The 72,089-nt window shown below is 40.5% G+C and overlaps 2 protein-coding genes across 2 annotated transcripts; both read left to right on the top strand.

The window, feature by feature from the left end:
* The first annotated feature begins 31,573 nt into the window (after positions 1-31,573).
* On the top strand, positions 31,574-32,065 carry LOC147453225 (uncharacterized). The gene has a single exon (XM_086519115.1). It carries the CDS (start codon positions 31,574-31,576, stop codon positions 32,063-32,065), a length of 492 nt encoding a protein of 163 aa, XP_086375241.1.
* Positions 32,066-67,543: 35,478 nt separating this feature from the next.
* Positions 67,544-68,095, top strand: LOC147453224 (uncharacterized). The gene has a single exon (XM_086519113.1). It carries the CDS (start codon positions 67,544-67,546, stop codon positions 68,093-68,095), a length of 552 nt encoding a protein of 183 aa, XP_086375239.1.
* The last annotated feature ends 3,994 nt before the right edge of the window (positions 68,096-72,089 follow it).

Genomic DNA, 72,089 nt, shown 5'->3' with positions numbered 1-72,089 from the left:
GAAAAAACGTTCTTTTGCAAAATTGTAGAGTACATCAATTCCGGTCCCTTAGCGGGTAGTTTTTGCAAAATCGTTTTCAATTAGCACGGTGCTACAGAGACATTACATCAAGGCCCACTCTTCGGGAAAAATGTGTCGGCCCCTGTCACACATGTGTGCCTTGACTTGTGTGACGATGAGATGGGAAAACCTGCAATGGTGTCCGACAGAACGTGATGCTACCCGGTCTAATGCCCTCGCCCGTCTTCAACAAGCTGTAGACATGCGCAAAAATTGTATGCGAGAAGCTTTGAACTGCAAAGGTCACGCTGGTGCACGTGCGCCTTTGCCAGCAGGCTAGGGATCATTTGCGGCTGCTAGAGCAAAAAGGTATGTAATAGATGCTTGTACGCCTGTGTGTGACGTTGCAGGCGCCCAACATGCTCTTTTGGAGCATGTCCGGGCGCCCGTGTGTGACTAGGGCCTAATATCGTGCCAGTTTCAATTTCAAAAACGCTGGTTGAAGGCAAGGAGAAGAGGAGAAATTCCCTCCCAAAATAGAGAAAATTAGTGGAAAACCCCAAAAAACTAAACTTAATTTCAACAAAAAAATTTCTCGAAAATTCAATAAAGGGAATTTTCTATGTTTAGTAAAATGAATTTTCTCGAATATATACTACATCGAGCATATATAAGTGCCAGCAATTCAAGGGAAAAAATCCATGAACTGACTGAACCCTCACGTGTTGATAAAACGAGTGACGTGATTATGAAAGATGTGTTCATTTCTGGTGCACGTCATTAGGAAATTCTTCTTTGAATTTATCTTAATTGGAATTTTGTTTGTTTGTGAAATTGATTTTTCCCAAACACTGTTGCACAGGGAGCACCAACCAGTAAAACCCTCAATGTATAAAACGTCAATGGAAACACATCAAAGAATCACCTTCTCCGTGTAGCGATGCATGCCGGGGTGCGGTCCTAGAGGCAGGTAATGTGTAGGGAGGTCCAGGGTGGAGAAACTCGATCTTTGTGAAGAGATCCGTATCCCAAAGTAAGCAATGGCATAAGAGCTTTTCTTTCTTTCTCTATCTTTAACTTTCAGCGATGGATAGCTCCTTCATTGTCTCTAGTGTCTGGGAAAAATCATTTTCCCAAACATACAAAATTCCTTTCCATGAATTTTCAAATAAGAGATTTCAAAAAATTGGGCTATTTTATTAAAAAAAACACTATTCTTCTCTATTTAGGGGCATAATATCAAGTTGTCACATTTTTTCCGAGCACTAATTGTCGTTATGACATCAATACGCCCCATCTCTCTCTCTCTCTCTCTCTCTCTCTCTCTCTATTTGTGATTCTGTTTGCGCGTGTGCGTTTGAGCAAGAAAGAATTCAGCTCTTACCAGTGACTACTCTCTCTCTCTACGTGTTATGTGCCTCTGGCTGCATGGGCATGGGGATTGTTAGAGAGAGAGAGAGAGAGAGAGAGAGAGAGAGAGAGAGAGAGAGAGAGAGAGAGACGCTTCGAACTCCCTATTGAGTTATTCTATTTTATGCTACCTATGGTGTTTCAGCTCCTAGCTTTTATATCTGCATGTTATGGACTTGCTTGCATATGGGTTATGAATGCCAAAATCATCATTCATACCTATCACATAGAAAATTGATGAAGCTCATACGAATCTCTTCATGGAGATCCAAAGATGAGCACATTCGATCAGAAGTGTGCCAAGTTTTTTTGTAAGCGCTTCATTAGCAAAGTATAGGCACTTGCAGCGCACGTGTGCACACACACACACACACACACACACACACACACTTGCAACGCACATGCACACACACACACACACACACACACACACACACTTACAGCGCACGTGTGCACACACACACACACACACAGACAAAGAAGACAAAACACTCACATTTGGGTCCAAGAAAAGGATCAAGAAAGAGGGGGCAAGGTAGGAAGAGGGAAGAGATGGATTCAGAGTAGATGGGGATGGCGGTTGTGGTTCACTATTATTCCATCTTTCACACACACACACACACACACACACACACACACACACACACACCCACACACATACACACACACACAAATGCCCATGTGAGTTCATATGCAAAGAGAGAGGTAGAAAGAAAGCGAGAGAGAGAGAGAGAGAGGAGTTTGCTCGCAAGTGAAAGAGTGAGGAAAGGTAGTTGGCAAGCTTGCTTTTGTGTGTAGATATTGTGGCCATTGTAGAAAGATCTTCATCCATATCGTCTTGGCATAGTGTCGCCCTATGCTCATCCTCTTCATCAACATCCTTTTCCTTGAAGTTCTGCCCTTCCCTCTCCTTCACCCCCTCCAGTGGTTTTTGCCTTATTTGCATGGTCACCAAGAAGGTCTCCGCATGATTCTCTAGAAAGATGTCATGGATTTTTTGGGATTAGGGGAGGTGGCAACCTTGTCGATCTTGAATGGCTTGATGGATTGCTTTTCAATGACTATGGCTTTAATCCCCTCCAACATGGAAAGGATACAACTACCAACAAAGGTGGAAATCTTTGTGGGGCACTTATGGAGCGTGTCCCCTAGTTCCAAGTTCGAGCTCAATCTAGAGCAACTACTCCATTCTCTTTTGGAAAGTTGTTGGGTACTCTTGACTATTGTTGATGTGATGGTTTGAGAGCACAAGATGGGTTGAATTCTTCGACATCGGTACCCAATCTTTGCTTGGGATTTAGTTTGCTCGGAAATTCTCGCTCGGGCTATGGTAAGACTCCAAAGTTGTAGACCACATCGATTCCGATGGCTCAAGTGAATAGTTTCTCATCGATTCCGATGCCTCCAACGGCTAGTTTATCTGCAAAGTTGTAGACCACATCGATTCCGATGGCTCAAGCGAATAGTTTCTACATAATCGTTTTCAATTAGCAAAAAAATAAAAAACATAAAACGAAACTTGCTTTTCACGTATGTACGTAGTCCGCGAACGATAACTTAAAATCGGTGCAGAATTTAAAACAAAAAAAAATCTTCCTTCTGCAAAGTTGTAGACCACAGCAATTCCGGTCCTTCACGCGGGTAGTTTCTGCAAAATAATTTTCAATTAGTAGAAAAATTAGAAACAAAAAAGAAAAAGTTGCTTTTCAGGTATGTATGCAGTCCGCGAACGATAACTGAAAATCGGTGCAGAATTTGAAAAAACGTTCTTTTGCAAAATTGTAGACTACATCAATTCCGTTCCCTTAGCGGGTAGTTTTTGCAAAATTGTTTTCAATTAGCAGATAAATCAGAAACAAAAAGCGAAAGTTGCTTTTCAGATATGTACGTAGTCCGCGAACGATAACTCAAAATTGGTGCAAAATTTGAAAAAACTTCCTTCTGTAAAGTTGTAGACCACATCGATTTCGGTCCCTTAAGCGGGTAGTTTTTGCAAAATCGATTTTGATCAGGTGAAAAATCGAAAACAAAAACATACTGCTCTGATACCATGTTGAAAGAGAAGGAGAGAGCACAGAAATAGAACCCCAAAGTGTGTAGAATACACACATGAGATGATGTATATATAGAGGGAGAAAAGCCATATATTGAGTAGCTTCACGTATAAGCTCAACACGGTCGAGGTGTGTGAGGCCTCCCGATGTGAGTGTGTTTACAGGATTTGGTGAGTGTATGCATCAATGTGTCGGATACAGGTGATGGTTTGTTGATGGGTCTATTGTGCTGAAGTGCTCATGTGTGAGTGTGTATAGCCGATGGTGCTCGTAGGCGAGTTGGTGCATTGAAGACTGGCAGATAGTGCGTGTGTGTATGTAATTCTGTGTGGTTAGGGGTGCATGTTAATCCCTGGGCTATACAGAGGCAAGCTTGGAGTGTTCTTGGTTTGTTCCCCCTTCCCCCTTTCCATCACTAATGTGCCCATGGAGGATCTACTGATTTCTCCTTCTAAAGTTTTAAAGCTTGAAGATGATGCATGATATTGAATTGGTGCTTGCTGGATAAGAAGAGGTTGCAGATTGGTTTTCCAATCTAGAGCTATACCTATTGCAGATGAGAATTTGGGGAGATGAAGCCAAATTGAAGGCACTACCATTTGTTTTGCAAGGATGAGCCAAAGCCTGGCTTGAAGGATTGAAGGTTGCAGATCGGCAGTCATTGAGAGAGATACGCAAGCAGTTTGTTGAAGCTTTTAAAAAGCGGGTTTCTCCATCGGACTTGGGTGAACATTTGAGCAAGCTTAAGCAGAATGTAAGTGAAGATTTTGCTTTGTTTTTGGGTAAATTTGAGTCTATTTGGGAGAAACTAACTGTTGTTACATGTGTGCAAAATGGAGATCATTTCAAGTGAGAGCAGCTTGTAGCCTACTTGCATCCACAAATCAAGGACAAGGTCGAGTGTGGTGGTGCTGAGGACTATGCGCAAATGGTTTTCTTGGCAAAGGTATAGAGCAGGAAAGCAAAGAGGAAACTAGAGATGGGTTTGTTGAAGCCGGCAAACTATGGGTATAGAATGTGTTCTTTCAAGAATCTTTGGAAGTTTAATAAACCTATGTATACAATTGAATTGATGCAAATTCTTCAATATCTTTGAATAGCTTCAATATCTTTGCAGAACAGCATGTCTTTGAGCCTCTGTACATGGTGCTTGACTTGACTTTTATCCTGTAAAACACATCAACTCAAGAAACATACCAAGACGTGAAGGTTAGAAATAACCACACCTTATTGTCCTTAGAGATGGTTTGTCATCCCGCTCTAGAGACTACATAGAAACAAACGTAATGCCAATGCAAACACATGTGAAAATGACATAGAAATAAACGTAATATTGATGTAGTCACGTGTGCACACATGTATACAAAGAAGGTATGTAATGAACATATTAGGGCATCCAAGATCTCAACAACTAGCAGCTATCATCATCATGGTTGTACGCGCCATGGCATCATGGTATTCACCATGGTATTAGAGACTCTTATAAAAACTTTGAATTAGCAATCATCATTGATTTACATACCATGGCCCCAGAGACACTTTCTTCAAATCAAATAAAAAAATGTAAAATAATCATCATCATCATGGATTTACGTTCCATGGCTTATGATGAATGAGTGACATATTAGTTCAATATTTATTCCATGAATAGCACCTCCCTCTGTGTTGAACTAGAGGGAGAAAGCGCGGGTAGATGAGAAGAGAGAGAGAGACAACACCATCATATGCAAACCCCAAAGTGTGTCGACTGATCACACCACATGAGTTTATATAGAGGGGACCAAGGTGCTATATAGAGAGATATTATATATAGATCAACACCCCCACTCAAATGAAGGTCCCTAAATGTGGATGAAAAAAACCCTTGAGGACTCAAGGGAAAAACCCACAGCTCTATATATACCCACCGTTATATCAAAATATTTTAAATATACTTTACAATGTTCAAAGGAGCTACATCACTCCTGTTTTACAATGTTCTCTTTTCAGAGTCTTTAACAGCCCTATATATACAATTGAATTGATACAAATTCTTCAATATCTTTGAAAACCTTCAATATCTTTGAGTAGCTTGAATATCTTTGAGCCCCTATACACACTGCTTGATGTGACTTTCATCCTGTAAACAATACCAACTCAAGAAACATATCGAGATGTGAAGGTTAGAAATAACCACATCACATTGTCCTTAGAGACGGTTCGCGACGCTGTTCTAGAGACGACATAGAAACAAACGTAACAACGTCGCGAACACATATGTGGACGACATAGAAGAAAACATAATATCAATGTAATCACATGTGCACACATATATACAAATCCGGCATGCAATAAACATATTGGGCCGCCCAAAATCTCAACGGACAGTAATCATCGTCATGGCTTTGTTGGATCTGTATAGAGAGACGACACTTATGCTATATATAGCTAGGAGTCCCCACTATATATGTGTACTCAGTGTCTCCTCTCCACATACTTTGAGGCTTGCATATGATGGTGTCTTGTCTCTCTCTTCTCGTCTATGTGCTATCTCATCCTCCGCATCATCATGGTATCAGTGCTATGGAGAACATGTTGAAATGTAGAGAGAAAGAGAGAGAGACGAGACAAGAGGCACACCATATACGCTCCCAAAGACTGATTCATATTGAGCACAAGATACAAATATATAGGTGAGACCAAGTTGAGTAGAGTGAGCCACATATAGCTCCAACATCCCCACTCAAAAAAAGATCTCTAGCTTTGGATAAAAAAACCCTTGGGAAGTTCAAGGGAAAAACCAAAGCCCCTATACAATGTAAAAATATGAACCAGTGATGATGATGTGAAAGTGAATTGTGCATCTATGTACAAATATTCAAGTGACTCAGAGATCACAATGTGCAAATGTGAAGTGTGCATAGTGCATGGTACCTAAAATACTACAATGTCATATGTACAAAGCTATTACAATAGCAAAGAAGCTAATCTAGAAAGAGTGAGGCCGAAGCAACTCCAAGCTCCGAGCGCAAGAGGATGAAACGTGACTGGTTGAGGCCTTTGGTCAAAATTTCTGCAATCATCTGGTCACTTGGACATTGTTCAACCATAATGGTTCCTTTGCGCACTTCATACCTGACATAATGATAATGGACAGCAATGTGCTTTGACTTATTATGTTGAACATTGTCTTTTGCAAGACTAATAGCACTTTGGTTGTCACACCGCAAGGGTGTGCTAGAAAGAGGAGAGTGACCAATATCAACCAGCATTTGTCAAAGCCAAATCAACTCACGAGCTGCAAGTGACGCCATAACATATTCTAACTCAGTCGTAGAAACTGCAACACAACGTTCTATCTTGCTGGTCCAAGAAACAAGACAACCATTTATAAAGAAGCAATTTTCACTAGTAGATTGCATAGATAAATGGGAGTTTGCCCAGTCTGCATCTGTGTAACCCAAAAGAGAAACATATTGCATAGAATCCGATGTGAGTTGTCGTCGACAGACTAAACCAAAATCTGTAGTGCCTTTCAAGTATTTCAATACACGCTTTGCAGCAGACGAATGCTTAAGAGAAGAACATGCAAGATGTTGTACAAGATAATTAGCAGCAAACATAATATCAGGACGAGTGTTCATGCCAACAAACTAGAGACATCCAATCAAGTTAGCATAAGGTTGATTTGTGCCAAGTTGACCACCATTATCAGAAGTGTTCTTCGTAGAGCTCGCAAGAGAAGATGTGTTGGCTGAATGTGCAGATTCCATACCAAATTTTTGAATAGTATCAGCAATAAACTTTGAATGTCGAAGGAATAAAATACCTTTTGTACGGTTCTGTTGGATTTGAATGCCAAGACACGAGTGAATCTCTCCAAGATCCACCATATCAAATGCAGAAGACAATAACTTTTTCACTTGCTGAAGAAATCCCAAATCATTGGAAACAAGGATGGTATCATCCACATAAAGAGCAAGAATCACAAAACTGCTACCTTGGTGTTTTATGTATGAGTTGGGGTCTGAAGAGCAAGAGATGAATCCTTTAGAGGTGAGAAAAAGATCAAATTTCGTATACCAGGCTCACGAAGCTTGTTTGAGACCATATAGTGCCTCATGGAGTTGAGTAACGAGGTCTTCTTTACCTGGAATAAAAAATCCTTCTAGTTGGTCCATATAAATTTCCTCTTCCAAGTCACCATAAAGAAAAGCAGTTCGCACATCCATTTGATGAGCTTCTAAATCAAATTGAATAGCAAATGCCAACAAAACTCAAACACTTGTAATACGAACAACTGGTGAAAACGTCTCTTGATAATCAACACCAGCTACTTAGGAGTAACCTTTTGCAACCAAACGCGCCTTGAAATTGTCAAAGTATCCATCTGCTTTTACTTTTGTCTTATACACCCACTTACATTTAATAGCTGTACGACCAGGAGGTAATTAAGTTAATATCCATGTACCTTTAGAGATAAGAGAATCATACTCTGCTTCCATAGCCTCATGCCATTGATCCTGTTGTGGTGAAGATATAGCTTCATCATAAGTAACGGGATCTTCAGAAGTAGAAAAAGCATTATCAACAATATCGTCATCATAAACATGACATGAGCCATGTTCAAAATCAATAGACAGATCAACAAAAATATCAATATCATCATTGGCAACATTCAAAATGGATGGTTGTGAAGAGGAAAGTTGCTCTATAGGAAGAGTTTCATCATTTGAAAGAAATGTAAAAGCCTGAAGCAATGATTTAGTATCATCAGAATCATCCATGGACCATGAGCCTCCCATAAGCTGTTCGTTAGAAGTAGCATCACGATTCACAATTAGTTTCTTGTAGGAAGGGTCATAGAATTTGTAGCCTTTGGAAGTGTCAGAATATCCAATAAAAATAACTTTAAGACCAGGAGCATCAAGCTTTGATCGTGTTTCTTTGGGAACATGAATATAAGAAATACATCCAAAGGTTTGAAAATGAGATGCAAAAGGAATGTCACCTATCCATGGTGTGATGGGTATCTTACCAGAGGGTGCAATAGTAGGAAGATGATTTTGAACAAATACTATTGTCAAAGTATCTTCAGTCCAAAAAACAGGAGATAAGCCAGAATGAATCAGCATACATCTTACAACATTGAGAATAGTGCGATTCTTTTGTTCAGCAACGTTGTTCTGTTGAGGCGAATATGGAATAGTGTGTTCATGATGAATTCCACTGCCAGCACAATAACTCACAAACTCTCGAGAAACATATTCGCCTCCATTGTCACTACAAAGCTTCTTAAGGCGACGACCAGTTTGAAGTTCTGCAGCCTTGTGGAATTGTTTGAAAACAGATAAGGCTTCAGATTTTTGTCTAAGTAGAAATACAATATTATACCTTGAGAAATCATCAATGAAATTAATGAAGTAGCGATATTTTGATCTCGAAGAAGGTAGAGGTCCACATATATAAGTATAAACCAGATCCAATATGTCATGAGAATGAGTTGTATTTGAAAGAGGAAAGGGTTCACGATTGTGTTTCCCAAGAGCACAAAATTCACAAATTACCATATGGGGATGGGCTTTAAGATCCATGCCATGAACAAGATCACGACATTGAAGATCAAGGAGTTTTGAGAAATCAACTTGAACTAAACGGTGATGCTACACTTTGCAATCATGATCACCTAGAGCAGTGACAACATTTACTACAGCATTGTTGAGAGAGAGTTCAAACAAATTACCGTTTCGAGGAGCAGTGGCTATAGTCTGTCCATCTTTCTCAATTCGGCATTTGGTATGATCAAATCCAGTAAACAGACCAAGATCAACAAGTCTAGCAACTGAAAGAAGATTACGTTGAAGCTCTGATACATGTAATACTCCTCGCAAAATTCGAGTGGAAGAAGATAAGGTACCAAGATATAAGTCTCCAATACCCTTTACTTGACAAATAGTATCATCAGCAAGATAAACAACACGTTGAACTGGTAGTGGATGATAGTTATGGAGCCACTTAGACTGATATGTCATATTTTTTGTAGCACCAGAACCGACAATAAAAAGTGATCCATCACATACATGAAGTATTCTGTCTGGAGCAACTAAACATAGGATGCAGCTTGTTTCTGGTACAATGTTGTTTCGATGTTCAGTAGCATATGCTCTATTATGATCTGTGTCGAATCGATGCTTATAGCATATATGAGTGGGATGATTAGATCGTCCACAAAATTCACAAGAAGAAGAATAAGAGTCTCTAGATAAATGTGATTGTTTCGTGGTAATATTGTGTTCTTCATCATATTGACGTGCCCAACAATCATCTTTAGTATGGCCAATTCTTTTGCAGTAAGAACATTGCTTATTAGGAAATTTGAGACGAGAGAAAATATTACCACGACGGCCACCTCTGCAGTTTCCTCGTTGAAATGGACGCCTTCGAGCCTAAAAAGCACGTTCCATCTGTTGTGACTCAGTCTCCTCTTGTGAAATCATAGCTACATCATGACCAGCATTACGACATTCTTGACATTGAGAGTATTCAATTAAAGACATGCAGGCTTGGTCAAAATCAAGACCATATTTATTAGAGAGAATACTAACGATGTTATCATAAGAAAAGTCCTTCACCGTATCAAGGAGAAGTGTAATCAGTTGCTTTTGTGGAACAGGATCACAGACAGCAACAAGTTGATTAATAATAGATTTGAAAGATTCAATATGTCCCGTCATGGCAGTACCAACTTCATATTGTAACTTGTTAAGCAACCCTCTCAAATAAAGTATTTCTGTAACAGATTTCTTCTAAAAGTTTGCAATAAGGTACTTCCATACGTCGTGGGAAGTAGGCAGTTCATACATATCAAGCAAAAGGGAATCAGTAAGAGCAGAAAGAATATACCGACGAGCTACTTTATCACGTCTTTGCCATTCCGTATAGGCAACATTCCAATCTTCAAATATAGGTCCTTCGGTGATAAGCACGTTATCATTATCCGTATCAATAGGCTGAGGCGGACAAACACGATTTCCAAGAACAACATCAGAGAGTTCATCGCCTTCAAGAATTAACAACATCTTTGCTTTCCAGCCTGGAAATCCTTGGCCTTCGAAAGGAGGAACAGAACGCTGGCCAGAAGGAAAGCCATTGACGAGAATAGTCATAGCCATATCTTGTTGCAAGAAGACGTATAAGATAAGATCGGAGAATTTCCACACCATATATGGTGAAGGCCGCAATTGAGAATGAGAGAAATATGAGGACTGCATTCTGCCAACGATAAACGCAAGAAGGATGCTCAAGGAACGTCCAAAGATGTTTGGAGACGTCACCCAAAAAAGGCAGGGTAAAGGAGACGTTAATAATAAAAGAGTCCTCAAAATAGAGTGGCGTGAGACGCAAGATTGACGGCCACCATACGAATAGCAAAAAGATAAATTTTCTCGAAAAGTAACACCAAAATTAGAAAAACGATTGCGGACGCTTCACGAAGAAGCAGGACGAAGAAAGCTGCGTCAAGCTCAACGGCAATAAAAATAGCATAAATTTCTATTGTGAACTTCGATTGACGCAAACTTGGAACTCAAATCTAAGAGCTCGAAGAGACGAACAAGTTTTGGATGAAAAGTGCCATTGCGCTATGCTCCATCGCGCTTTTCCTATTTCTCCAAATTTTGAGCAAAAGACCCCCAAAAATTGAGATGAAGTTCAAGGTGTCATCAACAAGAAAACGTATTCAACAATTAGATTGATTAGCAATAAACACCACACAAAACACTAATCATATTCTTCTTAACACAAAACAACCACAATTAACAAGAATCAATTCTCAAAAATAAAATTTGTAACAATTTTGAATCTTACATGCGAATCGCATACACATACTGTTTTGTCACCATGAATTGAATCGGCGTGTGATCGTTACCGCTCTGATACCATGTTGAGATGTAGAGAAAATGGAAGAGAGACGAGACAAGAGACACACCATATACGCTCCCAAAGATTGATTCATATTGAGGACAAGATACAAATATATAGGTGAGACCAAGTTGAGTAGAGTAAGCCATATATAGCTCCAACAGAACATAGAACATGAAAGATAAGTTTACTCATGATGTTCTTTTCCTTAGATGATTCAAGAAGCCTCGTATTTGTATTGATTTCTTGCCGTGTTAATGTTTGAGAGAAAAACACGGTTGCACTTTGAATACGTGTGCAGCCACAAGATTCACATGTAGACGCAATCATACAATGATAAGTTGTATCTAATTTTGATGTATGCTCCGTTGTAACTGAATAGCAATTTATGGTTATCTGCATATCTGATCTTTGAAACTTAAAATTGTAGCATGTCTTTATGATCAAGATGGATGGAGTTGAGCATCCTAGGCGCTAGAGGCTAAACCTCTTATAGCATTCAGTATAAAGGCTAGTGCCTAGTTTATTGAGGCTCAACAAACAGATCGCTCTCTATGCGCGAGGAAGAACACGTACCTACATTTTGAGTGTATGCCCCAATTTAGCACCGCAACCTCTAATTTTAGAGCATCAATAATGTACGCAAGTTTATCTTTGGAGGCCACAAGGCTAGCTATTATTAGCACTATTTCTGACCTGCCACTTCTATTCGCCTTCAAATATATATTAGAGAGTCCTCATCTCCCTCTAATAAGCCACCATAGCTTCGTGAACAAGCTCGTAGACATAAGGCACGATTTGACTATCCCATGATTCTCTTAGCTGCTCCAGTACTTTACCATGCCTCAGCTTGCTTGTACACATCTGCCCATGCCACCTTCTAGAGTCGACACACTTTGTCTGCACAAACGCGATTGTAGCCATTGTGAGGCACCGCCAAAATTGGGAAGTGTCAATAGTGCAAAAGCTGTCTGGTCAATAGTGTTCTTTCTTGAGAAGATTTTGCATGGTAGAAAACAGTACGCAACAAGCCGAACGTTCTTTCCAAATGTTTGTGTGTGTAGAAGCCCTGCTAAAAGGCCACGTCTCCATGGTTGTAGCTCTATCATAGGCAAGGTTCTATGTTTAAAGTAGTTGCATCACGATCAAAATGAGGTGGTGCAGGTATTACGAGTCCCTCTTTATCAAAAAAACAACACGACTATGGTAATGCAAAAAACCAAACAGGCTGAGACAGTGCCATCTGAAGCCAACATGCAGTGTGCAAGCCTTTTGCAACAAGAACAAACCTCTCCTAATACAAAAATTCTAAAAACAATTCAAAAGTCATGCCAGCAATTACAATTAAGGTAGCACCATCAATCAGTGTTTCTACTGCTTTAATCAACTTTTAACTCGAGTAAGACTTTTATAAAGAATGTTGAGAAAACCTCTACTAAAATATGACTTTCTTGATTGAAGTAAAAAGAAACAGCAAAGTAATGTGGTTTAGACTAATGTGATATCCGACTCTTTAAAAAAACAAATTGCGATAACTTCTAAATAAAGCTGCAAAGACCGCTGGGGCATGGTAAAAATAGCATGGTTGCAGTAACCCTCAGCAGCAGCGGAAGTGTATGCATGATGCGTCTTATAGGCCAGGGAAGGCTCCATAAGGGGCTAATTGGGGTAGGAGGTGAAGGAGATGCAAAGTGCAGTCTTTGGGTCCAAGAATGAAGAGCTTGAAGTGCTGAAAGAGTAGGTCCAGAGGGCTCATCAAACCGAGCTACGGAGCCCAAGTTATTGAAGGTTGAAGCTTTGGTGGTTTGCAGATTTTTGCCGGACAGGGCAGCTGGGGGCAGGTGGTCCAAGTGGAACTTGGGGTATAGATGTGTAGATCTCAATTCATGGAGCCCACGCATCTGTTCGGATTGCGGATCGGAGCCATGGTTTGCGAGATATGATCATTTGAAGTTTTTTCGGGGGCCGGGTCTGAGCCCACTTGGCCGCATTGGAGAATGTGCTATCTGGCATTTTTTGAGCCTCAACGAAGTTCTAGATCAGGGTGTGCATCATACGAAGCTAACAGGAAGTGACTCCATGCCAAACAGAGTCCGGAGCGGAAAGATATGGCAGTTGGAAGCTGGAGTGCCTTTGTTCACAGTTGGTTGCAGATGATTTTTTCCATTTTTGAAAGCCCCGGTTTGAGGATGCCGAGGAGTCGAAGTGCAGATACAGAGAGGGTGATTGTAGCTGGGAAGATGGAGTTTCAGAAGGGCTTTACAGGTTGGCAATAGGAGATGGGAGCACAAAATGAGAGCCAGATAAAGGCAAGCCAAAAAGATTTTTTGGTTAAAAAAAATTAAGGGATTTTCTTGAAGTTCAAAAGGCTTGGGGCATAGGAGCCGCCATGTGGCGGGATATATAACCCACATGCGCTGGCGGGAGCACAGGGACAACAATATATATAGAAAGGGGTGGACTCCAAATGGTATCCAAGAGATGAGGGAGGGGAGCTCCCTTGAGCGTGGCTATGGCGTCCACGGTTGGCGTTGATGTGGTGGCGCTGCAGTGGCGTTTGTTGGTGGTTTTGGCATCGGAAACCGGCAAGGCTGGGTGGCGGTGGCGCCCGTTGCGGTTTGATTCAGATGATGTGGCAGGAAGTAGGGGCTGTGCCCGCCCCCGTTGAAGGCCAAGTTTTTTGAGAGGAAGGGGTTGTACCCCCCCCCCGCCCGCCCAATAGCTACATCGCTATTGCCTTGACGAGGGGGAGGGGTCCCGCTACAGGAAGGGGAGCCCGCCAGTGGAGGTTCAAGGCTAGGGATGCTCAAAGGCCGAAGAGACAGTCCGACCAGCCAAAGGGAAAGGGACCAAAGCCTAAAGTGTACATATGTAAATATTTCCAAAAGTAAACTAATCCAATTGTTGGCAATGCAATCAAATGGTAAAAAGAACTCCAAATAAAGTGCATGACATGGAAGATGACCCCATTTTTCTTTTTTGGGACTCCTAGGCACTCTCCTATAAAAGGAGGTTTTTGTTCATTTTTTAGGGTCTTTTTGACCAGGGTCTTCGGCCAATGGGAGCTTTTTTGCTTGAGGTGTTTTGCCAAGGCCTTTGATCGATTGTTTTTGGTTGCCGAGGTTCATGCTGGCAGTGTGTTGGTTGTACATGATATTGCTTATGCTAGAAGACTATTCCCTACTGTTTCTGGGCGTCATTCCCCCTTCCCCCTTCCCCCTTCTCCGCTTGTGTGCGTGTGTTTCCGAGAGTGTGTAGGCGTGTGTGCCCCTCGAGGTTTGTCGTGCAAAGAGAGATAGAGGGAGGTTGTGTGAGTGTGGAAGGATGTGAATTGAGTGAAGCGGAGTGATTGAGTCTGTCTGGTGCATTGCAAGGCGTATGTGCGTATACTTGTGTGAAAGCTGTGGTTTGTTTGCGGGTAGTATTGAGTTTTGAAGGTGAACTCTAGTGGATTGGAGCGCTATGTATACCCTGGGCTATAGTGAGGCATTGTGTTGTGTGCTGGGTGTGTCCCCCTGTTCCCTCTCTCCAACGTCACTAAGATCTACCAGTCCTCCCTTTAGCAATGCCTACAAAGGGCTACGACTACCGGCATGATTTTAAAACAAAAATACCATGTTAATGCAACCAGTGTTGATGACTGAGTGGATTTTCATGGTTGTGCTTGTGCGTATTTGCATACTAAAAGAGACTATAGTGTCTATATCCTCATGTTTTTAATAGCGTCCAAAATCAAAGCAAATTTGACGTAGAACTGCCAAGGATCTGTATAGAGAAAATTTTGCTATGCTATGTGTAGCAAGATTTGACCTAGTATAGCATGGGTTTGTTCTGTCTTCAATCACATAGCCTAGTATAGCAAGAGATATTGTCCACAATTTTGCACAATATACGACCATAGATGAAGCATTCAATCTGACAACATGTGGGCCGATGAAATCAATTGTTAAAGACTCGATCTTGATTCATTCGCCATCACTTCTACGTCAAAAGAAATTTAAAATCGATGTTTGTATTATTTTGTCAAAATAAGAATGTCAACTATTCTTGCTTATTAGTGATTACAAGTCTTTATTTGCTATCATCCATGGCCATGGTTCTTGATAATGCAAGGCAACTACATGTTCCATAGTGCGATTAATCCAATGCGTGCTCAGTTTTGTCAAAATTTCTCTTGAAGTTTTTCTATCCTCTTGTCATCAAGGTCAAAGTATACTTGAGTGTTCTAGATCATGATGTTACTTCTCATAATTTTACATAATGAATTTACTAGTACTTTTCTTGATGATGTGATAGATTACCTCCCATTTCTGACAAAGTTTATGCGTACTTGGGAGCCTGGTGTCAAGCTCGGTGCTATGCTTATTATCGTCATCTTGCACCCTTCTAATCGATATTTGTGCCTCAATATTTCATGTCACTATGGTTTTTATCGTCTTATTGCACCCTTGTCATCATTACTCTTATGGTCGTTTTCGTCTCATTGCACCCTAGTCGTTACCAGTGCCATCGTCTCATTGTACCTTCGTCATCTTCTTGTTATATGCACCTATTGCATCGTTATTTGTTTCTTTGTCGTCTTTAGAGCGGTGTCACAAACCGTCTCTAAGGACAATGTGATGTGATTTTTCTAACCTCACATCTCAATATGTTTCTTGAGTTACTATTGTTAACAGGATAAAAATCACATCAAGAAGCATATACAAGGGGTCAAAGACGCTAAATCTCCTGTAATTTAATTATTCACTTTGTGTTGATTATAATTCTTATGAGCCTTTATGGCCATTGTTGTATATTATGGAGTGATGTGGCTCCTCCACAACATATTTTCTAAAGTTGAACTTTTTTTAATACAATAGTGCATGTGTATAGTGTTGTGGGTTTTTCCCTTGTAACCCTAAGGATTTTTGTCATCCACAGTTAGGGACTCCTATTTGAGCAGGGATGTTGGAGCTATATAGAGAGCCCACACTTATGCTATATATAGCTAAGAGTCCCCACTATATATGTGTACTCAGTGTGTGTTCTCGTCTACTTGCTCTCTCATCCTCCAGTTCATCACGCTTTACGTACCATGGCATTAGAAAAATTCTGAAATAGGAATAATTACCATGGTTTTACGTACCATGGCATGAGAGATTCTTTCATAAATAAAACCTTTGAAATAGCAATAATTATCATGGATATACGTACCATGGCATCATGGTTCTCATCATGGAATTGGAGACATTTAGAAAAACTTTAAAATAGCAATCATCATGGCTTTAGGTACCATGGACTCAGAGACACTTCCCATGAAAATATGGATCCATGTCGTTACCATATTGCAACTCAAAATACCATAGATCTACGTTGTAGCCATGCGCATGCAGTTGGATCTGATACCATGTTCAACAAGAGGGAGAAAGCACAGGTAGACGAGAAGAGAGAGAGACAACACCATCATATGCAAACCCCAAAGTCTATCGATTGATCACACGAGATGCGTTTATATAGAGGGGACTAGGGTGCTATATATAGAGATACTATATATAGCTCAACACTCAGGTCATGGTAGCGACATCCATGCACATGTGCAGTCACGCTTATCGGAGTCCAGGCCACCCACACACATGCGGCATACATAGATTGGTTTTGTAACTATTTTGAGGCACCGCTAAACATGGCACTTTCCAAGCTAGTATTGGTGTATTCTGCTTCAAAATGGGGGTGATTTTTCTTGATCATGCTAAAATCTTAGTGTGTACTCAATTTTATGAAGAGAGCAAGAAGGTGACGCTTGTTCAAGGGATAAATAAAAAAAAGGTGTGAGAATTGGGGTTGGTATATATAGCTTCAACGTTCTGAATGTGATCCCATAGCTATTGCATACATGGACCTTTGCTCATAGGATCTACCACCAAATCAAGGTAATTTTTCAAGAGAAGGTCTTTACATGCCACAATATTGTCCATATTGTCTGTAGAGTTTCTACTATCCCACCCAGTTGTTGAATGGGCAGTAGTGAACTGCTCTTAGAGGCTAATAGGTGCTAGCATATTGGTATGCCTATATTCAGAAATGCCACTACTCCGCAGTCTATGTTTCTAGTTTTTTTCATTTTTAGCCTTATCCAAGCCTTATACAAGGGCAGAGGAGTGATTTTTTAAGGGCTTTTTTGCTAGGGAGAGTGTTAACCCTCACGGCACACGGACACCCTATGATCTATAAACGTTGTATTATTTAGAGTCAGGTACCGGGCTTGTCGGACCAATAGGAAAAGGGTAAGAGTGATCGCCGATGAGAGGCGCACTCTAACTGGGACATTCAAGGGATTAGTTGGCTAAGCATGGGCGCCCAAGTGTGAATGGGGTGAGCTCATATAAAAGCCAACTAAACCTAAAATTCACTCATTCTCTCATTTGTGCAATAGAAGAGTACTCTTGCTCCATCTCCATCTCCATCTTCTTCTTCTTCACCTCCTTGTGTGTGTGTGTGTTTGAGAGGGAGAGAGAGAGAGAGAGAGAGAGAGAGAGAGAGAGAGAGAGAGAGAGTGCGATCGAGCATTACGAAGGCACGGTGGCGACGAGGCGGTTGAGCGCGGCGGTGCGGCGTCTCCTTCTTCTTCGCGGCGAGGAATCCACCACGAAGGCGAGCGTAGAGCGGTGAGTGACACACCCTTTGCTCTCTTGAGCTTGCTAGTTTAGGCTTGTTGTGTGCTTGGAGCCATTTGTGGCTCGCACACGGTGTATTGGCAAGTCCCTTGCTTCGACAGTACGGCAAGGAGCGCACATTTTTGGCGCCGCTGCCGGGGAAATGCCCTACACTAAGCTCAGTTAAGCACTTTACGCTTTCTTGTGGTGCAATTTCTATCATAGGAAAGGCAGGGAATGAGTGTGTGTAGTTGTGTGGAGATTTTTGTTTTTTGCGTTTTCTGCATTTTCTACGTTTTCTGGTTTGCACTGTACAGTTAGCATTTCTTGCGTTTTTGCATTTTCTGCATTTTCTGGTTTGCACTGCACAGTTCTGTCAAGTTTCAATTTCTACATTTTCTGCATTTTCTGTGTTTTCTGGTTTGTGCACAGTTAGACGCACAGTTAGTTAATTAAGCAGGCTAGTAATTAGGTGAGATAGAAAGCAGGTAGGTGAGGTCAACGCGCACCAAAACGCGCACCCAAAAAAAAAAAACTTAAATAAATAAATAAATTTTTCGGAAAAAAAAAATTTATTGAAAAAAAAAATTTCCGAAAAATAAAAACGTGAGTGAGGGGGAGTTAAATTTTTGAAAATAAAAAACGTGAGTTTTAAAACGGACGGGTTGGTTTGTATAAAAGTTAGATCGGGATCATTTCCCCAAGCCCAAGCCCAAGCCCAAGCCCAGGCCCAGGCCTCAGTCCTCAGTCTTATGATATATACTAGACTCACTCTTATATATATACCCTACTCTCTCAAGAGGGAATGAGAGCATGTGGGACAAGTCCTCCACTCTCCTCCCTTCTCTTCCCACTTGCATCCTTAGACTTGCTATTTAGAGTCTAGTTCCCCAACTAGGAAAAGACTGTTTCGGGCTTTTCTGGAGCAATTTAGAACCAAACGGTGGGCTGTAAAGCACAGCGCGTCCCTCCTAGCGATACGCTCGTTTCGAGCTATCACACGGCCCATTCCACGACACGCTCTAAAAAATCTAGCAAAAAAACAAACAAAAAACATGCAAAAAACTAGTCACAAGGCCTCCTAGAGCAGCTTTTTGACACCTTAGGGTATCAAAAGCACATGCACTTACGCTCTGGGCGGGTGCTAGAACACGAGCATATTGAGGGTGCCTCTGTTCATACGGACACCCATTACCCATCCACGATAGGCTCTAGACCCTCAGCGGGGACACAAGGTAGCACCACCCAAGACCCTAAAATAGCCGGTAGTGATTCCTCCTCCGACTCAGAAATCATGGAAGCATACCCTACCCAAAACATTGAGAGAGAAGGCCATGCACCTCCCGAAGCTCCACAGCCTAGTACTAGTATGTTTAGCCGTTTCATGGAAACATTAGGTAGAGCTACTCGCTCGGAACCTGATGCAAATGAAGCACACGAAGGGGGTGGGAAAGTGGACTCTCCTTTCACATCGCACGTGGACCCCACACCCCCAAAGAGTGTCCATGTGGATATCCTGCCAACTTCTTACCAAGAAGGCCCTGTTGAGCTGCCTCCTTCAGAAGTTCCCTCTAGAGTACCGTTGGTGACAAGTAAAACCACGGGGAGCAACATTGCTTCTACCTCACAAGAAACCATTAACACGTCGACTCTAGAAGGATTGTTCATTAATGATCATTGGACATACGACCTCCACATTGAGGTGTTGACGGATCTACACTCTGGACATGCCTACCATGTAGGATGGATAGAGATTGTACAATCCACCTCTAGTGCCACGAGCATCAAAGATCAACAGAAAATGATCTGTAATGTTATCCATGGCATTATTGAATCAGAAAGGCAAAACCGAGGGGTAAATATACTCTCAACTGGCCCCATGAGATTTTTGGATACGAGCAAGGCTCAACAGCCTACTCTATCACAAATGGAGACTCCTCTAATGAGTCCCATGGACCCATCTTACGTCATTTCACCTGGGGTCTCTATGCAATCCGAGCCTCCGAGCGACAACTTTAGCTTCCCTAACTTGGCTCAACCCTCTATTAAGGAAAACACAGTGCTCACTCCAGGGATAAGCCTGACAGAGAATGTACCGATGACATCTACGGTTAGCGCAATGCCACTACCTAGTGTCGTAGTACCTAATATGGGGCCTCGACCGTATGTGCCTCTAGCCCCTTATGCACACATGGCCCCCACACCTCCAATTGTACCACTTGTTTATGCTCCTCGAGTGCCGCTCCCTAGCCCTTATCCGAGTGGACCTATGTCCGGTTATGTTCCATATCCTGCATCATCCACACATATGCCAAGACCAGTACCCATCCCTCTCCCACATATGATTCCAAGAGTACCTCCACCGGCCCTGCCTCCTCACATAGGTGACTTGGAACTGTTTGCTCAAACCATAGGTCGATCTATCGCGGAAAATATGCGTCATGCATCTGATAGAGAGCCTAGAAGTAAGGCAGTACAAATTGCCAAACTCATGCAAGAATTCAATGGGGACGAAGATGCTAGAAAACACATTGAAGTGTTTGAACAAGTATGTGATTCCTTAGGGGAACGCAGCGAACTACATAAGTGCAATGCCTTAAGCTTGACATTAAGTGGGAAGGCTGGAGATTGGTATAGAGCCCTAAGGGTGGACGAGAAAACAATATACCCTACCCTTCGAAGGTTGTTTCTAAAGGAGTACATACGAGAAGGTGTGCTTTGGGGTGTAGCATCTCAACTACAGAAGGCCAAATGTAAGGAAGGAGAGTCAATAAGGGACTTCATTAGTCGTCTAAAGCACTTAAACTCTCGCTGCCCTGTAAATGAGCGCTTCAACAATAACCAACTGCTTGATCGATTCATTCGAGGGTTGAGGAATGAAGGAATCTATAATGGACTAGTGATTAGAGGTATCACAACCTGGGAAGATGTCAGTGCCAATGCAATCCAATTAGAGGACAACTTGATGATAGCAGGCATGAGGGTGTCTACTGACACGAGATCCACTAGCTCACAAGCCATTGAGTATGAACCCATGACTGCAAAGCCCATTGCCAATGAGCCAAAGGTATTTGAGATATTCTTGACAGACCTCACCAAGGCAATCCAAGAGTCTCTTAAGGATAATCGACCCCCTCAAAATAGTCACATGTATCCAAGAAGGGAGCAACAATGGTGTTCCATTTGCTTAGGTCCACATAGCACTAGTGAGTGCCCTACGTTTAGAGTAAAATTTTATGGAACTTGCAACGCATGTGGTAGGTATGGTCACCAAGCTAAGGATTGTTTAATGATCAGACGTATGATGGCAAATAGACCACCTGTAGCCTGGACGGATGCGCCTCGAGCTCCTGTATTGATGCCTGCTCCACCTGTTGAGCAACTACCGCAACACATGGTCCCTAGATCTCAAAATGTTGTACAAGCTACACCGCTACCACCTCCTATGCTAGGACTGCAGCCCCCGCATCCAAGAGTCGCCCCTATGAACCAAGTGGGTTGCGAGCCATCTAATGCTTATGCAAATGGCTGTGAGGAGGAAATAGACACTAGTATTGCCTACGGACTTGATACATTGGAAGAGTGTCCTATATACTACATGGAAGATTGTTGGGGGTACGTCAAGCCGGTTTATCAAGCTGCTGCTCTTGCATCCAAAGGTCAAAATATCAACACCCAGGCTAGGAGGCCACCTCTTCAATGCTACGAGTGTGGTGGACCACATCGAGCAGCGGAGTGCCCTATTAGGCTGCAAAAGAATGCTGCACAGATGCAAATGAATCAAGGGAGCACGTCTGCAATGCCAATACTCACATGTAATCGTTGTGGCATAGATCACTTGATTGCCCAATTCCCCTATAACCCAAATGCGCCTAAAATCACACCCCTAAATTTGGTCAAAATTGCTAGTGTGACATCGCCAATACCATTCGTCGCACCCGCTTATGCGATTACACGGTCCATGCTTCAAGGGCCAGGCCATATCCTCAAAGAGAGAGATACCACGTCAGTTATCCAAGCAAAGAAAAAGAAGACACGAAGGAAGAGGTCGCAGAATACGGGAAATTCAAAGCCAAGTTCCAAAACAAACATAGGAACAGGAGATGACCCCGTGTATATGAATGACCTCGAGGATGATTCAGATTCAATCGAGACAATGGATACTAGAACCAATACCACAAAGGGAAAGACCGACAAAGAAAACCGTAACATGGAACCAAATGAAAACCGAATAAGAGAAAACCATAAAGAGCCTCTGAAAACACCACAAGTGTTTCCAAATCCAATCCAAGACCCCGAAGATAAACCGCAGGGGCAAAAAGGGAAGAATCGTAACAAGAAGATTGGGACGTACCCAAACCCAGTAGACGAGATTGAGCAGGTGAAACATCTAAGAGGTTTAGTGGAGGAGACTCAAAGGAAACTAGAACCAGAACCCATGCATGTCCAAATTCATGACACAGTGTTTCCCACGCAAGTTCATCCACCCCACATGAACCATAGACCGTTAGCCATATCTAGTATTATCCAAGAAGGGAGTGAGGACGGGACATCAGAAAGTGAGCATACACCTTTCTTGTTGGAAAGGATGTTTAACGAAGGAATACCTGATCCCATTGAGGAATATGAGATTCCATCCTCACCAGTTCCTAGTCAAGGACCTACACCCTGCAAAATGCCAATGAATGTTGCCAAACTACTGGACTTCATGTCTTCTGAGGTCCGAACCACGATCATAGTAAAGCTGTATGGAGATCCTGAGTTATTCCTTACACTTCGAGCATTCCTTAACGGAGAGCTACGAACGGGATTACCACAGTTTGCACAACCAAATAGGCCTGAGTCGATTATGATTGATGAGGAAAATCATGTGCAATCACTTGACTTAGATGGACACGAGTCTGTGATCGAGGTACCCATTAACGAATTAGGGCAGTATTTTGAAGGCGACGAGTCTAATGTGACCCTACCCATAACTACCAAGGGATTAACTATAAAGGGAATTCTTGATGGTGGTGCGGGAGTTAGCATCGTTACAAAAGATTGTTGGGAATCCATGGGAAAACCCCGCCTCAGTGTTACTAACATTGTGGTAAAGATGGCAAATGGTACCATAGCCAAACCTATGGGGATGCTCAAGGATCTTAAGATCAAAGTTCTAGGACACGGTACGACATACGTTCATTGTAATGGATTTCTCTAAACACCTTATGTCATATGAAATGATTTTAGGACGACCATTCATGAGGGAAGCACAAATGGTTCATGATTGGTCTAAAAATCATGTCTATTTGCAATTCCAAGACTCTGTCCTTAGAGTGGATTTGGTGACTGGTAAGGTACACCCCTTAGGGAGTAAAACCATTATTGATCATCGCTCTGACACCACAGTTCACTCGGCCCCACTACAATATTGTTATACTTGTAAGAAGGATACAGACATTGGCCAAGATTCTCCTTATATGGATATCCTACCTGGGATGACTGAGTTGGACAATGTGGATTGGGTCCACCTAGCAGCAGCCATAGACACTTGGGGAAATAGGGGGACGACCTGGGTAACACGTGAGGGGGATGAAATGCCTATACCCTTAAATATGCTACAAGCAATGCATATCGCTTCCGACAAGACTCATCCTAATGTAACGAAGAAAACATACAAGTGGGTCCCTAAAGCTTCTTTAGTGACCATAGCTAGTGCTAAAAAACAGAAGCCTTGTAAGAAACGTACCACTCGCTCCAAGAAAAGTAAGAAAATGTTGCGATGGATCCCTAAACAACTATTGGAAGCCCAAGGCTACTATCAAGGAAATGATCAAATCTGGGTGCCAAAACGTAGATTGTGCTCTTACCTATCACCTGACCCAAGTGAGCCCAATCCCGTAGCTCCAAAACAAATCAATGATCGTGGAAAGAAAAAAATCACAGAATGCTACACACCCGCTCCCGAGCTAGTTTGGGTACCAAAGAAAGAACGATTTGTTCCACCTAGCTCAGGAAGGGGGGAGTCCCATGAAGCTTCTAGCTCCTCATGTAATACATCCATAGAGGTAAAAGCTTCTACACAGCCTCCATCTATAGTAGTGGACCTCCATGAAGCTACAAAAGAATCCACACCTCCCAGTGTTCAAGAATCACCTGATGAACCACTTCAAGTTCGATCCTGGGAGAGTACCTTACCACCCTTGCAACTTGACGAGGCACCTAGGGTAATAGAAAACTACTGGCAGAAATCCTCACCTATTACCAACTGGAACAATTGGTTTCAAAGGGTGACAAGCTCATTTCAAACGGTATGTTCTACCCAAGGAAGGGGGGAGTGTTTGTGGACATCCATCATTCACTTGCTTCCCTCTCAACCTTTCTCCCTGACCTCTATATCTCCCAATCTTAGGGAATGTACATATAAAGCTTTATACTCACAAAAAAACAAAAAATAAAGAGCAAGAGCAATTAGCAAACGAGTATGCACATTAAAAGTCAAAACATTGACTCAGACCTACACATGTCACATCTGGTACAGTGAAACAGAAACCTATGCCATAAAAACCTTTGATCTTCATCACTTGAGTGATGGAGGGTAGGTAAGATTAGTACGATAGGAGTGTTTCTGTTTTAGAGTTGAGTGATTAGCAAAGTTCTCTTTTCCCACTAATGTGCCTCCTAGAGGTAATCCTTTTGTTTCCTAGTGTGTACAGGAGCGTGTTGCTATTGATATCATTTGGACCTTCATGGAATCTTTATCTCGACTCACACTTCAAATCAAGCGTGACCATCAACACAAACAGGTGTTTTATGTCCATTAGCATTGCCCTGATCTTTTTGCATCCATGTTTGTCTGCTTTGATTGTGATTGGTAGCATAATATTCAGCGCATTTGCTTAGTATCAAACATTTAATTCAATGTAATGTTTTGTCATAATCACTTGTCTAGGTTTAAAAATCAAGCAGTCCGACTAAGCTAGTTTGACCAAGCTAGGTATTAGAAATCTTCTCTTAATACCATGGGGAATGCCTTCCTAATAAGCAATGGTTACTTAGGTTCTTAATCCGATTTAGGCAGCATTGTATGAAATGTACTACGGCTTTCTAGTGGGCTTAACCCTATTGACCTTTAGCTTAAGTATTATAAAGGGAGTTTACTAATGTGATGAGCCTGGGGAGGGTAACAGTGTTATATGACCCCCCAAAGTTACAAAATTAAAATGCTGAAAATGAACAAACAAAAAATCAAAGTGCCACAATGTAAAATTTTAAGCTGGAAGAGAAATCCCTGCTTAAATTGGTACTTCACTCACATGTATCGCCTATGGTACTAGAGCCCTAGAGGTTCCCAGTGTGGGCGCTTTTCCTTGAAAAGCAAAAAACCCAAGGCATACAAAATAAGCACACACATCAAATTGAATCGCTGTGAAAAGACTTTGGGGGCTCAAAGAAAAGGTAATCTGTCAGGCGATGATTTCATGAGAAATTCCTTTTATGGTAGCTTAACTACAAGGTTTTCTAGATATAGCCTCTAGTCAGCCCTCGAACATGAATACTTGGCTCTCGCGATTAAACAACTTAATTGACCACTGAAAATTAAGAAGCTTACCCATGGTATTAATATTCGATCTCTAGTGCCTTTCGACCGTCAAATTAGCGACCCCAGACTTGTTTAATTTTTTACCTTTACATCTGTTTATGCATTTGATTACATTGCAATTTAATGTTCATTGCTAACAAATTGTTTGAAATTCTTTTACCAATCAATTTGTCTACCTAAAACTGCATATGCTTTTTAAGAGAATGCAATTACTGTGCCAATGTTGTTTGATTTTGCAGTGACTGAAGAGCGCTAAGGACATTCATCTAAAATTCTCTTCCACCTCGACGAACCAGCTTCAACTCAATAGCTTACGAGGACGGAATCTACATCAGGAAGGGGGGCATGTTAACCCTCACGGCTCACGGACACCCCATCACCTACGACGGACGTGTATTATGTATTTGGTAGAGTCAGGTACCGGGCTTGTCGGACCAATAGGAAAAGGGTAAGAGTGATCGCCGATGAGAGGCGCACTCTAACTGGTACATTCAAGGGATTAGTTGGCTAAGCATGGGCGCCCAAGTGTGAATGGGGTGAGCTCATATAAAAGCCAACTAAACCTAAAATTCACTCATTCTCTCATTTGTGCAATAGAAGAGTGCTCTTGCTCCATCTCCATCTCCATCTTCTTCTTCTTCACCTCCTTGTGTGTGTGTGTGTGTCTGTGTGTGTGTGTGTGTGTGTGTGTGTGTGTGTGTGAGAGAGAGAGAGAGAGAGAGAGAGAGAGAGAGAGAGAGAGTGTGTGCGATCGAGCATTACAAAGGCACGGCGGCGACGAGGCGGTTGAGCGAGGCGGTGCGGCGTCTCCTTCTTCTTCGCGGCGAGGAATCCACCACGAAGGCGAGCGTAGAGCGGTGAGTGACACACCCTTTGCTCTCTTGAGCTTGCTAGTTTAGGCTTGTTGTGTGCTTGGAGCCATTTGTGGCTCGCACACGGTGTATTGGCAAGTCCCTTACTTCGACAGTGCGGACAGTGCAAAAAACCCAAGGCATACAAAATAAGCACACACATCAAATTGAATTGCTGTGAAAAGACTTTGGGGGGTCAAAGAAAAAGTAATCAATCAGGCGATGATTTCATGAGAATTTCCTTTTATGGTAGCTTAACTACAAAGTTTTCTAGATATAGCCTCTAGTCAGCCCTCGAACATGAATACTTGGCTCTCGCGATTAAACAACTTAATTGACCATAGATAATTAAGAAGCTTACCCATGGTATTAATATTCGATCTCTAGTGCCTTTCGACCGTCAAATTAGCGACCCCAGACTTCTTTAATTTTTTACCTTTACATCTGTTTATGCATTTGATTACATTGCAATTTAATGTTCATTGCTAACAAATTGTTTGAAATTCTTTTACCAATCAATTTGTCTACCTAAAACTGCATATGATTTTTAAGAGAATGCAATTACTGTGCCAATGTTGTTTGATTTTGCAGTGACTGAAGAAGGCTAAGGACATTCATCTCAAATTCTCTTCCACCTCGACGAACCAGCTTCAACTCAATAGCTTACGAGGACGGAATCTACATCAGGAAGGGGGGCATGTTAACCCTCACGGCTCACGGACACCCCATCACCTACGACGGACGTGTATTATGTATTTGGTAGAGTCAGGTACCGGGCTTGTCGGACCAATAGGAAAAGGGTAAGAGTGATCGCCGATGAGAGGCGCACTCTAACTGGGACATTCAAGGGATTAGTTGGCTAAGCATGGGCGCCCAAGTGTGAATGGGGTGAGCTCATATAAAAGCCAACTAAACCTAAAATTCACTCATTCTCTCATTTGTGCAATAGAAGAGTGCTCTTGCTCCATCTCCATCTCCATCTTCTTCTTCTTCACCTCCTTGTGTGTGTGTGTGTGTGTGTGTGTGTGTGTGTGTGTGTGTGTGAGAGAGAGAGAGAGAGAGAGAGAGAGTGTGCGATCGAGCATTACAAAGGCACGGCGGCGACGAGGCGGTTGAGCGAGGCGGTGCGGCGTCTCCTTCTTCTTCGCGGCGAGGAATCCACCACGAAGGCGAGCGTAGAGCGGTGAGTGACACACCCTTTGCTCTCTTGAGCTTGCTAGTTTAGGCTTGTTGTGTGCTTGGAGCCATTTGTGGCTCGCACACGGTGTATTGGCAAGTCCCTTGCTTCGACAGTGCGGACAGTGCAAAAAACCCAAGGCATACAAAATAAGCACACACATCAAATTGAATTGCTGTGAAAAGACTTTGGGGGGTCAAAGAAAAAGTAATCAATCAGGCGATGATTTCATGAGAATTTCCTTTTATGGTAGCTTAACTACAAAGTTTTCTAGATATAGCCTCTAGTCAGCCCTCGAACATGAATACTTGGCTCTCGCGATTAAACAACTTAATTGACCATAGATAATTAAGAAGCTTACCCATGGTATTAATATTCGATCTCTAGTGCCTTTCGATCGTCAAATTAGCGACCCCAGACTTCTTTAATTTTTTACCTTTACATCTGTTTATGCATTTGATTACATTGCAATTTAATGTTCATTGCTAACAAATTGTTTGAAATTCTTTTACCAATCAATTTGTCTACCTAAAACTACATATGCTTTTTAAGAGAATGCAATTACTGTGCCAATGTTGTTTGATTTTGCAGTGACTGAAGAAGGCTAAGGACATTCATCTCAAATGCTCTTCCACCTCGACGAACTAGCTTCAACTCAATAGCTTCCGAGGACGGAATCTACATCAAGAAGGGGGGCATGTTAACCCTCACGGCACACGAACACCCTATGATCTATAAACGTTGTATTATTTAGAGTCCGGTACCGGGCTTGTCGGACCAATAGGAAAAGGGTAAGAGTGATTGCCGATGAGAGGCGCACTCTAACTGGGACATTCAAGGGATTAGTTGGCTAAGAATGGGTGCCCAAGTGTGAATGGGGTGAGCTCATATAAAAGCCAACTAAACCTAAAATTCACTCATTCTCTCATTTGTGCAATAAAAGAGTGCTCTTGCTCCATCTCCATCTCCATCTTCTTCTTCTTCACCTCCTTGTGTGTGTGTGTGTGTGTGTGTGTGAGAGAGAGAGAGAGAGAGAGAGAGAGAGAGAGAGAGAGAGAGAGAGAGAGAGAGAGTGGGAGAGTGTGTGTGCGATCGAGCATTACGAAGGCACGGCGGCGACGAGGCGGTTGAGCGCGGCGGTGCGGCGTCTCCTTCTTCTTCGCGGCGAGGAATCCACCACGAAGGCGAGCGTAGAGCGGTGAGTGACACACCCTTTGCTCTCTTGAGCTTGCTAGTTTAGGCTTGTTGTGTGCTTGGAGCCATTTGTGGCTCGCACACGGTGTATTGGCAAGTCCCTTGCTTTGACAGTGCGGCAAGGAGCGCACAGAGAGTGATTGGAGGTTTTCAAGCCTGTGTATTTCAAGCTTGCCATTGGAGCTGCATACTTGACTATACTACCCACCTATGCAATAATGCCAAATATTTCCCCCTACTTCTTGTGTTGCTTCTCCCCATCCCCTTCCTTTTGTCTTGCTCTTTGTGTAGTTGCCGGTGTTTGCAGAGGGTTTTCCTGCAACTTGAAGGGTGTCACTAAGAGGGCAGAATTGGGGTGTCTTGTGAGCCGGAAAGGGTGAGTTGAGCAGTGTGGATGTGTTTGTGTTGAAGGGTGGTTTTTGCAAGGTGCGAGGTGGTTGTTCCGTATGCTAAAGTGGAATTGTTAGTGCAAATTATCCAATTTGAAGGTGTTACAAGAGAAGTTAGGGGTGGTGTCAAATCCCTGGGCTATAGAGAGGCAAACATTTTATGTGCTGGGTGTGTTCCCTATTCCCCCTCTCCAACGCCTCCCAATGAATTTTGTACAAAATGGAGCAATGGGGGGAGCGTACGATGGCCGTAAGACCACCAAGATGCACAATAATGCCTGAGGACCTGTCACGAGGCACAAGGCATTTTTTTCAATGTGACGTGCCTTCGGCAACACCTTTTGCTGATTTGACTGCAAATTTGTCACCCTTATCCTTCCCACATTTTGAGTTGCTAGCCTGTGAACCCTTGACCTCACTTCCCATAGAGACTTTACGAGTGGAAAAGATAAATGCATGGAAAGAGGGTCTTTCCACCTTGCTTGCACCCTAACATACACTTGAGAGTTTTCAAGTCTCTTGCCTGATGCCACTCAACCTTGAAAGTGTTGGGAATGGAATCGTGTTAGCTATGTTGGATGAAAGAGAAACATAGTGTCAATGTGTGAGTGTGTGTGTAAGAAAAGTTATCACTCAAGTGAATTAGGTTCCAAGATAGAACCAGCTTGGACTCATAAACACAATCTTGAGTATTGACTTAGCTTAGCACAAGCTCACCATAGACAAGCATGTAGTGCAGAATAGAGTTGTGTTTATTCATTAATGAAATGAGATTTAAGTAGCTCTACAGCCTTGCTCCACATCATGTGGGATAATTCCACTCTTCTCTCCTTGACTCACACTTTAGGACAAAGCTCACACTTTACAATCTCCCCCTTGAGGTTTGGACTATGACAAAATACTGAAGATGCATTATCCACATAGGATGATAAGATGGTATCCACACAGGATGTCAAATCCACACAGGCTGACAAAATCCACATAGGATGATAATATCCACACAGGAAAAGAAAATTCCTCCCCTACAAGTAGAGAGGCTGCATCTTCAAAGTACGTCTTCATAAAAGATAGGGTTGGTCTCTCCTTTGTCTTCTTTGTCTTCTACTATGTGAGTTGATCCTTTGTTAGGTCTCTTGCCTTCCTTGCTTCTGCTATTGCTTCTTTCTCCACTGCTACTGCCTCCATTTGAGTAGCATCGAGAAGGTGGGTGTCCCTTCTTATAACTTTTGCTGCAAGGATTGTTTGTGTAGCAGCCTTTTGGTACGTGTCCCATTCTTCCACATTCAAAACACTTTCTTCCGATTGATGATGTTGATGGTGAATGTATTTCCCCTGGGGATGTTTTGATAAAGGCCCCTCCTGATGGAGTAAATGAGCCTTCTGCTTTCTTTCTTTTGCTTGGACTGAGTTGATGACATCTTGAAAAGGTGGATCCGATTCTTTTTCTTCAAGAATTATGACTAAGTGGTCATAAGAAGGTGGAAGTACACTCAATAGTATGGCCACCTTGTCGTCTTCTGGTATTTCAACCTGTATGTAAGTGAGCTACATGACAATGCTCTTAAGCCTATTTACTAGGCTAGCATTGTCCTCCCCGTCAATCATGGTGAACTTGTAAAGTTGCCTTTTGAGACTAACGTTACTTCTTTTGGCCCTGGCTCCAAAATTGTTTTCTAAAACATGCGAGGCATCATGTTAATGCATACATTTGTCTATGAAATGCACATAATTGTCATGCAAGGAGGTGATGGTGATTCCTAACGCTTGTTCGTCTTTGGCCAAATTTTGTGCACGTGCTATGAGTGTAGATGCCCTAGTGTGCACTCCATCGGGTTCGGCTTGTTGCTCTAAGGTAGTGCTGATGACAGACCACAAACATTTCTTCATAAGGTAACCTCTTAACTTCATTTGCCACATGTGAACCCCTTCCTTGTTGAAGTTTTCTATTCCCCTCTCCCCCATTTGTGCTAATAGAGGGGTCTTAGCTTAGGAAACTCTCCTAGCCAGTGTCTACCTCTTTACACGGTGCACAAGCCTTTGGAAATTTTATTAGAAGTTGTGCTCGGCTGGGTTCATTTCTTTGCAAGTTAAGAGACAAAGAGAATGGGAGGGAAAGCTTCTTTAGTAAACCTTTACTCCCTTTTGTGAAGCTCCTCTTCATCATTGATGAAGCCCCTCTTCACAGATAGGGGAAATGACTCTTTGCTTTTGCTTTTGATGCTCGAAAGAAACCCTCCTTGAAGCTTGGTAATAAACTTCTTTGAATTGTTGCAATGCCGCGGTTGGTGAGAACGGACTCTTTGGGAGCCCTTGAAGTGCTCGATGAAGGTTTTGAGTGGTGTTAATGAAGCTTCACCCTCCCAAAAAGTGCTTGGAAGCTCGATGAAGCCTTTTGAATGCTTTGGTGTGGAAACCCCTGATGAAATTCTTGTAAAATTGGATGCTGGATGTAAAGCTCCCCTTGGACGTGGATATTTTTTGAAATTCAAGAAAATTCAGGCCTTGTTTGATGAATTATTTTTCTTGTGGGAGTTTTTCTTAGTTGTTAGTCGAAGCTCTGATTCTGGGTGTCAAAGTCCACCAGAGGAGCAGGACTTGCCCCTATTGGAGAGCTCCTTAGAGCTGATGCACAGGGTGGGAGCACCCCCTTGTGGGGAGCTTGGACTTTGGTTTCTTGGGTGCGGGAAGAGGTTATTTGTGGTCCTGGTAGATAGGTCAATTGGGCAGGACACCGAGCAGGTGGGGGCAGGTTGGACGGCAGGCACTTTCTTCAGGCAGGCTCAGGCAAGACCAGACGCGCGGAGTAACAAGGACCCCCGGACAGATAATCGATTGGCTCGTCCGATCACGGACCCGAAATGTGCTACAATATGATTTACCGCTTGCTTGAGGTCCACCAGTGGACGCCCATGCTATTTATGGCATGGCCCCTAATGGTCAACTCCTAAAAATACAAGTTTCACACGGTGTGTTGGCAGGTTTGCCTTCTCAAGAAAAAAAAAAGGAAGAAGAATTTCCTCTTTGGCATTGAATGCACCACACACACTAAACAAGACCTCTGAAAATTGGTCTACAAAAAATCCAGAGAGTCGGAGTGCGCAAGAGAAAAATCAATCAAGCTCTAGAATGTGCAAATGAAGGGCGATTTCAACATGAAAGATGTAGCTCGTGATCTAAACTTTTATCTCAATTTTTTTTAGAATTTTTTGGAGTTATGAATGCGGAGCTATGATTTTTGTGGTGGACCCCAGTTTTCTCGTGTAATGGTGACACAGGCCATCCCCAATTTTCTTCCCTCTAGAATGGCTATGGTTCTACAAGTCTTCAAGCATGATTACAAGAGACAAGGCTCTTTTAATGAGGTCTTGGCAAATCTAGAATGATTCTATCACCATTTTTGGAGGATCCATCCTCATCAACAACTATCCACCTTCGAAAACCTCTCTTGTAAATTTCTTACCTCTCTCTTCTCTCCCTAATAAGCTTATGTCTCTAGCCAAAGCTAGACTATTGTAAATATCTCCTATCCTCTACATCCTAGCCACATTCTCTCTTCTTCTCTCTCTATTGACTTTGGTATTTTAAATAATGAGGAGACAAGATGGGAGCCACAGTCACATACCTCCCATTTTCCTAGTCACCAAAGTGGACACTCACCTCAAATAGAAATATTGCTAAATCCTTCCCTCCTTCCCTATATAAGGAGGCCATGAGAGCTCACTTTAGGGGGGATAGACACACACACACACACACACCTATCCATACACACTCTTGTGCTACATGCTTGTAGCATGAACCCTAATCACAACACCATCATCATCACCATCACCATGCACAAAAGATGAGCACCACACCTCCACACCACTTGTAATTAAGGGTTGAAGGCACAATTTCAAGAAGAGAAGGGTGCACACACTCATGATATTCCTCGCCATCAACTACCATCTCTCCATTATACCTCCTACGATCTTGTTCCCTTCTCATTTTTCTGCCATACGCTACCTATTGTATTCATCTTTTTCAAGCAATCAACACACTCCATCTTGGTGCCATACTTTGTGTCGCTTTGGATACATCTCATTGTGAGTATGTTCTATGCTTGTTCCTTGCCATTTTTTTTTTCTGCTTATGTAAAGGTGTGCGGATTCGCCACCATACACACACTCTCTCTCTCCCTTTCGTATTCCTATCATCTTGCTACTTGCATCTTGAGGTGTGCGGATTCGCCACCTCTTGTATGAGAAGTGAGCATACTCGCAAGTTTCCCCTACCTCATTATCTTCCTTACTAACATGCACGAGTAGCAAGCCCATTATCACTCATTCACCACTCCTCTCACCTTAATCTCCGACCACCCCATTCCACATTTGGTCGTGGATCTTGAAATTGTTTTCCATGGCATGCTTCATTGTGTATATGTATGCGTCCTAGCCGCATATCTTGCTAGGTGGTGCCCTTATGTGTATCCCCCATGATGGAGCCATTGTGCATAGTCTTGGTGTAGAGGCCACCGGGTCTATTTTTCACTTCCGCCTCTCATTTGGTACCCCCACTGAGGAGGGCTCTTGAAACCTGCAGTTTACAAGGCTAACATGTTTACTTCTCTTCATGGACGAGTGGCTTCTTGAATTCTCTAATTGGACCGCTGAAGAGGAGGAGCTTCAAGAAGGTTTGACTCAAGTCATCAAGACACTCTTGCCAGGGTGTTGTATTGTTAGCATAGAAGAGGTGGTAAGAACCTCTTTCTCTACTCAAATTGTTTACATTTCTCATCATCCCCGCAAGCGTAAAATTAAGGTACAAGCTGCATCATGCTCACATTGTAGCCAAAACCGCACCTTCGACATGAGTGCAACCCAAAGTGAAGAAAAGGCCATCATTTTCTCCCTTGACATCCGCACAGGTGTTCTCACATCAGTAGGCTTTCAAGTAGCACCAGGCTTCTCTACATCTACGTACACATCTTTGCCACCTTTTCCACCTATGCCCAAAACAAGCCTTCACAACTTGAGGAAGCTACTACGAACGCGTGGTCCCTCCCTCTCCCTTGCACCAAAAGATTCAAGGGTTTTCCAATGCCGACAATCATCCCGTCTCCAAAACAAAAGGGTAAATTCCCCAAAGTCTTTCTATACCTCACTCTCATCACATGATCCAGGAACTAGAAACATCAGCATGGATTCTACATTGTCTACCGAGTGAAGTGGCAGAGCTTGTCATCGACAAGGTCTTTGACACTGGTTTTGCTTGGCGGAAAGACAAGACCCTCCACCTTCAAGGGGTGTTGCTTGTGAATCAAGGCTATGATGACGACTTTACAACTTGTTATGTATCCATCCAACTTGAATTAATACAAGTGGTAAGACTCACCACCTACCTCATCACACCTGTGTATACACTAGATGGCACTCTATCTTGCAGGAAAGTGAAGTTGCTCAAAGAGAGAGAGTTCAAGCTTTTCCAAGAGCTTGCTAGAGGGGTAGTCCTAGAGCTAGAAGACGAAAACAACCTTGTCCTGTGGTACTATAAATTTGACCTTGACTACCAAGATCTCTACACCTCCGACTATAACCTTCCACCACGAAGGAGAGAGCCTTTCCGAATTATCATGTGATGGACCCAGCGCATCAGCCTTTTGCAAGGAACCAAACTTATGCACCACAACGAATTCAATCAATGAAATTAATCTTGGACCGCAAGATGTTTTATCAGCAGATCATTGCAACCATGTTTGGTAGAGAATGACTGCAAGAGATAAACACCTCTTCTCTACCCTTTATCCTCCCTATGATTAATCATGAAGTGTCTTTTGATGTAGTTATTTTCATCCTTGTATAGTATGTTTTCCATCTACCGAGCACCCATGTATTGAATCTCTATTTATTATTTAAAAAAAAAAGACTCCTAAGTCGAGTTAATTTTCTCACTCTCACAATGACAAGTGTAGCATTTCCAACCTTTACTGGTAAGGTGGGTGAGGATGCTGCAGACTTTCTAGACAACTTGGAAATAGCATGTGTCATCTCTGTGAGAGATGATGATGCTTCGCGCTTGCGCATCTTCCCACTTCTAATGAAGGTGGAGGCAAGATCATGGTACAATGCCTTGGCACAAGAAACCAAGGAATGGTGGGACTTATTAAGAGCAGCCTGTGTCAAGCATTTTGGAGAGGGCACAACATCAGAGAAGCTATGGCAATTGTTGACAGAGTTGAAGCAGGGCAGTATGCTAGAATACGCATCATATGAGTCAAAGTTTGTAGATTTATGGGGACGATGGGTTGCATCCCTAAGAGAGGATGAGGGGGCACCCGATTTCCTAAAGAAGGATCGGTTTGTGGCTCGGTTATGGCCAACTCTTAAAGAGAAGGTGAAGGGAAGGTTTCCTGCTACGTATGAGCTAGCAGTTGAAGTGGCCCGCCTTAAAGACAAGAAGTTGCGCCTACAAGACAGGAATATCGATGAAGAGGAAGCCGTTAGGACCCGACCACCTCTAGCATCACCTACAACAGCCGCCCAGAGGATTCAACCACAAGAACCAATTGAAGATCAACAAGACCTGCTCAACCGAATCACCAATCAACTTGAGAATCTCTCAGTCCATTTGATACAACAAGGGCATGCACACAATCGCAACCAAGAGCAAGGGAGAGGACAACGAAGGCAAAACCAAGAATACCATTGCTACAATTGTGGGGAGGATGGTCATGGTATGTACTACTGTCCACACCCAAGGAGGCAGAATTTCAACAGAGGATCCAGGCAAAACCAGGTTTCACCACCGAGAGCAAGACCACCACCACAGAGGTCACCACAAAAAGCAACACCCGTGAAAATCCTTCAGCCACCCATTCAACCACAACCACCACCACCACCACAACCTCTCATTCCACCCTTACCCCCACCACCAGTTGGAAATCAAATAGTAAGTGTCATTAGTCTTGAAGGTAAAGGAAAGGAGAAAGTGGAGGAGGATAAGACCAAGGTTAAAGGAGTAGATGTCATAGGGGTAAAACGTGCTAAGCATGGTGAATCTTCCCAAAAGGAATAAAAGATGAAGAATAAAGGGGAATCTAGCAAAAAGCCGTCCAAGTCACGACGTAAAATTGACATTGTAGATTTCTCTTTGGGTGAATGTTCTAAACCATATGATTTGGTTCAAGATGTTTCTGTGCAGGGCCCAAAAATCACCTGGCCCCAATTACTCCACCTATCACTGAGGTTGAGGAGACAATGGACAAAGATAGTTAGCACGAGACGACCAAAGCCAAAGATAGCTGGGGCTATCTCTGTGAGGAATTTAGATGACATACTACCATTGATGGATCCTTACATCAAAGGGCAACACATATCCAATATCTACGTCGATGGTGGTGCACAAATATGCGTCATGAGTGAAAAAATGATGCACGGTTTGGGTTTAGAGGTGAGTCGGCCGGCACCATGCCGAGCCAAAATGGAAAATAATTTAAAAGTTCAATGTGTTGGTGTCATAAATGTAGTTAGGATAAAGGCATTCAACACCGAGGTAGATGTGGACATCTTTGTCATGCCACACAAAGGGGAGGGCTATCCTATCATTCTAGGGAGGCCTTGGCTTATGGCTATGAGAGCTAAGCAGGACTGGGACACCGGCATAATCCAGATGAAGGATGCAAAAGGGAGGCCAATACTTTAAGACATGAAGACAGGTCGGCAATGCGACATGGATCTAGAAACGTCTATGGATGAGTTTTCTAGTGGTGACTCTTCAACCACTTCAGAGGAGGAGTCAACAGTGAGTGAAGAAAGTGACAGTAGCATTGAGGTGATGGGGATCATTCTCAAGGACCCTAAGAAGATGGAGAAACCTGATTTCTCATCATCAAACCAAGGGGAGACACCAGGTATACAACCTCTAGTAGAAGCACGTAAGCTACATCAAATGCTCTCTAGTGAGTTGTGTGGGAAGGAGGGTGAAGATTATATTTTTATGCTAAGTAATTTTACCACATTTTTCATTGATGAATATGATAAAATCACTGGCATCACAGTAGTTCAACATCACATTAAGCTCAAGGAGGGAAGTAAACCTGTAGTGCAGAAGCTCAAGCAGCTAGGAGTAATTCAACAAGACGCCCTGCTCAAAGAGGTGAGAAAATTGCTAGAAGCCGGTTTTATCTATCCTGTTGAAGACTTAGAGTGGGTTTCTCCAGGGGTAGTCACACCAAAGAAGAATGGTAAGTGGAGGGTTTGTGTTGATTACAAGCCTCTTAACACTAGAATGGTAACCTAACAGGACATAAAAGTGTCCTTTCAGGGTTTTGGGAAAAAATTCCAAAACCATAGTAGATCCACTCATTTTGAAAAATCCTTTCATGAGCTTTTAGTTCAATAACTACTACATATGGAAAAAATGAGAAACTTGTAATTTTTCTCATCCCTTGGTCACTATAAGCCTCCACAGTTGATGGACCAGTGCATTTTGCCCAAAACAGCAATTTCTTACGGTTGATTGCATATAAATAAGATTGGGGATTTTTGTAGGACATGAGATAAAATGCCCCGTTAACTTCAATGGGTTGGTGACCAAAACATATGGTTGCTTTTACCTCACTAAGTTTTTTTTAGTAAAAAAAAATAGGTACAAAAAAGTTGCATTTTTGCCATTTTGCGGACCTATCATCAAAGTTTCTATAGTCACCCTCAATACAGATACTATATACATGTTTTCTTAGTTTCCTTTGGGCCTTTAGATTCAAAAGGAGACATGGAGCATGTCAAAAGGATAATGGATCTCTTACAATTGGAACCTTGGGGGCAATGATAAAGTGCTAAATACAGCAAACATGAAAAAACTGGGTTTAGCATTATGACCTCTAGAAACCCATAAAAACTACCTAATATCTAGCCAAGTTTGTAGTCTATGATTAGATATGGTTACTACCTACAAAATATACACAATTGGCCTAAGAAACTAGCAATATTGAGAAAGTTATACTTGCTACTCTAAAATGTATCATATTCTTCAGCAATCAAAAAACTCAACCATCATCATATACTATGCTATATAGCATATTAGGTCCCCCAAAACTCAAGGAAGATTAGATTTATGTTATATATTACACTTACACAATCAAAATTGAATTTGGATATCAAGAAAGCCACCAAAAAAATAATAAAAAGTGCTAATTTTGGCCAAAAAACAGGATTATGCAATTCTTATAAATCGGTCATAACTTTCAATTTTAACACTTAGCTCTCCTTACAAGCATCAAAACATGTTGAGAACTATGAAGGCCTAACCTCTAGCCATCTAAACCTCACAAACATGAAGTTTAGAGTAGTATAGTTGCCAAAAATTGAAAATAGGATCCGTTTTTTCACACAGTTTAGGTTCAAAAATGTTGTGCACGAGTAAGGTTAATGGTGAGATCGATACTCAAAAAAAAATGCTAAGTTTTTTTCAGCTCATAAGGCAACTTTGTGGATATATAGCTCTTAGAAATTCATTTTCATACTCTTCAAATAATTCAAGCAAAATGGTCACTTAACAGGACACAAAAGTGTCGAAGGACATAAAAGTGTCCTGTTACCATTCTAGTGTTAATGCCGCCACAAAGAGGGACCATTTTCCTCTTCCTTTTCAAGACGAAATACTCAATGAGGTAGCAGGGCATGAGCACTACACGGTATGTGATGGCTACTCAGGCTACTTCCAAATTAGCATCACTGAAGAAGATCAAAAGAAGACAGCGTTCATCACACCATGGGGATGTTTTGCTTACAAAGTTATGCTTTTTGGTCTCACTAATGCTCCAGCCACTTTTCAACGATATGTGACATTTGTTTTTCAGCCATTCTTTGGAAAATCAATCCGTGTTTTTATTTATGACTTTTGTATCTATAGCTCTCGCTCTCTTCATTTGGAGAAAGTTTATGAAGGTCTATCTAGGCTACAAGCTTTGGGGGGCCAACTCAATGTGGAGAAATGCCACATTGGTGAAAGCAAGGTTACTCTTCTTGGCCATGTGATCTCGGCCAATGGCATTGAAGCTGGCCCAAGCAAGGTTCAAGCCTTGCTGCCTTTGACCTCTCCCACCACAACAAAGTAGTTGGTCTCTTTTCTTCAAAAGGTGAGGTATTTGAGTAGGTTCATTCACTTGCTCTCCCAAGTGGTTCTCCCTTTACAACACGTTACCCATGAAGAGATCTTCACTTGGAGTGAAGAAAATGAGCAACATTTCAATGAGGTAAAACAAATTCTAGCTTCACTTCCCACCATAGCACCTCCAAAGTGGGACGAGCCATTTTATGTAAACCCTAGTGTGGGCAATGACACACTTCGGGCTGTATTGATACAAAAGGATCCTCAAACTTCGTTCATGCGTCCTATCTACTTCTCTAGTCGAATGATGACTCCATCAGAAAAGGGATACACGGCAGTGGAGCACATGGTGCTTGCATTAATGTTTGCTACCACCAAATTTCGCTCTTATTTATTGTCTAGACCATTCATAATCTTAGCAATGGAAGAAGTATTTCCTTATGTAATGCAGCACATGGATGTTTCTTCTAGGATTTCCAAATGGCTCACAAGGCTACAAGAGTTTGACTACACAATGCAAGTGGAGAACTCCACAAGGGCCAGTCTAGGAGGTATTCTCACTCATCACCACTATGAAAAGAAGCTAAAGATACAGCCAAATGATCAAGAGATTACACCTGTGCTGGAAGTCCCTAAGGTAGAGGAGGCTCACTCTCTTTTCTTTGATGGAGCCTACAAGAGGAAAGTGGACAAAGCTGCAGCAGGCATTGTCATCTTCAAAAAGCAAGGGGATAAGGTTTTCTCCATTGGGAATCTCTTGGATTCTCACTCTACAATGAGGCAGAATATGCAGCCTTAACTCTTGGGTTAGAGTGGTGTGTGACACAGGGCATTCAACGATTAAATGTATTTGGTGATGCCATGATTTTAATAAAACAAATACAAGGAACTTGGGCTTGTAAAAATCATAGCTTGCTAGGCCATTTGCGCAAAGTCAAGGAACTTTTAGGGAAATTTCAAGTTGTACAATTATATCATGTCCCTCGAGCAGAAAATCAAGAAGCAGATGCTCTAGCTAGAAAGAAGTTGCAAGATGTTTCAATGGTGGGTGCTATCAAGTTGAAGCTGCCTCTCTTCCAAGGTAGCGATGCTATGCCTGACATCATGAGTTTCTTGGACACAGGAGAGTGTCCTAAAGATCTTTAGAATTGGATTCCCCTTCTACTCCAAATTTACTTCACCCAAATCACTTAAGAGAGAAGTGGATTTTTCAACACCTACTTTGCAGAGTGCCCAATGTATTGCAACAATCCAAAATAAAAAAGAGACAGTTATTTATGAAGACCCAACAGTGTTTGATAAAAGGCTTTTAGATTTTGCAGTTACTTTTGGGGCTGGTGATAAGTTTGATTTGGTCTCTTGCATGTTTAATGCTCCATTTAATCTTGATGTGCTCATAGCTACACAGAGTAAACATTTGAAGCTGGAACGAGAGAAGTTTGATCTTCACCCTCAAGAGGGCAGGGCTATTGTTGGTGAAATGGTGGTTGCTACAGTCGGAGGCTGGAGTTCCATACAAAATACCCAAAATAGCATACTACAATCCATAAAACAAACTAATCGACATACCTAGCAACCACATAGACACACAATCGTGAGATACACGAATAGAGAAAGACAGAGTGCAAGGAGAGAGTAATAGGGCGCGTGCAGATGCACCTCCTAGAATGGAGTGCTACGTCAACACGGCGGGAGAGAAGAGAGGAGAGGTGAGAAGAGAAGAGCAACACAAACACTGGGTGCAATCTCCCCCAATGCAAGAGTGACCATTTCCCTCTTGCACGTATTTGTTTTATAGATTTTTTAAATGGTCAATTGTGAGTACAAACTGGCCAGCCGGTCACAAATGGCCAAAGCTCATACAGAGCACTTGAATAATCAAATATAATATCCTTCTGCATAATCCATTATCTGCTAATGCATTTGCCACCTGTCAGCTGCAATAATTGGATAAATATCAATTCCATAACATACCTCTCCGTTGGAAAGCAACTGTCCTCAGTTGCGAAGTTAAAAATCTGCAAACAACACTTGTCAAAAACAAGGATTAGAAATGTAACAAATAGTATTTTTAAAAAATCTATAAAATTAGACAACATTGCTTATGCCTGTCATCATCCACATACTACCTATTCTAGTGTCCCATATCACTAAAATAAGCAGTATATGTCATACCCTGATGAATCAGGATATCATTGGTCACACTCATCATCAATCTCATAATGTCAAGTCTCATCACATAAACACTGCCATAATAATCACAAGATACCAAATCCCAATCCAATTCCAATCCCACAGTATAAGTCCAAATCCAAATCACTTTCATTATGTACCCCAGTAACAAAATCATACCGGTTATAGTGGTGGCCAGCCACTGCAGCATGATTTTGTGATCGGTGTTGCCTTATCCGACGAGTCTACACCAATAAAACGTGCTGCCTAAATCGATGAATCTGCACTAATGCTGCCTAAATCAGCGGATCTACATTGAATATTGTTTAAAAAATCATAGATCTGAAATTTATTAATGTGCTACCTAGATCGGTGGATCTGCACCAAGATGAGTATCTATACGCTCCCTAGATCGGCGAATCTGTGTGTGTGTGACCAATGGACTAGGCAAGACATAAAGGAAAAAAAAAATTAAAAAATAGTTACTATATTGTTGACATCACAGTGCAGTATATCAAAGCACTTACAAATTGTTGTGCACTATCCCAGAGCACTGTAGCTCACATGAGTAGATGCATAGCTTATAGAAAAATCTTCTTTCAATACAATTAGAGGGCATGCCTTAGACTGTAAGAGGGCATCATAAATTCGGATAAGATATGAATAGGATATTAGTACGAAAGCTGTAAAAATGAGTTTGCAAAATAAAGTAAAGAGATAACTTATTTGACGTCCTCCCATTATGGTCTGCATGGGTTTTTTTTTAGAATCCTTAAATGAGTTAGAGAAATGTAACAAAAACAAATGAAGATCATGAAAAAAACCATTTGATTAAGGTCAAGTAGACATATACTTTAGTTTTTTAAAATAGTGGTAAACCAAATAAAGGTAATGGTGTTGAGCAGTGCTACTGTACAGCAACTAGTAAAATATAACAATGTGCCATTCGAAGAGGAGGAAACCTAGAAAATCTTTAAAATTTTAAAAGTGCAACCAATTGTAAGTCACCAGTTAAGAATACATGACATTTGATAACGTTGATCGATACAAGGAATTGCAGAAAGAGCATGCAATATATATAGCCTAGCCTGAATTAGATGAAGTTGCAAAAAGTGGTCACCCATAGCAAGCTGGCAGTAGGAGTATGAGCATAGAACATTTTGTACCAGCTTGTGCTGATTAAAACATTAATGAACTGAAAATAAAATGCTAACAACATTTCTAGGTATCGCAAAGGATTTAAAATGCTACGTACTGAAAAAAGATCATGCAAATCATGCCATAAAAATCCACAGATTATAAGTAAAATAAAATCTCTATAAATAGTGTGATGGAATCCATTGAAGATATTAGAGTTATATAGACCTAGGTCTTATGATCACTTTATGAAGCTTGATTGTGGTCGTCTCCAGCATATCATTTCGTAGTTGTGTTCCAGGTACTTTCTGCCTTAATTAGTGTTGGTACCCACCGCAAATTTGTACCATTCATCAATATCTAGTCACCAATTAATCTTCGATCGGGCATATCGTCAATGTAATTCTGAGAGGGGGGGGGAATACGAGTAGAGACTATGCTATAGAGACAAGGATAAAGCTACATCACATATGTCATCATCCAGTATACTATGAGATATGAAGCCACTTGCATTGTCTATTTAGTGAGTGAGAACACTCATTAGAGTTATGAGAGTCCTCAAGTTGTTTATGCTAGAGTGGGGCAACACAAGGAGAGACATTCACAAACGGAGATGTTTGACTGTGTGAGAGTAGAGACTAGACATTTAGAATAATGAGATCAAATGAACAGAATCCGGGTGGATCTAATCCAATATATGGGTGCAAAATTAAAATGAAGTAAAGCGAAAGATGTAAAAACTAAGAGCTTAAAAACATCAAACTAAAAGGGTCATCATCATGGTCAAAGCCTGAGAATGCTCGACAATGGGCGTTGTCGCAGAAAGTAGTACATCGGTCACTGAAGAGCGTCTTCAACATACATTTCTGTAGTAGTGGTACGGGGAGAGTAGGAAGAGGGAGAAAGGGAGAGCAAGGTGAGATGAAAGGGTACCTTACATGTCTTCGAAAGGTAAAATTATTGGTGATGTGAGTTGATACAATTCTTGTGAATCTAAACCAATGCTTGGATATAGAAGTAAAATGAACGAAAGTGAAAAAAAAAAACCAAAAGTTGAAAAGCGTCAGACTGAAATCATCTTCATCATCGTTAATGCCCGTGGATGTATGGCATTCGGAGAAAGTATTTCCTATGGTCATTCAAGATCTTCCTCGATGTCTGTCGCTGTAAATGATATGTTATATAAACCGGCTTTACAAGGGGTATGGGATCAAACTCATACAATCTTATGGATGTAATACAATGTCTAGACACAAAATAACAGGAAGTAAAATAGAAGCTCAGGATGGCTGACATTGCTCGAGGATGTATTGCATCGGTCGCTGCTGTAGAGTCTCGTCAATGCCTGCTTTTGTACGTAGTCGTAGTGGGAGAGACTAGAGAGAGAGGGAGGGAGGTTAGTTCAAGTATGGATGTATTCTCCTTTCTCTTGTGCTCATGGGAGAACTTTGCATGAACCAAGGGGAAGCATACATATGCGGCAACGTTGCCAAGTCCTGCCGACGCCAGCCACATTGGCTATGATGCTACCTCCGTCTCCATATTGCAGGAATGATGTAGTGAGGTGTTGTTAGAGTGCCTCTCCAAGGGTTTCTTTAGTCCCATTAATAGTTATCGCTGACACTCTTCCTCATCATGCCTTCAATCGATCAATGCCGTGAGTACTATTGAGAATCTGGTCAGCTGTGAGCTGCACACGAAATAATTGGACACCCTTCCATTGTGCTAGTGTGCCCGCCTCCTGCACATTATTGCAGTCATCTGAGTCTAGAGACCGTATGCAGTCACCGCCGCAGCCTCGGCTTATTAAGGCTCGACCGTGCTCCTCCATGTCTCCTATGTTGGAGCTATATATGGCTCACTCTACTCAACTTGGTCTCACATATATATTTGTATCTTGTCCTCAATATGAATCAGTCTTTGGGAGCATATATGGTGTGTCTCTTGTCTCGTCTCTCTCTCTCTTTCTCTCCACATCTCAACATGGTATCAGAGCGGTAACGATAACGCCCCAATTCAATTCATGGCAGTATGTGTATGCGATTCGCATGTAAGATTCAAAATTGCTGCAAATTTTATTTTTGAGCATTGATTCTTGTTAATTGTGGTTGTTTTGTGTTAAGAAGAATATGATTAGTGTTTTGTGTGGCGTTTATTGCTAATCAATCTAGTCGTTGATTACGTTTTCTTGTTGATGACACCGTGAACTTCATCCCAATTTTTGGGAGTGTTTTGCTTAAAATTTGGAGAAATGGGAAAAGTGCGAAGCAGCCTAGCACAATGGCACTTTTCATCCAAAACTTGATCTTCTCCTCAAGCTCTTCGATTTGAGTTCTAGGTTTGCGTCAATCGAAGTTCGCAGCAGAAAGTTATGCTGTTTTTACTGCAATTGAGCTTCACGCAGCTTTCTTCGTCCTACTTCTTCGTGAAGCGTCCGCGATCTTTTTTCTTATTTTGGCATTAACTTTTTCGAGAATATTTAGTTTTTTGCTATTCATATTGTGGCCGTCAATCTTGGTCTCTGTAATAGGACTAAATTTTGAAGTTCTTAAAGTCGAAAAGAATGTAGTAGGCCATATCTTTCGTTTAGCACGATTTGAAAAATTGTTTAATAGTCTATTAGATAGAGATTATATGAATGAGTTTAAGATATTAAGAGAGAAAATATACTCTCTTCTTTTTTAATTATACACCAAAGACATATTTTGATAAAGATTAAGGAACAACAGGTAGTTTGTTTATGATCATTATAATAAAAATGTAGTTAATATTGAGGTTTTTATTAATATCAATGTTTTATATTTATGTGTTTTAACTTAAAATACATGGGTAGGCTTAAAATAAGTTGAAAAAGTAGTGGAGATCCAAAAATAGGGTTTTTGAGAGTCGCGACCTAAAAACAACATTTACAGCAAAAAAAAGACGTTTTTCGCAATTCTGTCCATGTTGCCTTGTAGAACAGACCTCTTCCTATCGTTTTGAGTACCAGGAAGTCTATATTCTGAGTTTTTTTAACAAAGTTATGACATAAACAAATTGTCAACAACAGCACGACAGCCTACAAGCAGTAGCAAGTTAGCTTACAAACAAATATACACAAGTAATATCTCTTTTGTTTCATCCAATCAAGAAGTAATTGCACTCTTTTATGATGATACAAAATGATGTTTTGAATTTGATTATCATGTTGATTTGGTTATACGAGTATGTTCTTTTGGCTATTTTGTAGAGGAAACAGAAAACATGATCTGTGCAAGATGTCATGATGTTGAGATTGTGATCATGTTGCGATTTCGATTATGATTGTTGCCATCAAGAGATTGAGATTGAAAGTGTGATTATGATTGAGATTGAGAGTGAGAGTATAATTGAGATTGAGATTGTGCACAAGAATCAGATTGAGAGTGAGAGTGTGATTGAGATAGCTCGGGGGTGGTTGGGAGGTTATGAAATGAGCTATGCTCTTCTTGTAACGATTACTTTGTATCCATACAAACTCTTCATTTCCATCTGTTTACTCTGCATACTCTGTATATTCTTTGTTCATTATCAATGTATTTCGTTCTCCCGTGTCGCGTCACAGTCTCACGCCACTCTATTTTGAGGACTCTTTTATTATTAACGTCTCCTTTTCCCTGCCTTTTTTGGGTGACGTCTCTCACATCTTTGGACGTTCCTTAAGCATCTTTCTTGCGTTTATCATTAAAAGAACGCAGTCCGCATATTTCTCTCATTCTCAAATGCAGCCTTCACCATATATGGTGTGCAGAATATTCTGCGATCTTATCTTATATGTCTTCTCGCAACAAGATATGGCTATGGATATTCTCGTCAACGGCTTTCCTTCTGGCCAGCGTTCTGTTCCTCCTTTCCAAGGTCAAGGATTTCCACGCTGTAAAGCAAAGATGTTATTCTTGGAAATCATGTTTGTCCGCCTAAGCCTGTTGATACAGATAAGATAACGTTCTTATCAGTGAAGGACCTATATTTGACGATTGGAATGTTGCCTATACGGATTGGCAAGGACGTGATAAAGCAGCTCGTCGGTATATTCTTTTTGCTCTTACTGATTCCCTTTTGCTTGATATGTATGAACTGCCTACTTCCCACGACGTATGGAAGTACCTTATTGCAAATTTGAGAAGAAATCTATTACATAAATACTTTATTTGAGAGGCTTGCTTAACAAGTTACAATATGAAGTTGGTATTGCCATGACGGAACATATTGAATCTTTCAAATCTATTATTAATCAACTTGCTGTTGCCGGTGATCCTGTTCCACAAAAGCAACTGATTACACTTCTCCTTGATATGGTGAAGGACTCTTCTTATGATAACATTGTTACTATTCTCTCTAATAAAGATGGTCTTGATTTCGACCAAGCCTGCATGTATTTAATTGAATACTCTCAACGTCAAGAACGTCCTAATGCTGGTCATGATACACCTATGACTTCACAAGAGGAGACTGAGTCACAACAGATGGAACGTGCTTTTTATGCTCGAAGGCGTCCATTTCAACGAGGAAACCACAGAGGTGGCCATCGCGGTAACAGAAAGGGCCATACTGAAGATGATTGTTGGACACATCAATATGATGAAGAACACAATATTACCACGAAACAACCACATTTATCAAGAAACTCTTCTTCTTCTTCTTGTGAATATTGTGGACAATCTGGTCATCCCACTCATATGTGCTATAAGGGTTGATTCAACACAGATCGGAATAGAGCATATGCTACTGAACATCGAAACAACATTGTACCAGAAACAAGTTGCGTCCTATGTTCAGTTGCTCCAGACAGAACACTTCATGTACGTGATTGATCACTTTTTATTGTCGATTCTGGTGCTACAGAAAATATGACATATCAGTCTAAGTGGCTCCATAACTATTATCCACTACCAGTTCAACGTGTTGTTTATCTTTCTGATGATACTACTTGTCAAGTAAAGGGTATTGGAGACTTATATCTTGGTACCTTATCTTCTTCCACTCAAATTTTGCGAGGAGTATTATATGTACCAGATCTTCAACGTAATCTTCTTTCAGTTGCTAGACTTGTTGATCTTGGTATGTTTGTTGGATTTCATAATACCAAATGCCGAATTGAGAAAGATGGATAGACTACAACCACTCCTCCTCGAAACGGTAATTTGTTTGAACTCTCTCTCAACGATGCTGTAGAAAATGTTTTCACTGCTCCAGGTGATCATGAGCAAAGTATGGCATCACCGTTTTGTTCATGCTGATTTCTCAAAACTCCTTGATCTTCAACGTCGTGATCTTGTTCATGGCATGGATCTTAAATTCCATCCCCATATGGGAATTTGTGAATTTTGTACTCTTGGGAAACACAATCGTAAACCCTTTCCTCTTTCAAAGACAACTCATTCTCATGACCTATTGGATCTAAAGTCTAATGGACCTCATTCCACTTAGAAAAAAATCTAAAGCCTTATCTGTTTTCAAACAATTCCGCAAGGCTGCGGAACTTCAAACTGGTCGTCGCCTTAAGAAGCTTCGTAGTGACAATGGATGCGAATATGTTTCTCGAGAGTTTGTGAGTTACTTTGTCGATAGTGGAGTTCATCATGAACACACTATTACATATTCGTCTCAACAGAACGGCGTTGCTGAACGAAAGAATTGCACTATTCTCAATGCTATAAGATGTATGATGATTCATTCTGGCTTATCTCGTGTTTTATGGGCTGAAGATACTTTGACATCAGTATTTATTCAGAATCATCTTCCTACTACTGCACCCTCTGGTAAGATACCCATCACAACAAGGACAGGTGACATTCCTTCTGTATCTCATTTTCGAACCTTTGGATGTATTGCTTATATTCAGGTTCCCAAAGAAACACGAACAAAGCTTGATGCTCCTGGTCTTAAAGTTACTTTTATTGGATATTCTGACACTTCCAAAGGCTAAAAATTCTATGACCCTTCCTCCAAGAAAGTAATTGTGAATCGTGATGCTACTTTTAATGAGCAGCTTATGGGAGGCTCATGGTCCATGGATGATTCTGATGATACTAAATCATTGCTTCAGGGTTTTCCATTTCTTTTAGAAGATGAAACTCTTCCTATAGAGAAACTTTCCTCTTCACAATCATCCATTCCGAATGTTGCCAATGATGATATTGATATTTTTGTTGATCTGCCTATTGATTTTGAACATGGCTCATGTCATGTTTATGATGACGATATTGCTAATAATTCTTTTTCTACTTCTGAAGATCCCGTTACTTATGATGAAGGTATCTCTTCACCACAAAAGGATCAATGGCAAGATGCTATGAAAGCAGAGTACCATTCTCTTATCTCTAAAGGTACATGGATACTAACTGAATTACCTCCTAGTCGTACAGCCATTAAATGTAAGTGGGTGTATAAGACAAAAGTAAAAGTAGATGGATCTTTTGACATTAAGTTCAAGGTGCGTTTGGTTGCAAAAGGTTACTCCCAAGTAGCTGGTGTTGATTATCAAGAGAACGTTTCACCAGTTGTTCACATTACAAGTGTTCGAGTTTTATTGGAATTTGTTGTTCAATTTGATTTAGAAGCTCATCAAATAGATGTGCGAACTGCTTTTCTTAATGGTGACTAGGAAGAGGAAATTTATATGGAACAACTAGAAGGGTTTGTTATTCCAGGTAAAGAAGACCTTGTTGCTCAACTCCATAAGGCACTATATGGTCTCAAACAAGCTTCGCAAGCTTGGTATACAAAATTTGATCTTTTTCTCACTTATACATAAAACGCCAAGGTAGCAGTTTTGTGATTCTTGCTCTTTATGTGGATGATACCATCCTTGTTTCCAATGACTTGGGATTTCTTTAGCAAGTGAAAAACCCTCCTACAGTCCGCGTTTTAACCCCATCAAATTATTCAGATACATGGTATGGAATCAAACATTCAGCCAACACACCTTGTCTTGCGAGCTCTACGAAGAACACTTCTGACAATGGCGGTCAACTTGTCACAAATCAAACCCTCCTACAGTCCGCGTTTTAACCCCATCAAATTATTCAGATACATGGTATGGAATCTGAACATTCAGCCAACACACCTTGTCTTGCGAGCTCTACGAAGAACACTTCTGACAATGGCGGTCAACTTGTCACAAATCAACCTTATGCTAACTTGATTGGATGTCTCCAATTTGTTGGCATGAACACTCATCCTGATATTCTGTTTGCTGCTAATTATCTTGGACAAGATCTTGTCTGTCCTTCTCTTAAGCATTGGTCCGCTGCAAAGTATGTATTGAAATACTTGAAAGGCACTACAGATTTTGGTTTAGTCTATCCACGACAACTCACATCAGATTCTATACAATCTCTTTCTCTTTTGGGTTACACAAATGCAGACTAGGCAAGCTCACATTTATCTATGGGATCTACTAGTGGAAATTTCTTCTTTATAAATGGCTGTCTTGTTTCTTGGACCAGCAAGAAACAACGTTGTGTTGCAGTTTCTACAACTAAGTCAGAATATGTTGCGACATCACTTGTAGCTCGTGAGTTGATTTGGCTTCGACAAATGCTGGTTGATATTGGTCACTCTTCTCTTTCTAGCACACCCTTGCGGTGTGAAAACCAAAGTGCTATTAATCTTGCAAAAGACTATGTTCAACATAATAAGTCAAAGCACATTGTTGTCCATTATCATTATGTCAGGTATGAAGTATGCAAAGGAACCATTATGGTTGAGCACTGTCCAAGTGACCAGATGATTGCAAAAACTTTGACCAAAGGCCTCAACGACTCAACGAGTCATGTTTCATCCTATTGTGCTCGGAGCTTGGAGTTGCTTCGGCCTCACTCTTTCTAGATTAGCTTCTTTGCTATTGTAATAGGTTTGTACATATGACATTGTAATCTTTTAGGTACCATGAACTATGCACATTCCACATTTGCACATTGTGATCTCTAAGTCACTTGAATATTTGTACATAGATGCACAATTCACTTTCACATCATCATCGTTGGTTCATATTTTCACATTGTATAGGAACTTGGGTTTTTCCCTTGAACTCCTCAAGGGTTTTTTCATCCAAAGCTAGAGACCTTTGTTTGAGTGGGGGTGTTGGAGCTATATATGGCTCACTCTACTCAACTCGGTCTCACCTATATATTTGTATCTTGTCCTCAATATGAATCAGTCTTTGGGAGTGTATATGGTGTGTCTCTTGTCTCGTCTCTCTCTCTTTCTCTCTACATCTCAACATCCTATGCACGGTTTGAGAATATTGTGTGGATGGTGCAGGCCATCGAAAAGGATTGCCTCATAAAGGGAATAAAAAACTTGACAACTGCTTTGTGTGAGTGTGTGTGTGTGTGAGAGAGAGAAAGAGAAAAAGAGAGTCAAACCACACTGGGAACTGGCCGATTAGAGTTCGCGTGCATGTGTGTGGGTGAAGTGGTTGGTGCACGGCAGATTGCTTATGGTGGTTGGTGGCCAGGCCCATGACATAGCGAACACAGGAGGGTTTGAGAGAGACAGAGTGAGCAATTGCATGGCATCAGCCACGCTCCACCACTCTGTCTGAAAGTAATGTGGGTGAAGTCTACACCACCCAATCGCTAGCAGTGGTCAACTGGAGAGAGAGAGATGCATTTTCACTGGTGGCTGAGACTCGTGGCGACTGGCAGAGAGTGAGAGAGAGAGAGAAAGAGGTTGCAACTTGCGGCTACATGGGGAGGTGGTTGGTGGTTAAAGGGGGGGTGGGGAAGACTGTGTGTCCGTGAAGCTGCATGGCCATCAAAAGGGTGGTCGGTGCAACTACGACTCCAAGGGTTGGTGGGGATTCGAGAATGTGCCGCAGGCAATAGCCAACCACATAGCTGGTAAGTGAGGGTCAAGGGAGAGAGGGAAGGCGTTTCTGCAACTCTGCAGGAAAATGTCGAGGCCCAAGGGAGAGTGGGAGGTAGAAAGGTAGGTATGCATGCAATCTGCGTTGCATTTATACGCCCGTATAACAAAAATTATACGTATAAAACATCAATATATGCCGTATTTCCGAATAATTACCGAATAGCCGTATAAAACCGTTTTTGATCGAGATATTTTTCGATCGAAAACTATTTCAATTGAAAAATATCTCGATCGAAAAACTGTATATATATACAATCGTCGCCGTATTCGATCGAAAAGCATTGTGGACTTTTTTGGAGTTTGGAGAGCTTGGAGCTTCTGAGATTTTGGCAGATAGCAACAGCGTCTTCGATTTACAACGGTTTTCAGGTATATTTTTAAAATTTTTAGTAAAAACTAACTCTTTTTTTGTGTTGTGCCAGACTTGTGTGGTGCAATAGTTTTAGCTCTCACCACAAAGTTGGCTTCCACGTCGTAGGCCACTTCGTGGTGTGTAGCCATATGTCTCACTCCAGAGGTGTGTAGAATATAGTTTCCTTTCCCGTGGTGTGCAGTTATATAACTCACTCCAGGGAAGGCTTAGGGTAAATTTAGATTCTCACTCGTATGGTGTAGTAGTATATCTCTCACCACACAGATGAGTTAGGATTAGAGGTCGACTCGTGGAGTGTAGTAGGCATGATGCTACACCTCTCACTTCAGAGTGGCCTATAAAATTTACAATCTTAAAGTAAATCATTATTGATTATTCTACATAGAAGCACAAAGATTAAATTTCGTCATTTTAAGAGTGTAGAGATGCATACTTTATGCCCTCTTCATCTTAATGCGACTTTCGTTATTTTTGTGCTTCTATTTCTGTAGTAACATCATTGTTCATCAGCAGATGACTTGGTGTTACTCTGAACGTAGATATATACAACAATTGATTTACATTTGAGATTCTTGAGCTGTTTGCTGATGGTTGTGTTGTGCGTTCCACACACTCCATTAGAAATAGCTTATAAAATTTACAATTTTAGATTAAGTTTTTCTGTCATATGTGTTACATAGAAACACAAGCGTTACCACTCGTTATATTAAGAGTGAAGAGATGCATATTTTCATGCTCTCTTCATCTTAATGTGACATACTGGTTACTCATGTGTTTCATATTCCAAAAGAACATCATTTTTCATCATTAAATGACTTGGTGTTGTTTTGGACGTAAACACATATGATAGGTAACTTACATCTACAATTGTTAATTTATCCGATGATAGTTGTGTTGTGAGTTCCACACACTTTATCAGGGATTAGATTGATAAAAACTATCAATCTATTTTACAACAGCATCCAGGACTTGTGCTGAGAATATCTCACACTAGCTGAGTTATTCACATGTACGATTTTCCAACCCTTTAGATGTAATTTCTTTCATCATCTCACACTTCTGCATATAGCAGGGTACAGCTCTTGTGCTGAGAGAATCTCACACTCCTGGCCTGTTTCTCTCTCTCTCTCTCTCTCTCTCTCTCTCTCTCTCTCTCTCTCTCTCTCTCTCTCTCTCTCTCTCTCTAATTTAATTTTCATGGTCGATTCGCACAATGTGGTTTGTAATCATAAGATTTTCTCTTTAATTTGCAATAATTTAATATTGTTTAATAAATTTGAATCATCATTTAATATATATAGGGTTAACACGCATTATATAATAACTATGTTACTATGGTGTACAATCTTTTCGTAAGATTCTTAATTTATAATTTTGTCATATAGATATGGCAGACACGAAGCTAGCGAAACATCAACGAAATTTTGTCTCCGAAGTGATTGTGAGACACTTCCATTACACGTCAGAGGCAAAGATTATGCGTTGTTTAAACCCTGTCGCTCCGGAACATTTTTATCAGCTTACAGAGACTCTAACCAAGTCTGTGTTTGAGCAGCTCCACGCAGAGTTTGCACCAGCTATTTTTGACATAGCCCTCCTGACATCAGGTGCTTTAGTAAACATGGTCAAACAAACCATTGGACAGATCATGAAAACCTTTCAAGAACTGAAAAGTCTTGCAATTACTTCCTTGACAAACATAGCTAAGCGCATACATCTTGTGCAACAGCTTTACACAGAGTTCAAGAGCAAGGAAAAGTTAGAAAGAGCAGCAAAGCATGCAAGAGTAGAAGCTAGCTCTTATGAATCTGTTGATGAACCAAAAATCATTCTTAGAACAGAGCCTGCAACGTCATCCGTTGCTACATTAGACCTCTCTCAGCTACAACCTATTTTACACCTTTTACCCGACACAACCGTCTTCAATATCCAAGCTCCACAGCTGGGAGAGGGAAGATGGGCACATGTGAAGCATGTGGGTGTCACACACCCGCTTTCAAAGATCAAGTGTATGCTGCAAAAGTGTTCAAAGTACACTTACATGGGCCCACCATGGAGCAACAGGTCAAAGATGAAGCAACAATTCTGGATATTTCACATCGAGGTATTATCTACCCTCTTTCCATGGTGTGCCACGCGGAGCGACCAATGCTCATTTCACGATTTTGGAATGGTGGCCATGTGGAGCAATGGATCAAAGAATGCACTGCAGACGGCAGCCAGCCTATCATTTGCGATTACGTACTCACTGCAGGAACAATAGAGCTATTCCAGGAGAATATTTTGCAGATCATCAATGCTCTCCTCCAAACTCTGAAGTATATACATACGCATAACTACCTCCACAATGATCTACACTCTCGGAATATGATGCTGCATTATGGCAAAAAAGGTGTTTACGCAAGCATTGTGGATTGGGGTTCATGCACCAAAACAAATACGATAGCCGGTTTTTCTCCTCTACGCGATATGCAGATAGAAACTAGAAAACAATATGAGAGAGATTATCCATGGGCAACCCCCGAATGTATATCTAGTAATCCTCCCTCCTGGACCAAAGATATGGATATTTATTCCATGTGTCATACATGTAAACGCATTTTGAAGTGCTTTCCAGAGCCCCAAGAACAAAGCAAGAGACATTTTTTGAGTAATGTACTTGCTCATCTTGAAACCGGCAAGCGCCAAAACCCCAAAACCCGGCCTAATGCTTTTGATCTCTCCTTATGTTTAAATGGTGCCCATAGAGTGGGTTACAACATTGTAATGACATCTGGCTTACGACCAGTTGATGATTAATGAAAACACAGTCTCATGATTTCATCATTGTTTTACTTTTGGTGTCAGATTTAATTGAACAAAATATCTATGTTTGTCATTCGATATACTGTCCAATGTTAAATTAATTGAATGGGTATTTAAAAGTAATGACATGTTCACCTAATATGCAGATTTGGAAGAAGAACTCAATCACGCTAAACTCGGGCAATTTTTAAAGAAGAACAAGTTAGATGTGGACAAGCAAATCTTTCTACTATTGCCAACATTGAAGAAGATGAATCTGAGCTGCAGGGCGAACCATTAACCCTTAAAGAGTGCAAAAAGCTTTGCCCTAATCACTTTGTACGCCATCAACTATTTCAAATAAGTGGCAATGCAAAAGATACAGCTCCGTTAAAGCTCTCATATTTGCAACATACAGGACTGGCACGTGTATTGATGCAAAGGTTTATACGACAAGAGAGATGCCTACCAAACAACAACCAAGTAGAAATTTACTTTATCCAGCAATGCTATGTTCGATATGTTTTGTTGAAGAGAGTGGATTGGTCAGATCGTCCAGGCACCGCTGGCGTTGGACGTGGACGCATTGCAGAAAAGGTGGCAGCACGCAATGCAAATAATCCAATGCCTCCTCGCAAGCGTCCTATTGTTTTACTTCCTAAAGAGTCAAAAACAGTGACTGAATTAGCTAGCCAAGGTCAAGACCTTGCTAGCCAAGGAGAAACACCGAACATGCTTCGTGGCCGTATTCTTGAGCTTGAAATAGAGTTAAGTGATGCACAAGCAAAGCTTCAACGATATGAATCATTGTATGGACCTTTGCCAGATGATACTACCACTTCACATAAAGATGTTGCTCAACCATCCCCTGAGCTAGGAATTACAAGTTTTACCATAGACGAACTTATAGCAAATCTATCAAACTCATAAGTCACTCAGTAGCTTTTTGTAATCTCAAAATTATATCAAACTCTTTTCGATTGAGTAATTTCCCAAAACCTTGTTGTAATTTCAAACCTACATCGACTTTATGTAATTTTTATTCGACAAGATATTATTGGCAGTTTATATTTGAGTGTGAGTGAATATGTGCGTATGAGAGAGAGAGAGAGAGAGAGAGAGAGAGAGAGAAAGAGAGAGGTTTTGATGTGAACGACAACGAGATAACACTTTCTTTCATCATATACAAAAACTTGTTCAGTAAGTATTCCAATGGTACTCTCACAAATCATCTCCATCTTCAAAAACTGCAACCATATCATCTACTTCGTCCATATCTGAGCATTTTGAAACTATCTCCCATTCCATATCATCATCATCATCAACTTCTACAGAAATAGCTTCATGCGTTTGGAAGAATCCATATTGCTTTTGAGCGGCTCTAGTTGCAAGGTTTTGAGGCTTATAAATAAGTCTCATATTGCAAAAAACATACACCAAATTAGCAGCCCTTTTAGTATGAAGTCTGTTTCGCTTTTTAGTGTGCACAAAGTCGAATACTGACGAGTTTCGCTCACAACTTCCACTTGATGCAGCTACTGATAAAACTCTAACTGCAATGTGTTGCAACTCCACTTTGTCTCCACCATAAAGGTGCACTTGTTTTGCCAATGGCATCTATATGCCACGGATCGTGAAACATACCAGTTCTATTGGCATAATCTACTCGCTGATGAAAAGCTGTTTTTCCATCTTCGTGCCCTAAGAGTTGGGAGCACTGTTTTCAAGTCGGACATAACTTCTTTGTTGGCAGATTGCTGCTGCATTTGAAACTTAGGATCCAATACAAAATCCGCACCATGCAATGGGGTATGCAACTACCCAATGCTTGTTAGCAATTGTAATCATGGTAGCTTTATCCTTTGCACCAAAATTGACATTTTCTCTTAGCTTGCGTATAGCCTTTGACATATACCAGTAGACCCGACCAAAAATAAAAGAATTTGTGTCAATTGCTCTGAAAAGATCTACAAATGGCTTTGACACAGTTACTATTCTTTCTACATTATGCCAAAAGACTGGCGAGTTTCCTATTTGCACACATCGACCAGCTGCTTCCTGATAACTTGGATACTTGCTAAGCCATCCATCCCATCTTCTGTCTTCTATGGTTTCCATCAATGTAGGCTTCAACTCTTGCAAAGAAGCAAGAACATAGTATGCCATAGCAAACCTTGTCGCGCAAAATATTTACAAAGCTTTATTTGGTGACTTGGTTCGAAAAAAAGCATACAAAAATTGATGCTCTCCAATGAATTTCACCACATGATTTGCATCCAATAAAGTTTGATTCACACATGCCATTTTACCAATATCTCTTAAAAGCAAATTTAAAGTGTGAGCTGCACATGGTACCCAAGAAATCTCCGGATACTTGACTTGAATAGCTCTTCCTGCTCCTTTGTAGTTGGCCGCATTATCTGTGACAACTGAGAAGTCATATTCTTTGGTCGACCTGCCTTTGCAATTGCACACTCATACACCCCTGCTAGGTAGGTGATAGTCTTCTCTTTCAATGAGCTGTCAATTGCTTCCACGAACATAGCCCCTCTAGGGTTAATAAGCATTACATTGATTAAAGGTTTTTTCTGACAGTTAGTCCATCCATCCAATGCTATGGTGCATCCATATGCTGGAACAAACTCTAGAACTGTGCGTTTGAGAATGGCTTCAGTACTGTCTTTGACTTTATCAAGATATTCAGTTCGCATCTTGTTATAGTCAAGAAGCACAAATCCTTTTGGATGTACTCATCAAAGAATCTTGAAATATTGGATTGCGCATAGCATTAAATGATATGCCACATGCAACAAATGCATGTGTCCATTTTAAATGCAACTCAAGAAACCATTGTTTACCTAATGCTTCAGGCATTGTCTGTCCATTGGATGACGCTCTGCCGGATTTGCTTGTGCTAGGAACTCCTCCTGATGTAGAAGCATGTCCATGAAGAGGGTTCAATTGAGAACTTTGATCGTTTACTTGAGTGGTACACACCTTTCTGTTGCCTCATTGCATACAGATGGTTCAATATTTGCATGAATATCTTTAGAAACATCACCTTTATGTTTAACTGCAAGAATCAACTTTACTTTGCGAGAATACATGGCAAATTTTTCATGAATATCTTTTGGTGGTGCCCCACACTTTTCAACATTGCTAGGGACTTTAAATAAATGCTCTTTATTTCTGGTTGCATTACCACCAAACTTGTGGCCATAAGATTTACATTTAAGTCGAGATGTATTTCTCCCAGCTTTCAACTCATGCACATAACTCCACTCTTGTCCTTTCACCATGATGCACAAAAGTAATTTGCTAGTAAAAACAAAGTCAGTGATCATTTTCATAATCAAAATCAATTAAAACATTAAATTTATTTAACTAACAATGAACGAAATTAAAATAATTAAAAACAATGATTGAACAAAAATACAATAATAAAAAACAATACCATTGGATTACATATAAATTGCATCGATTTATCTAAAGTGCAAGCTTGTAGCTTTAACACATTACGATAATCAATAATTACAATTAAATCAAGTATTAAAATGATTATCATTATAAATTGCTATACATACAAGAGCTATAAGTGACATTTTTAAATGTCAAAATGATAATCACTTACAATACTTGATAATTATCGTATCTATGTAAAGTGCGAACAAAAAGTTCTTACACTTTATCATAGATTTTTAAGAGATTATCTATTTACAATGCGAGCATGTGTATGCTCTCACACAGTACGGTAGATTTTGCAGTCCAAATAAAGATAAGAGAATATCAATATTTTTGGACATGTTTTTCCTAAATTTTTACTCTAGTGAGAGCATAGCAGTGTGAATAGCTGTACACAAAACGTAAAAATATAATTTTGTTTCATTATATTCATTTTGAAGTGAGAGAAAATCTCTACACATCAAAATCGAACTTTAAATTACATAAAATTAATTTTTATGTAATTATATTTTTAAACTAATTATCTCATGTGAGAGTACACTCTACACACAACGATAATATCTTACTTTTTTTTTATTAGTCACTTTCAAGTGTCAATTAATTGAACACATTGACAAGTGATTCTTATAATTACAGTTTGTATCAGGTGAGAGATTAAACTCTTCACAAAATACAAACTTTCAACTATTTACTAAGTTTTTCAAAACAAATTCATATATTTGAATCACAAAACTTAAAATTCTATCGAATTTTAATTTTTATTAAATTTGAATTGTTTTATTTTTTTACAAATTACTTTTTTTGATCGTTTGGTGAGAGTACTCACCTGAAAAACACTGACTGTGAAAGCTGGTATGAGGCCTGTCGCGTGCTGCTATATATACAAATATATTCGATCGTTATAATTTTTTATCGAAAACTTTTTCGATCGAAAAACCAAGAAGTTATACAACTAGCCGTTTATGATGATGTGGCACCGTATAATAAGGCCGTATAATTTAGATAAACGAATAATAGGCCCATTATTCGTGTATTATACGTCTCCCGAATAACGAATAATGCAACTTAGCATGCAGTAGGCATGCGCCACCAGCCACATAATGAAAAATGTGTGTCTGTGTACAGTTGGTTGGTCGACGGGCCGCCGCTGTTGTTTCTGATCAGGATAGCATGTCAACCGTACGGCCCTATGAGCTTGTGTTTCTGGCGTCCCCACAAGCTTGCATGTCCTCTTTGCTCATGTTGATGATCAGCTCTGCTTGCACGGTGATGAGTGCCAATGTTGCATGCATCACATGCCTCCCCATATCGTTAGGACTCAACAGACAATGACCCGCCATCGAATTTTTTCTTATTTTTTTTATTTTTATTCTTAAAGAACCTTTTGGAGTTGGTTCCCACCGTCGTGCAAATGTGATCCCTACACCAATGTATTTTGAGTTCCCTTTGGAAATTATTGGGCCTTGCATGAGGTGGTTACTATAGAAGAAGATTGATTTTGCGTGTTGTGTCCAATTGGTATTGTAGTTCTTCTTCTTGAGAAGCCCAACACTTCTCAGACTTGAGCTTCAAGCGTGTTGAACATCATTCATCTTTCCTACCTCTGCTACTGCATTAGGCAAAATTTGGACTCATAAAGGGGCCCTTTAAGGAGTTTGACTTTACCTCTCTCTACCAAAAAGGGTGCATGGATAAATCTTTGCAAACAAACTCCAAAGTTGGCGGAGGTTTGACAGTTAGAATGTCCTCTTCAAGCTCTATCTACTGATATATAGCACGCCATGAGATTCCTCATATTTTAGAAGATTCTTTTTTTGATTCACCTATGATGTGACAACTCTGTCGGAATCTAAGTGAATCAAAAAAAGAATCTTCTAAAATATGAGGAATCTCATGGCGTGCTATATATCAGTAGATAGAGCTTGAAGAGGACATTCTAACTGTCAAACCTCCGCCAACTTTGGAGTTTGTTTGCAAAAATTTATCCATGCGCCCGTTTTGGTAGAGAGAGGTAAAGTCAAACTCCTTAAAGGGGCCCTTTGTGAGTCCAAATTTTGCCTAATGCAATATATCTAGTAACCTTTCTAAATTCTCACACACATGCATATATTTATATATATCAGATTCAAATAACGCCCATAATCGGATGTGATCACACAACTATATTAAAGAGTTTATTTCAATACAATTTTAAAAAACAATTATTGCTATGTTAATAATATATAGGCTATCCTAAATATTTAAAATATCATTATTCTTGTTGTCCTATCAATGTCTGCTTGCTATCATCACATATTTAACAAGGGTTATTATGAATTGTAGCGTAAAATTTCTCCAAAGATATACAACATTAGGAGAAAACTAAAAAAAAAAAAGAATCATATAAAACAAAATAGGAGTATATAATTGTACTTATCTGTGCTACACAATCGTGAAGAGCTATGCTGTTAAAAGACAAATCTTGCATGGGGTGTTTTTCTTGTTTCCAAGAGCGTATCCTCGGCTCTGATACCACTGCTACAGCCGGAGGCGTGGATTTCCTTGCAAAATACCCGAAATAGCATACTACAAACCATAAAAGAGACTAATCGACATACCTGGCAACCACATAGACGCATAATCATGAGATACACAAACAGAGAAAGACAAAGTGCAAGAGAGAGTAACAGGGCGCATGCAGACGCACCTCCTAGAATGGAGTTCTACGCCGACACGGCGGGAGAGAAGAGAGGAGAGGTGAGAAGAGAAGAGCAACACAAACACTAGGTGCAATCTCCCCCCGTGCAAGAGTGACCATTTCCCTCTTGCACGTATTTGTTTTATAGATTTCTTAAATGGTCAATTGTGAGTACAAACTGGCCGGCCGGTCATAAATGGCCAAAGCTCATACAGATCACTTGAATAATCAAATATAATATCCTTCTGCATAATCCATTATCTGCTAATTTTTTTGCCACCTATCAGCTACAATAATTGGATAAATATCAATTCCATAACAGTGGTAGTCCGTTTAAAGGACTGTGATCCTACAAAACAGTCTTACAAGAAGTATAATCAGCTGCCTCTTATGTACATGCCCCATTGGTGCAACTTACATGATCGGGAGTGCAAGTTGATTCAAGAGTCCTTTGGATTTTTAATATTTTTAAATGGATTATTTACAAGTCTTATGAAAGATCCTACGGAGTTCATGGAGGAACAAGATTTACCAACAGATGAAAAAGAGGAAAAGAATGAGGAATATATTGAAGTGACACAGATAGAGGAGTCCATTGATCTTGAAGAAGAAGCAAAAGAGGTGAAATGAAGCAATCTTCTCTCAATGAGAACCTCAGATATCGAGATACCTCTAGATGTGTCAGGTTTCAATGAGCGGCAAGCCACCTTAATGCTACCAGGAGTGCCAGAGTTTAAATTTGGAGATAGGTCCCACATTTTCCTCCATGATATACAAAGTATTTTTTGTTTGCGGGAAGACTTTGCATTGCCCACTATTTCCAAGTATCAGGAGGAGAGGAATGGATTTGTTTCAGATGACAGTAGTGATGACAAGGCAATGGAGATCTCCAGTGACCCACTAGACTGTTTTAAACTCTTCTTTGAAAAGGCAAAAAAGTATAAAGAAACCCTTCCTGATGAAGCCACGTTTCAAGCTATTCGAAATAATCTTAAGCCATCAACTAGTAAACAGGATATGGAGGATTGGTTTAAGCGCCCAGCGCAGGAGTCAACCCGATCAGTTAACCTATGGAAGGATGAGATTTTTTTGCAAGATGAGAGTTTCGTGGTATAAATTCCTTGCCCCCCCCCCCCTCAATCTTTGTCTGTCTCTCTCTCTCTCTCTCACATACGCTAACACTTCTTTTGTTTACAGTCATGGATTGCTGAAAAGGACGACTTTCTTCGTCATCGAAGAAGACAGTTCCATGGTAGGGATGCTGCTCTAGGACAATATCTTCCTAGTTTATGCAAGGCAACCATCCTAATCTTCCACAACGTAATGTCACAAGAGGGGAATACTGCAACCTATGATTTCAAAACACTATCTCGCTTCTTAGGTGGTCCAATGCTGCCACAAAATGATGATAAAGTAATCCTCGTCGACAAGGTTTTTGGGAGAGAATGTTTTGGTTACTCGCCAGGATATTAATACACATACACAGCAATGGAATTATCTTTAGGGAAAGAGAACCCTACTGAACTCTTAGAGTGTGGCAAACATTTAATGATCAGATACAAGGGCAAGGTTCCAAATGATATTCGCAAATCATCAAAATGTTGAAATAGTTGTGATACATATTGAATTTGATTCTACAGGAATTTGGGGTGCATTGATCGTCTAAACTCTAACTCTCTTATTACACCGATGATTGGCATATTGCATTGTCTCTCTCCACCTGATTTGACTTCCAAGAGCACTTGAGCTGTTGAATGCGTCTACTTGCTTTTTTTTTTAATTTGCAAATGTCTGATTGCTTGTACGGTTGCTGAAGAGGGCAATACTTGCTTTTGTTGCATCCGATGAATGATTCTGCAATAAAACCATTGAAATAACTCCTTTAGACTGTTTGCCTTATTTCGAGAGCCTCCATGTTGTGTGTGTCTGAAGTAGGCATTTCTAACCATGTAATGAGACTTCTCCAGGTCCTGGGTGTTCCATATACTTGGATTCCCATACTTTTGGATGAAGTATGGAAAATGATTAAAAATAATGTGCTGCAAAAGAATAAATGTATTTAGAAATTTAAATACACACTTAGTATTAAGACTATATGAGGCAATTTGAATTTACCTTGTAATGAGTGATTTGAGTGTCAGTCCATGCTGTCTTGAAGGATTTTTTTAGTCGCTGAAGGTTTTGTTTAAACTTGTTGAGATTATCCTGTGACCAATCATCATTCTCACACATTTTAAATAATATGCCAATGGAACTCCACACATCACCCTTTGCATTGCGAGTTTTTGGCTCTTGGTCTTTCACTGCTAAATGAAGTTTTTTCGAATGCATATACTCAACTTTGCTAATGTAGGTAGAGTGATATACTCTCCCTCGCTTTGTTAGCTTCACATCTTTCATACCTTGAGGTTTAGATAGAAAACGGTGTGCCTTGATCCCACCTATGGATGGTTTGCAGGGTACATATTTCTCATTGGTTGACCTTTTTTCGTCCCGCTCTATTTTCACATTGCCCCCATGTAGACCAATATTTGAAAAAACTAGTTCCAAAGCCTCTAGATCGACTTGTCCTTCGGAGGACTTTTCTATTTTCCAAGCAAACCCAATGTACAGATATACCTTCTCTACAATTTTTCAGAAAGCATGCATTGTACAAATATGGACATTAACAAGTGGTATATTCAGAACTGGTCGGAAATTTGAGTCTTGATTGTGACGAGTAGGAGCCTTTTGCCACCACTTTGGGTCCATCACTTTGGAGGTTCCATGCAATACAAGCATGGAGACTTTGTCATGGCACCCATTTCACAATTATACATACACTTCAGTGTTTTGAGATCACCTGCTAGATGCCATTGAACTTGAAAGTCTCCTGTCCTATCTACAGTGAATACCTCTCCTTGATTCATTTGCCTATCAATGATATATGGAATAGGGGTTTGATGGAACACCCAAAATAAAATGTCATGGTCTTATTTCTTTACCTGCAAGATCAATCCTTATGAGATACAAAAATTAAATCTAGAATTTAGGTACAATAGAGGGCCTGCTAGAGCTGCAAAATTGGAGATAACTGGATTACTTGAAATGTACCAAGCCACCATATGTTTGTTTCTGGTTGAACACTGAAGTATGAAGGGTCATTTGGAAGGGCGCTATTCATTGATGTGATTGTAACTCGCTCTAGCTTCTTCTCTTTAAGAATCTCACACTCATCTAGCTTCAAAACAAAATGTAGAACGCCACCCGTCTCTTTGAATGTGACATTGTAGAACTCTACCATTTTAGTTTGCAGCAAAGTGAGGTCCATGAAGATATTGTTGTATTCATCATAAGTGATAGTAGTTCCCTGTGAGCTATAAATATCTTGAATATGAAATGGACATCAAATGAAGTCTGTCTATTCATTATTGAGCTTTAGTCTTTCCTTCCAAACACTTGAAGATGTTGGTAAAAGATTAGAATTTATTCCCTTATTCACAAACATGTAAGAGGTAGATTGTTGAATAGCTGAGTAACCTCTTTTACTAACTCCAAGGGAGTCCAATGTACCCTGTATATGCTTGGCAGGCACTGCATTCTTTGAAATGAATCTGTCAACGACATCTTGTTGCAAAACCTTAAACTTTTTGTCATGCATGATATCCTTTGCAAGACCACTAGTTATCAATGGCTTTAAGTGCTTTCCTACGTTGGCCTTCTGGTCTATGTTTTCTTTGTCTGGATAGATGTAATCTATACAAAGAAAGCATAACTAATATAAACAAACACTTAGATTAATTTATATTAGTTACACAGTTTACAATGCTCGCCTCAATGCTTGGATTCTTTTCTTAAGGCTGCCAGAGCCTACCTTCAACATTTCAAGATTCCATAGTTTCTTCTTTCAGACACGAGTGCCTAACATTGTCTATTTGTTTTGTAATGATCATACCTTTGTTCGCAAGACCTGTGATTCTTGTGTGCATTGCAGTAAAGTCTTTTGGTCCTCATGATGCAAGTTTGAAAGTCTTTGAATCTCATTTGCTTGGTGCTTCACCATGTCTTTATAAGTTTTTGATTTGTTGTTTAGAGCTTTACAGTAGCCAAGCAATCCATTTTCTCCATTACCTGCAAAGCTCAATAAGTTCGTGGGATTTGAAAATGCTGGGAAAGTATTTGTCATGGGATTCAATGGATAGAATGAGCCTTTTGTCCAGATATCTAGGTGTTTTTCTCCCTTTTCTCTGAGTCTCTCTATCATGAGCGGTGTCACTTTGATGTTAGTTTAGCCTCGCTTACACAGTTGTGTATATTGGGGATCCAGGTCAATGTGTAGATGATAGAAGGGTCTCTTAAGGAGGACATTTGTCGGGGTGGAAGAAGAAGCCATGTGTGCAACAAGGCAAGAAAGGGAGGATTTCTTTAAGGTTAGTGCACAAACATTGTGAGAGTAAGGAGAGAGAACGTTTGGAAGGGTATTTCCTTTACTCATACATTCCACGTGCAGGAAACTCCCTCCAGTTCTACGACGTTCACTAAATGAAAGTGAAAACGATTTATTCTTCAATCATCATGAACGTTATGACACTGTGGCAAGAATCTACTTGTAAGTACACTTTTGGAATGGTTATTCCAACTTTACATTTGCTTTTACCACTACCGAAACATAAAAACGACCTTTTTGTTCATTTAAAAAGTGTACAACAGTTCTAAACAAGCATTCCAAACTAATATTTTACTAAGAGGATATTGGGATATATTTTTTTTATTATCAAAAGAGACCCAAAAATCGGGGGTCTTACATCCTGCCACACTTGAAAAAATTGAGGTGTCCTCGCCCTGATTAAAGTCTAGATAATAGTCTCATTACATCATCACGTTGTGAGTTGTTTTGGTAGAATGATATGGGCTACCCCAAAGACTTTGAGAAGTGTTTTTTAATGTGTTTTTCACCATTGGATATACATAAATCATGCTTGTACAAAGTGTACAAAGGCGGTGTGTGCTAGCTATCTCTACGCATGTCGGCCGGTTGTGTTGTGGGAACATAGTTTTGTTGTTTCTATACATATAAGTGTCGAGACTTCAAAGAGTGAGTAAGTGATTTTAAAATATGAATAAAAATTGACCTTTTACCATCTTGGGGTCGTGAGTGAGTGGGAATATTCAGCTTTGAAGAAGAAAGCCTATGTTGTTGCAGCTTGCACTGAAAGATGGGAGTTTTGATGAAGGGTTGCCCCTCTTGCCTTGCAAGAATCCTCGTGTTTTTAGTTCAGAGTGTGTCTCTCCTCAAAAATATGATTTAAGTGGGTTCTTATCTCTGAATACTGACCTCTCTTCATCTTGGTTTGACGTGTGGTAGCCATGCTGTATACAGTTCCTTGTGGTGCAGCTAGTCGAGGGTAGACTATGCACTACAATCCTTTGCTTGTACATATGAAAAAAGGCAAGGTTTTCTCAAATTTTTCCATCACTTTTTTTGATTTTTTTGGCTGAAATTTGTGGTTTTTGAAAGTGGGTCTGATTTTGATGGGTATTGGTCAAACTACATGTATATATGGGAGCGCCTATGGAGTCTCTACTAGCACATGGAAGGGCGTTTGAAAAGAAGTGGAACCCTTGGTTCTAGAAGAAAAAAATCATTCTTTTTTTTTTCTTCTCTTTTCTTCTTTGTTTTTTAATCCATTTGCTTGCTTTGATGCATCCAAGTATAGTGGGAGTTGTAGCAGTGTAGAGGAAGGCTACTCGAAGTTGAGCGTGAGTGAGGCTATCAAAATTTGTAAACAAGGATCAATACACATTATATTTAGAGAGATATTTTATTCATCATCTTTTATTTTTGTTGGTTTGAGGTGTTGTAGAGGCTAGCCCCCCAATCCTTCACATAAACTAGTTCCCCCATGGAAGAAGACAGAGTAGTGTTTTGCTGTTGTGATTGTCAACTTGGAGTCCGCTTGAGAATCAACTCAAGGCCTTGTGTAATCTTGGTTTGAAGATGATTTTGCAAGATATTGATCACTTGAAGAATTACTTGGAGGCATGCGAGAGTGTATTTGACAATTGTGGTAAAAAAGATGACCATAAATAGGGTTTCCTCTTTATGTTGGCTTGCCAATACATATAGTTTTCCTTCTTGTAGGTTCTTCAGAAGTATGTCATGGATGATGCTATGTATGAGACATGTGTTAGTTGGAAAAATATAAAGGATACACTTGTGGATTTTACCAAAGTCCCCTTCCATGGCAATGAAGAGGATGTTGATGAGTATGCATACTTGTGGGTTAAGGAAGACACTGATTTTGATAGCACATGCAAAGTGGATGAGGTTATACAAATTGTGAATGTGAATTTCTAGTATGAATAAGCTCATTTGAGTAAGACTATGGTATATTATGAATTGTGGAATCTTGAGATAGGTCTTTTTGACCAAGGAGTCAAGTATGAGAATGAAGCATTATGTGATTGTGTGGAAGATGAATATGTAGATGAGATGGCTACTTGTCATGTGGATTTTGATACTATGAATTCTCTCATGAATACTTATCTTGATGATAAAATTTTTGAGTTTGATGACTCAAATTTTGATTTGAATCCCTTTTTCATGAATGATATTGAGATGGAGGAAGATTATGTGTCTACATGTGGGCTGTTTGATGAAGTTTTGGAAGCATATGCTACAATTGAAGGTGAAAATGTGAACACTTTGGACTCTTCTCTTCGGTATAGAAGTGCTAATTTTTATGGTATTCATGGGTTAGAAGACTCCCATCTCCTTAATTTTGCAATGGATGGAGACTTTGTTTTAATGCATGAGCTATTTGATGAGATGCCTATGGATGCAAATCATGTCAAAGATATTTTCATTGAAAATGATCTTATGGAATCTTGTGATGAGCTTGAAATTTTTTATTTTCATGCTTCTAAGGTTGATATGGATCCTATGGTTATGCATAAGACTATGATGTCTAAAAATGATGTTTCCACTTATGGTTTGTTTAATGATATGCCTTTGGTTGTGGATCATGTGGAAGGTTGTGATGCACAAGGTTCTAGGGAGTCCCATGTTGAGGTTTCAAAAAATGATATGGATGATTTTAGTGTTGATTTTCACCCCATATTTATGCATGATGTTATGATCTTTGATGATTGTATATCTGTCAGTGACTTGTTTGGTGAGCTACTCATTGTTGCAAGCTCTAATGTTAAGCAAGAGAGAATTTTAGAGGAAGTTATGGAGATACGAGAAGAGGGTTTTGGATTTGTAAATCTTAATGAGATGAATGCTGATACTCTTTGTGTTAGTGTCTTTGATTTGGCTAATAAGAATGCCTCATAGTCTCAACGGTGATGGGCAAGAGAAAGGTCTCTTTTGTAATTTGGCATGCAAGGAGACTTTGAATGTCTTGACTGAACATATTATGGTTGATAATAAAAAAGCTTTGATGGATAGATTTGAGATCAATGATCCATATGAATTGAAGCATGAAGATTTTGGCTTGGATTGAATGCAATCTTATGTATGTGACATAGGGAAGAGATATATGTTTGATGTCATGAGCATATAGGTTTTTTCTTCAATGGAAAAAGATTTTGGTATGTTATGTGTATGGTTATTAGATGCAACATGGAGGTGGATGGTAAGATAATCCATGTTTTTTCAATATCCCTTCGTATATAGTGATGCTTTTCTGGAATGCAAAGCAGAGGATGCCTACAATGATGCTAGAGTATATATATGAAACACTTGAAAGTGTTCCATGCTTGTTTGGGGGGCAATATGTGACATGTTTTGGTGGAATGGTACGGGCTACCCCAAAGACTTTGAGAAGTTTTTTTATGCATAAAATATTGTTGTACAAAGTGTACAAAGGTGGTGTGTGTCAGTTGTCTTTACGCATGCGGGCCAGTTGAGCGGGGTACATTGTTTTGTTGTTTCTGTACTGAGGCAGTCCGGGGCGGGCAACAAGAAGAGTGGCCTCTAGACACCCTTCAAGGCTCCCGTGCTGCTCAATGGGGATGGGGCACAACACAACACAAACCAAAACAACAAACCCACAGCCAAATCCCAACTACACAAGGGGCACCACCTAGTTTAAGAGCGAACTAGGACGCAAAAGAGGAGAATCGTTAGCGCAACCCACAAACAAGCAAGGAATTTACACTAACCCTAACACCAATGGAATACTCTCACACCCTAAAACACAAGAGACAGAGAGAGAGAGAGAGAGAGAGAGAGAGAGAGAGATAGTGCTCGGGCTGCTTCGAAACGTATCGGCAATGATCAAGCAAACACAACTATATATATAAGAAAGAGAGAGAAAGGGGGAGGGGGTGCTTGTTGCATTAATACCTTCTTACAAATCTGTCATGACAAATCAAAGTGAGATTAGTACTTGTTCAACATAGCTTGCGTAAATTTCACCACAACACATCACAAGAAAAGCCACCCCAATCATTGTCTTAAGGCCAGGGGAGTCCTCTCCACCCTGTCGCCCTCTTACAATATGTGGGATTTATGGCTAGATTGATGACAACACCAGAGACAAGCTATCAAGAACTTAACAAAAAAACACCAAGAAACTTACGCATCATTGTTGTCCATTACTTCACGTTGGAAGGGAGACAAAGTATCCAAGCTTAGTCCAAATCCACCCTCCTTGATTCAGCAAATGTTGGGCTTACACTAGTAGGAGAAATGATAGATTTCCTACTCTCAATTGAATGATCACTCTCTCTCTTACAATGGCATAGAGTTCCCTTGCTAATCCCCTATTACAACACATGCACATGCATAAGACAATGAGCTTCCACTCAAGAGCTCCTTCTAGAGAGGTTGAGCTTGGCTTCTCAAGCTATAGCATAGTGCTCTTGCTTATGGCTCCCCATTTTGCTAGCTACACCCTCCTTTTATAGCAATTTTGAAGGCTAGGGTTACTCCTCTAACTATGGTTGGGTTAGATATTCAACAATTTATCTAATTTCTTTTGCTTGGAATTATCAAGAAGTTGGTGAGGAAAGAGAGAGGAGAGAAATGGAGGTGATAGGACTTTTCATAGTGGGTTAGTGTTAGTAGAGTTAGTATTAATTTACAAATGGAATTGGATATTTACAATGGGAGTATCCATGTAGGATACAAATAAGGAAGAAAAAAACTCTTAAGAGGTAGGAAAAGATGGCTTTCTTACAAGGTTGATGCTCCAAGTGTCTTGAGTAGGGCCGATTTTGACGCCTGTTGACGGTCCACTAGCTTTGACGGTACATTTTTTCTCCACTCTTGGCCTTCCTTGAGAGACAAGATAATTGAAGCTGAGTAATCAACCACCATGATGCTGTCTTTTAAGAGAAGAGGCTGAATTTTGTGGTTTTTTTGATAGATATGGGTAAATTGGAGGAGGAAAAATGAGACTAGGTGGTCAATTTTGGAATGGAATTGTGTGTGGGAGGTATGAGTTCACCATGGTTTCTCTTATTCTTCAAGGTTGAGAAGAAAGTGAGTAGTGTGCAGAGAGGAGTGGTGAGAGAGATGGGGATGATGAGTGGAGAAGTGTGTGTGAAAGAGGAAAATGATAAAGTGGAAGAGAGAGTGTGGTTGCATAGCATGGGAAAACTGGGGTCCACTAAAAAAATCATAGCTCACAGCTCGTAGCTCAAAAAAATATGAAAACATTTGAGGCAAAATTTCAGCCCACGAGCTACAACTTTTGTATGTAGCACCTTTTCAAATTCGGAGAGCAAGTGAACTTTAAAAATTCAGCAAAACCGACCGTTTTTTTCCACTACAAGGTCCTTGTGGGGTCCTTCTTTGGATGATTCTTTTGAATACCTCCAAGAGTGAGCCCTCCATAGTGCATGTATGCATGCCACCTTCCCTTGACCTTATTTGGTAGGTCTATAATTGAAGATATTGTTGAGATTAGGATATAAGTGAATAGTACAACTAAGAACATCAAATATTGAGGGGACTAAAAAATATGTACATGTCAAATATAAATAATATAAGTGGAAAAAATATAAAGGGGTCAAAAGAAATCTCTCTCATTATGAGGCTATCATAAAAAGATAAATACTTTTGGTGTTCTAATTTTTAAGAAAAAAACAAAATAGATGTAGGAAGGGAAAAATCAAAATAGTGAAACAATATACACATAAATAAAACTAGTTTTTCTGGATTTTTGTTGGGGTGGAGTTGCACCAAATATAAGAGAAGCTTACATGAAAATATTTCTATATGTAATAAAGAGTATGAAAAATGGTAAGAAAAAATTGTGGTAATGGTGAGGTAATGTACAGAGCATAAATAACACACACCTAGGTAGAAATATTTAAATAAATACCAAAATAATTATGAAAAAATCTTTTATTTAGGCCCTATATATAAAGAAATATTTACATACGCATGGGCCATAATATACTTATATTTTTTTTATTTATTATTATTATTTTTTTTGGCTCAACTAGCCCAATGACTAGCTAATTGAGGGTTTTTTAAGAAGATATGGGAAAAGTCCCGTGACTCACGCACGCCTATGTACAGTGAAATGGTAGGGATAGCCATAGTGTTTGGGTGATTTTGGTAGGGTGAGGTAACTCACTGTGGTAATTACAAAGAGCCGAAAAAACGGCTATCATTAGCCCTCCCCCTGGATGATGGTATATTCATGTACCATCATAGAGCATCTTTTCCAAAGAGAGTGCTTCAGAGTCCTTGACAAGATCTTCATTGTTTGGCCCCTCAGAATTTTGGCTGGAGTTACACTCATGCTTCATGTAACAATACTTACATGAGACAGCGGCCTTTGGACAGATCTTTGGTAGATCCTTTGGTAGAAGGTGACTCAAATAGGGCTTCAAGCGATACCCGTTTACCTTCCTGGAGTGCTCTTTACCATTCAAGTCCATAAGCTGATAGTAACTAGAATTGAAAGCCTTCTTGACTATGTATGGCCCTTGCCATCTAGTTTCAAACTTGGCATCAAAACGATTGTCAAGTCGATTGTCATACCTTAGCACAAGCTCTCCTTCCTTGATGCCTTTGTCCTTTAGTTTCTTGTCGTGCGTTTCTTTCTCTTGTGTGGCTTTCCTCTTGTAGCACTCATATGCTGCTTCTCTTTTCCACTCAAGCTCAGCTAAGGTAAGAAGTCGATCCATCCATGCTTCTTGATCATCTTGTGTTGATTTGCCATGAAGTCGCATTGTTGGAATGTTTAGTTCAATTGGCTGTAAAGCCTCTTGACCATAGACCAAGTGAAATGGTGTGAACTCCGTGGCTTCCCTATATGTGGTTCGATACGCCCACAAGGCACCATCCAAGAAGTCATCCCACAACTTTG

The sequence above is a fragment of the Adiantum capillus-veneris genome, chromosome 8 (assembly GCF_014529385.1).
Source record: "Adiantum capillus-veneris isolate H3 chromosome 8, ASM1452938v2, whole genome shotgun sequence".
NCBI classification, from domain to species: Eukaryota; Viridiplantae; Streptophyta; class Polypodiopsida; order Polypodiales; family Pteridaceae; genus Adiantum; species Adiantum capillus-veneris.
This window is presented reverse-complemented; position numbering and strand designations above follow the sequence as displayed.

Excerpts from the sequence above, each read along its gene's own strand:
- LOC147453225 (XM_086519115.1), top strand. The coding sequence starts at position 31,574 with ATGAAGCCTTTTGAATGCTTTGGTGTGGAAACCCCTGATGAAATTCTT.
- LOC147453224 (XM_086519113.1), top strand. The coding sequence starts at position 67,544 with ATGGATGGAGACTTTGTTTTAATGCATGAGCTATTTGATGAGATGCCT.